The 72,089-nt window shown below is 45.2% G+C and overlaps 1 protein-coding gene across 1 annotated transcript; it reads right to left on the bottom strand.

Moving 5' to 3' along the window:
• Nucleotides 1–38,822: 38,822 nt before the first annotated feature.
• Nucleotides 38,823–62,532, bottom strand: LOC310779125 (uncharacterized protein). Its single transcript, XM_083639625.1, has 3 exons — nt 62,412–62,532; nt 42,414–42,791; nt 38,823–39,386 (listed from the first exon to the last, which is right to left on the bottom strand). The coding sequence occupies exons 1-3, from the start codon at nt 62,470–62,472 to the stop codon at nt 39,151–39,153; spliced, it is 675 nt and encodes a 224-aa protein (XP_083495751.1). The 5' UTR covers nt 62,473–62,532; the 3' UTR covers nt 38,823–39,150.
• Nucleotides 62,533–72,089: the final 9,557 nt, after the last annotated feature.

Here is a 72,089-nt window from a genome sequence, read left to right as displayed (position 1 = left end):
TTTATTGTAAAACTAAATGTGAAATAGGGCCAAGTTATTGGAGGGACATCAGAGTATAGCAGATGCCATTAGAAGCGCGTTCCGAAGCGCGTTCCGCTGTTACTTCTCTAAATCACGTTAACTCCACAAGGGGTATATATAGGCTCAAGAGGACATATATGTTTCACATAGGGTGGTGTTTTCATTTCGAAGTTTTATTTGGTCCAATATTGAAATGTTGACAATGGCAGGCTGTGTTACCATTACACATTAATTTAGAACTACCTTTTATATCTATTTTGGCTCATTTGGTGGCTATTTAGTAGCGAAATGAAGAAACACAATGCATGCTGGGAACTCAGAGAGAGAGAGAGAGAAGGGTGACAGAGAAGAAGCAGTGAAGGCAGAGAATAGGCCTGCTTTACAAAAGCGCAAAGCGCTAAATGTAGGCCAGCTCCCAAGATATAACTAGGCTGGTATTTAGCGCCGACACGCCCACTTTGGGACTGCGCCACGCCCATTCGGCCTAAAGCGCATTTGGCAGCCTAAAGCCTATTGCTATCTTGCCGAAACATGCGCAAGGCACGTTTTTTTGCGGTTAAGGCCCGTAATAGCGCCGATGGCCTGTGGGAGAATAGAGCCCATAGGGCCCTATTCTCCCACAGGCCATCGGCGCTATTACGGGCCTTAACCGCAAAAAAACGTGCCTTGCGCCTGTTTCGGGAAAATAGCAATAGGCTTTAGGCTGCCAAATGCGCTTTAGGCCGAATGGGCCTGGCGGAGTCCCTGAATGCGCCGAAGTGGGCGTGTCGGCGCTAAATACCGGCGTACTGCTATCTTCCAGCCATCTTCCGACCTGGCCTACTTTTAGCGCTTTGCGCTTTTGAAAAGCAGGCCTAAAGCAGGATTCTGTGCACCGGGGACAGGAAAGTGAATGGAGAATACAATATATAGAAAAAAATACTTTAGAATACAATAGAATATAAGATTGCAACCCTTCTCAGGCTTTGGGTGAAGCTGTAATGCAGTTTCATAAATTTAGTTTAGGCTATCATAATAATCCCCATTTATGTGTAATATAGCTCTACGTTTTATTACCCCCCCCCCCCCGAAATTAGCTAGGCTACTAATATTACTAATATTCCTAATTAATATGTATTATTATTTCATTCAGATAATTGACATTATAGGCATGTACCGTAAAATACCAATTAGAAGCCGACTTCCAAATTGCCGCGGGTCCCATATATAAGCGGGGTCTGGATACATATTTTGTACATAAAAGCAGGTCCCAATTTGACGCCCGGTTAGTTTTTTCAATGTTTTCTTTTTACCTTTGCGACATCCTGTTGAATGCATCTCCCAAACACAACGAAGAAGAAAAATCGGATGAAGAATACGAACAACGAGGAAACGGGAACAACGAGGAAAAAAAACACATGCACGAAACTTGCTGATCAAAATTCGTTTTCCCTCAACATCTGATGATTCTGAAAATTGTGTAGGCATTTCCTGAAGATTTTTATACACTAAAACCGACATCTCTGGTGTAATAATTATTTTGAGAAATGTGCCTATGGTATATTTCCCTGCCAGCGGGCATAGAAGTCCGCTTCTAATTGGTATTTCACCGCTCTTTCACATGTGCGCTACTGAAGAGGGTGCTCCGTGAGTGATGAACAGCGGAGGAGGCAGCGCATGCAACAAATAATCTGCTCACATGATGATCATGTTCTCTCACCTTCAGTGGAGAAAGTTTAGTGGTAAATACCGGTAGGTCACAGTTCAGCTCAAATTTTATTTGATTTCATGTACAGGCCAGAACTGGCATGCAATGTGCTCTGCTGCGCTGAGAGGGAGGCGCGGCTCTCCCCATAGACAAGCAATCGTGTGGGGTGCTGACTGTAGCCAACTCATTAAAATAAATGGTTTAAATAAACAATTTCATACTATTTACAATCTTTGCTGAGCAATATTTTTGTACAAAAATAATTAAAGCAGGTCCCAAACTGCCGCAGGTCCCATATTGACGCGGGGTCTGGCTACATATTTTGTCAATTAACGCCGGTATTTACATGCTTGCAGTATTTTAACTGCAGTTAGATTGCTTTGAGAAGCATAATAATATGGAATAATAGCCTATATATGGAGATAGACAGACCGGATGAAGGGAGGGGGGGGCGGCGGAGCCCTTGGCTTTGTCTGGTTTTACCGGATTTGTCCAGGAATTGGAGCTTAAAAGGCAAGCGTGTGTCTCTTCCCTGCAATTCTCCAATGAGCGGACAATGCATAATTTTACGCTTAAAAGGCGTGGTTATAATGGTTGAGGCTGAGTTTAGCGCCGATACCAAGATATCAAGTGCGCCTTTCCACGCCCACTGCTTTGCGCTGCGGCTGGCGCTCGGCCTAGAAACTGCGCCGCTGCAACGATAGAGCCCATAGGGTTAAACTTACATATGTCTACATATGTGTATATCAGCAATTAACATTTTTTACTTACATATGTCAGCAGGTATGCTCATATAAGCAATTAACATATATGAGTATTCTCATACATGTGATCATCTATGTTCATGTAAGTAATCCAGGGTGCAGCAGAGAGACTGGTTGGAGGGGGCGTGAACATTTCTCCAGAATTTGCATGGAAGTCCCATGATGCATTTGGGGCAGAGATTAGGGATCTAATATGGTTAATAACTCCACAGGATTTAATTTATGAAGCTTTTAAATTATATATTTGGAATCAGCTTCTAAATCATATATAATATATAATGTTTACACTAAAACCATAATATAGACTATGGGGCATTTTAATGACTCCACTGTCAAAAAACCCTTATTTTTCAATCTCATGCACACTGGACAAACCTTGAAAATATCCAGTAGTGCTGGAAGTCTTGCACAAAACTAACCATTTTTATGGTGGGTTTCACTTCTGAGATGTTGTTCAATCAAAAATAATTTGGAAAATTATATTTCTTTTAATTAGATATGTGTTTTGATTCCATACATGTTCATATATTGTGATATATATGCACATATATCCTGGATATATAGGTGGATATATGTCAAATAGAGATAAATACATACAGTTATACACAGGCAATAGTCATATATGTTCATATAAAATAAAACATATATGTATGTATAGTTATTATTCATATATAGTTTTATACCATATATGCCCGTATAGTGTCAATGCATACAAATGTACATATAATTAATTGCCATATGTGTCCATATACAATCTATACATGTATGCACATATATAATTATATAGGACAAACATATATGGACCATATATGAAACGTTCCAATTCCATACATGTTCATATATTGTGATATATATGCACATATATGCACATCTATCCTGGATATATAGGTGGATATATGTCGAATACAGATAAATACATACAGTTATACACAGGTAATAGTCATATATGTTCATATAAAATAAAACATATGTATGTATAGTTATTATTCATATATAGTTATATATGTATTAACCATATATGCCCGTATACTGTCAATGCATACAAATGTACATATAGTTAATTGCCATATGTGTCCATATACAATCTATACATGTATGCACATATATAATTATAAAGGACAAACATATATGGACCATATATGAAACGTTCCAATTCCATACATGCTCATATATTGTGATATATATGCACATATATGCACGCATATCCTGGATATATAGGTGGATATATGTTGAATACAGGTAAATACATACAGTTATACACAGGTAATAGTCATATATGTTCATATAAAATAAAACATATATGTATGTATAGTTATTATTCATATATAGTTTTATATGTATTAAGCATATATGTCCGTATAGTGTCAATGCATACAAATGTACATATAATTAATTATCATATGTGTCCATATACAATCTATACATGTATGCACATATATAATTATATAGGACTAACATATATGGACCATATATGAAACGTTCCAATTCCATACATGTTCATATATTGTGATACATATATGCACATATATCCTGGATATATATGTGGATATATGTCGAATACTTATATGAACATATACTACATACTACTATGTTTACTACATATATGTGTATATATGCCTCTTCCGTATGGGTTTGAAGTCCACAGCATGTAGACTCCAGGTGAAGAGCTCCACTCCAAAACGTTACACAGCCCGTTTGGAACAGAGACGACCAGCGCTCAGTCTGCCCGTGAAGTTACGGCATCGTCTGATTGGTTCATCTCGCTCATATACTTTGGTTGGTTTGGCCAGGTGAGAACGATGTCGCTCCGACCTGAAACCCAGAGTCCCAGTCCTGTGGTGCGGTTTGGTAATCCAACCACAGGGTTTCTACACATTTTCAATTAAAAAAATTCCATAATTTTCCCAGACCTTGATTTGTTTTGAAATGCGACTGTATAGATGCAGATTGTTCTTCACAGCCACAAATATCATCATATGTGAGATGATTGGCAGGGTTCCTACACGCTTTCCATTTTAAAATTCCATATTTTTCCAGGCAGAGCGTATTTTCTTGACTGGATTTGGTTTTGGTCAGTATTTAATACAATGTATGTAGGGCTGCAACAAATGATTATTTTCATTATCGATTAATCTGTTGATTATTTTCTCGACTAATCGATTAGTTGTTTGGTCTGTAAAACGTCAATCAATATTCACATTTATGAAGCTGGAAGCAGAGAATTTTCATTTATTTTTATTTTTTAGATATTAGTCCAAGATGATGATATAAGATGATTATAAAAAATAGTTGGCAATTCATTTTATGTCGATGGCACCTCCCTTGTCAGCAGGTTTAATGATCACATCTTTAGAATTCATTAGCTTTGTTAATGCATTTTTCTCTTTCATTAGCTCTTTTAAAGAAGAATTTCGGTTTTTTTTAACCTGGACCCATCTCCTGGCATTAATTATGATTTGGCCACTCAGCCAGCGATCTCCGTGGCGTTTCTGGCCGTCCTAGCGTTGTTTTGAGATCAATAGCGTCCAAGTCAGTTGTAAAATGGAGCTGACTTGGGGCCAAGTGTGAGCCTGTCTTTCCTGCATCTAAATAGCTATTTTTATTCCCGTTTTCGCCAAATATCGTCATAATCTGATCCCTCAAGAACCACCACAGTGATATTTCGCCAAAGGCTGTTTCCTGGAGTCGCACAGGGATCAAATTACCTCAAACGTGATCTCGGTCACCAAGTCTCGTGAAGGCCCGCGATACTTTCCTGCCGACTGGCCAAGTACAGGAGGACGCTTTGCGGTGGTGGTTTTAGCGTAACCTATGTGGGGTTTGGCGTAAAATATTGTTAAAATCGTATCGTATCGTATCTTTATCGTGAACCCAGTATCGTGATACGTATCGTATCGTGAACTGAGTGTATCGTGACACCCCTAGTAGAAACTGAACACGATTTGTGACAGTAGAAACTGAAAATGATCATTTGTGACAGTAGAAACTGAACACGATGATTTGTGACAGTAGAAACTGAACACGATTATTTCTAACAATAGAAACTGAACATGATGATGTGTGACAGTAGAAACTAAACATGATGATTTCTAACAATAGAAACTGAACATGATGATTTGTGACAGTAGAAACTAAACATGATGATTTGTGACAGTAGAAACTGAACATGATGATGTGTGACAGTAGAAACTGAACACGATGATTTGTGACAGTAGAAACTGAACACGATTATTTCTAACAATAGAAACTGAACATGATGATTTGTGACAGTAGAAACTGAACACGATTATTTCTAACAATAGAAACTGAACATGATGATTTGTGACAGTAGAAACTAAACATGATGATTTGTGACAGTAGAAACTGAACACGATGATGTGTGACAGTAGAAACTGAACATGATGATGTGTGACAGTAGAAACTGAACATGATGTGTGACAGTAAAAACTGAACACGATGATTTGTGACAGTAGAAACTGAACATGATGATGTGTGACAGTAGAAACTGAACATGATGATTTGTGACAGTAGAAACTGAACATGATGATGTGTGACAGTAGAAACTGAACATGATGATGTGTGACAGTAGAAACTGAACATGATGATTTGTGTAGAAACTGAACATGATGATGTGTGACAGTAGAAACTGAACATGATGTGTGTGACAGTAGAAACTGAACATGATGATGTGTGACAGTAGAAACTGAACATGATGGGCTCTATTCTCCCACAGGCCATCGGCGCTATTACGGGCCTTAACCGCAAAAAAACGTGCCTTGCGCCTGTTTCGGCAAGATAGCAATAGGCTTTAGGCTGCCAAATGCGCTTTAGGCCGAATGGGCGTGGCGCAGTCCCAAAGTGGGCGTGTCGGCGCTAAATACCAGCCTAGTGATATCTTGGGACCTGGCCTACATTTAGCGCTTTGCGCTTTTGAAAAGCAGGCCTATTCTGTGCCTTCACTGCTTCTTCTCTGTCACCCTTCTCTCTCTCTCTCTCTGAGTTCCCAGCATGCATTGTGTTTCTTCATTTCGCTACTAAATAGCCACCAAATGAGCCAAAATAGATATAAAAGGTAGTTCTAAATTAATGTGTAATGGTAACACAGCCTGCCATTGTCAATATTTCAATATTGGACCAAATAAAACATCGAAATAAAAACACCACCCTATGTGAAACATATATGTCCTCCTGGGCCTATATATACCCCTTGTCGAGTTAACGTGATTTAGAGAAGTAACAGCGGAACGCGCTTCGGAACGCGCTTCTAATGGCATCTGCTATACTGTGATGTCCCTCCAATAACTTGGCCCTATTTCACATTTAGTTTTACAATAAAAACACATTTATGCAATGACTTGACATAATGTAGGGTATATTTATGTGCATCATCCTTCCTGCAGCAGGCGAGAGAAAATGATATCTTTCTGGACAAACTTTCACCAATCTAATAGGCTATATTTTTCTAGCTGATGCATAGAACATTATTTTCACTTTGATCTTGCTATAGTGTAGCATATTTACATGCTTGCAGTATTTAAACTGCAGTTAGATTGGTTTGAGAACTTAAGCATCATAATATGGAATAATAGCCGATATATGGAGACAGACGGGATGAAGGGAGGTGGGGGGGATCAGAGGCTTGGGTTTCGTCTGGTTTTGCGGGACCAGTGGAATTGGAGCTAAAAAGGCAAGCGTGCGATTCGTTTATTGCACTTATCCAATGAGCATGACGGTGCATAATTTTACGCCTAAAAGGCGTGGTTGTAATGCTTTGGGCTGCATCTAGCGCCAGCACGACGATATCAAGTGCGCCTGTCCACGCCCACTGCTTTGATCTGCGCCTGCCGCTCGGCCTAGAAACTGCGCCGATGCAACGATAGGGGCCGATGTGTGTGACAGTAGAAACTGAACATGATGATGTGTGACAGTAGAAACTGAACATGATGATGTGTGACAGTAGAAACTGAACATGATGATTTGTGACAGTAGAAACTGAACATGATGATGTGTGACAGTAGAAACTGAACATGATGATGTGTGACAGTAGAAACTGAACACGATGATTTGTGTAGAAACTGAACATGATGATTTTTGACAGTAGAAACTGAACACGATGATTTGTGACAGTAGAAACTGAAAATGATCATTTGTGACAGTAGAAACTGAACACGATGATTTGTGACAGTAGAAACTGAACATGATGATGTGTGACAGTAGAAACTGAACACGATGATTTGTGTAGAAACTGAACACGATGATTTGTGTAGTAACTGAACACGATGATTTGTGTAGAAACTGAACATGATGATTTGTGACAGTAGAAACTGAACACGATGACATGATGATGTGTGACAGTACAACCTGAACATGCTGATTTGTGACAGTAGAAACTGAACACGATGATTTCTAACAATATAAGGTGAACATGATGATTTGTAACAATAGAAACTGAACATGATGTGTGACAGCCGAAACTGAACATGCTGATTTGTGACAGTAGAAGGTGAACACGATGATTTGTGACAGTAGAAACTGGCCGTCATGATGTGTGACATCCCTGCTTTAAGGGGTATAACTCATACTTTAGGGCTTATATACTATATGATATACTATCTTGGCTGAACATCATTCCAATCAAAGTTACAAAATTCCATTTTTCATTTTATTTTACTTTTGTTTGTGCCTACAAAGAAAATGTAACATTGTTCTCCCCTGGAAGTGATTTTGGTATAGATGGCCCATTGTATTTAAGCAAGCAGTATTCTACCATATAGTGAAGCCACAGAACAGTAAAGAGGATATTAATGGGATGTGTAGTTCTTCATAGCCTCATTCATTTTGCTGGTCTCAAAGTGCACCAGATTGATTCATTTTACTCTAAAATGTACAACATTTTTCATCCCTTGATCTGGCTGGCTACTCAGAAATTTGGGGAACCCTGATCTGTGCCCACTTCTAAATCCCCTCTGATGTGAAGGGCAAGGGGAGGGAAGGAATATGTAGCTGCCATTGTTTAAGGCATTTGACACTTAATCACATTTTAATTTCAAAACTTTCAGTGTTCTTAGGTCGCTGCATCAGCTCCCAGTGCCACAGAGCTGATTTTTGAATTCTGCTCCTTGTCTGCAAATGAATGTCTTAGCTCCAAAACAAGACAAGATAAGATTGCACTTTATTTTCCTCTGGGGGAAAATTCAGGTTTATGATCAAATAAAATACAGTGCATATTGTAGAAGAGTATTTGTATGTGCAATACACTGTTTTCATATTTATTACTCATTTCTCTATTATATCTGTATTTTTTGATTATTTCTACTTTGAATGTAATTTGAATGTAATGTTTGGCTTGCCTTTGTATTTTTCTATCATATAAAGCACTTTAATAAAGCACTCTGTTTTCAGAAGGTCTCTATAAAGTTTATGACATTTACAGAGTCCGTTCACAATGGCGCCAATTTATATGCTGCATATGATTTCACTCACAAATTAAAAATATACAAATTGTTCACTGTGATATTTTGGATCTTACACTTTACCTTGTAACACTCTGCTCTTTTCTTTTCATCCATTTTATGTAAAGCACTTTGAGTTGACTGTGTATGAAATGTGATGTAGAAATCAACTTGCCTTCCTTACATTTACATTAATTCACCCCCTAATTCATGCTAAATCGGGCATCGGGGTAGTGCAGCGGTAGATTCCCTGCTTACCAACATGAGGGTCGCAGGTTCGAGCGCCTGTGTTACCTCCGGCCAATTGGTCAGATTAACCTACAGACACAATTGGCCATGTCTGCCGGTGGGGTATGAGTCCTGGTCGCTGCACTAGTGCCTCTGCTCAGTCGGGTGGCGTGTTTGGGGGGGAGGGGAACTGGGGGGAGTAGCGTGATCCTCCCACTCACTACAGCACGTCCTGCCGGTGAAAGAAGTGGCTGGCGAGTGGCGACTGCACATGTATTGGAGGAAGCATGTGCTAGTCTACAACTCTCCCCAGATCGACAGAGGGGGTGGAGCAGGGGAAATTGGCCAATGACAATTGGAGAGAAAAAGGACTCAGAAAAAAGTGCCATTCTAAGCTATGCACTTTTTTTCTTGTTTTTTTTCGTCCAGTGAGTGAGTTTCCCCGACCCTGCCACTGTCTTTTAACAACATCAACCCCATTTTCTTTTCTTTTTTATCTTAGAGTCAATTGTCACTTTCTTAGTATAAATTGCATTAATGCTGTCCTATTACATTATTTAATTATTTAATAGTAGCCTACTGGTATAGTATTATTTCATTATAAACTACATTAGCATTGAGTTTTATAATACTGTTCTTCTGTTCTTCCCTCATTATGTCTGTATTCATGTTTTGAATAGCCTTTTAATGTACCTTAAAGTAATATTTAATGTATTTTTACAGTTCTCCTGCTGCTATTGACAAGCCTCAATGAGCTGAGCAGTGACAGAAAGCAGTCAGAAAGTCAAGTTTCTCAAAACAGCTGTTAAACAGAAGTAGGCCATTGTAACTCAGAATTATATATTTGACTTCCCTTCTAATTGCAAGGAATTGTTTTAGTTACAAGCATATTCAGTCAAAACATCAAACTTGCACTCAAAAAAAGTTGCAATATTTTTAAATGTTTTTGTTATTGCACTTTATTTATTTGTTTTACCTGATCTTGCCTGTCTGCGTGTTCCTACAGACAAATTCCACGTGTCCAAATTGTAATCTCTATGGATGTAGCCAAGTAAAAGAACTGGAGGAGTAGCTTCTCTTCTTGTAAATCACGTGACAGCCAGAGGGGGCGTGCCTGCCTGTTGATAAAAGCATTGCAATGGAGGCAGACTACAGAACTGTCAACAGATTGGTAGCTGCTGGGATGCCCGGCCCATGAAGCCCGGGGGAGCGTCGCCCCGTCCTGCCCCACACCACACCACACCACACCTCCCTGCGCTGTGTTTGTAACGTTCTTGGCTCTGTGCATCTTCTTCCTGGCGTCTTCCTCTCACGGTGAGCTGAGCTTTACATCAGTGCAGGTTTATATATCAACTTCATCTGATTCATGTTGTGGTTTTCATGGCAGCCAAGAGCCAAATACTGTATCCGTCATGTTAAAACAATGGAACATCGCCTGAAGTAGCCTACAACACCAATTTTCTTTTCACTGGGTTCATTTCCCACAGGCATATTCCTTATAGCTTTACATATCACATTCCTCTTCACTAACTCTTTTTTTTCTAAGTTACCTTTACATCTTTATGCTCTTCTTCACACCTGCTGAGCTTCCTACTGAGCAGAGCAGCTGGACAGCGAGTGCCTTGCTAAAGGGCACTTTGACACTAGTGGTGTAGTGAGCAGAGTCTGCTGCTCACTTTAACTGTCTAGATTTAAATTCAGTCTGGGGATTTAAATCAGTGACCTTCCAGTCACAATCCTCTAACCTATAATCAAAAGAAGGTGAAGAAGATAAGATAATTATGCACTTTACTGATCCATATGGAAAATTCAGAAACAACCCAAAAGCAAAGCCCACAAAGTAAACATGAGGACAGAGCTGGCAAGCCAACTATAGGCTAATAGTAAGGCTATATAGTGCCTAAGAACATATATGCATTTCATGTTTTTTGGGAGCAGAAGATCCCTCATCTTCTCAGTAGTGTCTGTCATCACATTCAAGGCCAATGATTGACCTGAACTTGCCTGTCTGACTTCTTACCAGTGTTGGGGGTAACTCATTACAAAAGTAACATATTACATGTAATATATTACTTTTAGCAGTAACTCAGTAATATAACTTATTACTTATAGGATTTCAGTAATATTATACCAGTTACTTTGTCAAGTAACTCAAGTTACAAATTGAGTTACATTTGATTAAATCAAAGCACATATTTAAAAAAGATACAATCATTTCCTAATCAAACTGTGTGTTTTTATGCAAATAACCACTATAGATGACAATAACAAAGGAAAAGAATAACATTTAGAATTTTGGATCGTTTACACTGACTTCAAGGCGGTTGAAATTATTTTTCGGGATGGTTCCGGGGCAGCGATGTCATTCTGCTGCTGTTGTTGTTTTGGTCAAAGTAATGCAAAAGTAGTGTAATAAGTAATGAGTTACTCTACACAGAAAGTAATATTGTAAAGTAACTTATTACTTTCAAATGAAAGTAACTAGTAATATGTAGTATATTACATTTTTAAAGTAACTTGCCCAACACTGCTTCTTACAGACAAATTCCACGGACTCCATGGATGTAGCCAGCCAAGTAAAAGAACTGGAGGAGCAGCTTCTCTTCTTGTAATTCACGTGACAGCCAGAGGGGGGCGTGTCTGTTGCTGTAAAAGCATTGCCAGGCAGGGAGGCAGACTACTAGAACTGTCAACAGATTGGTAGCTGCTAGCAGCAAAATGCCAGACATGTGGGGACAGTTTGATGTTTCTAATGAGAAAGTGATGCTGGTGTGGCAGTTTCTGCACTATGCTTTGTGACAATTCATTGTTCACGAGTTTAAATAAACTGGGAAATACTTTACAACTCCTGGTGTGGGGGATGGCAGCCACAGGTAATGCTCAACAGGACACAGGCGAGGGGACCTCTGTGTTACACAGCTGGGGCTTTCAGCTCGAGCTGGAAGACCAGCACCGCGAGGCATGAGAGGAGGACATTTTGGAGATAAATGCCAAGTTTGATTATCTTGATTAGCTTCCCCATGATCTTCTGTCTGAAGACGAGGAAGAGGAGGAGGACCTTTTCGACCCCGGCTCCATTGTTCACACAGACTCCGTGTCCGACTCTGCTTCCATGAAGGAGGCCACCTCAGCTGCCAGGTTCTGTCGGCATTCTCTGCAAGGCGAGCGGAACCCAGTGACTCATTTGGTCCGAGGCCCCCCATGATAAGGAAGCAGGCAGTTCCAATTGCCTGCGACTTCATTAACTACTATTGTATATTTTCAAATGAACATCCTGCCCCTCCCCCATCTCCCTGCCGAGAGAGAGACAGAAAGAGAGACAGAAGGCTCTTTCACACCGGCCTTGAAAGCCGAAAAATGCACGGAAAATAGAATAGGATTCGCGCCTCCAATGTGAAAGTCATGAACGCGCTTTGGTGGACAATTGTTTTACGCCTTTTGTCCCGCAACGGTAGGTAGTAACAGCGCCGGGTTACCTGGCAACCCGCCCCCATTTGAAAGGTTGTCGCAGCGAGCCGGAAAAGGTGCGAATGGTCAGCTCATTCATAAAAAAAATTACAGGGGAAATCACCTCATGTATCAAGAAAGTGCAGGAGTGAAAGTAAAAAAGTAGCCTAAACAATCATGACTGCAGGGGCGCCAGGAGGAATGTTCCGTGTGGTTAGGCTTTATGCTCAAACGATGTTGACATTAGTAGGTAAAATTAACGGATATAATAATAAGCTTCAGAGGGCTATAGCTGTCTGTGGCGAGTTGGTCTGAGGTTATTCCCTCTCGAAATCAGCTCTGTGCATTCCCTTACAAAAGACTACTAACGTTAAGTAGTCATGTGCACTATACTATTCCCCCGACGAACGTTATGCAGACTGCAGCTGTTTGATATGCGGGCGGTCGTGTATCGTTCCACCTATCCTCCCTGCTCAGCGGACTAGGAGAAGGAGGGAAGTCTTGGTTGTTGAATGAATTCGTTCATCATACAGTAGCCTAGGCTACACTAACCTATGAAAATATTCATTTGGGCTAGGAGGAGCTGGAAATCCCTCCGCTCGCCTTTCAATCCGGGAGCGGGGGATTTCACCTGAAAGTACACTGCAGCACGGGAAAGTGGCCGTGCTGCTTGGCTCTGTGTGAAAGCAATTTCCGTGGCGAGGGTGCGGCCTTTGCGGGACTCCTAAATGGCAATTTTTGCGCGATCTGTGTGTGAAAGAGCCTAGAGAGAGACAGAAAGAGAGAGAGACAGAGAGAGAGACAGAAAGAGAGACAGAAAGAGAGGAGAATGTAAACAAATGCAGAATAGTCCATTTTGGTTAGTTATTTCTATATGCAATTCAGTTATGTGACATGTATAGTAAACATATATTTTTTAATTCCAGTGAATGATATAGCCTACATGTAGTGTTAACTTTTTCTTTTTCTTTTTTAGTGATAAGCACTAGGACTCACAGGCTGTGCATAAAAACCAATACGCCCAAATCTGGCACTGCCTCAAAAATGTGAAAGTTTCTGTCTGCTGTCAACAAAAGTGACATCATCAGTACAGATGATCTGTATTACAGCAGTAATATGAACATCCTGCCCCTCCCCCATCTCCCTGCAGAGAGAGAGAGAGAGAGAAAGAGAAAGAGAGAGACAGAAAGACAGAGACAGAAAGAGAAAAAGAGAGATAGAGACAGAGTCAGAGCGACAGAAAGAGACAGAAAGAGAGAGACAGAAAGACAGAGACAGAAAGAGAGATAGAGAGAGAGAGAGAAAGAGAGAGAGACAGAGTCAGAGCGACAGAAAGAGAGAGCGACAGAAAGAGAGACAGAAAGAGAGAGACAGAGAGAGAGACAGAGAGACAGAAAAAGAGAGAGAGACAGAGAGAGAGAGAGAGAGACAGAGAGAGACAGACAGTGAGAGACAGAAAGAGAGAGAGACAGAAAGAGAGAGAGACAGAGAGACAGAAAGAGAGAGAGAGACAGAGAGAGAGACAGAGAGAGAGCGACAGAAAGAGAGAGAGAGACAGAGAGAGAGAGACAGAGAGAGAGCGACAGAAAGAGAGAGAGAGAGTGACAGAAAGAGAGAGAGAGAGACAGAGAGAGAGCGACAGAAAGAGAGTGACAGAAAGAGAGAGAGAGAGACAGAGAGAGAGTGACAGAAAGAAAGAGAGAGAGAGATGGGAATGTTAGTAAATGTTCAGTGTTCATCTGAACTGGAACATTTGTTCTTTTGTCTCTTAGCCTACTTTTGTCTTCATTTGTCTCTTATTTCTGTAAAGCAGTTTTGGGCCATTCCTTTTGTAGCCTACTGGGAGCTCGGGATTTCACGGTTCAAAGGTCAGGATTTTCCCCGACGATCTCGGGGTGCCTTACCAGCTTCGACCTCAAAGTCCTAGATGGCAGTTCTGCAGTAGTGAAAGTTGTAGTAAATACTGTTTATTAGCATTTTTGTCTTTTTTGAGTCTCTTTGAGTTAAATCAGTTGTAGCCTACACACATTCATTGTCTAATTAGGACGAATCAGCCAGGCCCGTAGCTACCATTGAGGACACCAAGGTCATGACCTCGGTATTTTCCACACCAAAAAGAAAAATAGCCCCGGTCCCCAGATCTATTAATCTGTCATTGATGTTTTAATGCGACAGTTGATCGGAAATGCAACAATTTGTGTGCTATAGAAGGAAGAGAGATAACTCACAACATTCAGATTTTGCATTGAGGCTAGATTGGGGCTAGACTTTGGGGACAGTTCTATTGAAGTGAATGGGTAAGTAACTCCCCTGTAAGTGATGTTTGTGTAGATGGACCATTGTATTTAATTGAGCAGTATTCTGCCATGTGACCTGTATGCAGAATATAAATTATATCATATGCGGAGACATTTATTTTTTGGATCATTTTAAAGCAACAGCACAGTAAAGAGGATATTAATCTAACATGATGTATGTAGTTCTTTATAGATCTAGCCTCTTCATTTTGCTCCCAAAGTGCACCAGATTGAAGCATTTTACTTTAAAATGGACAACATTTTCTATCAGGGGGGGCACAGCCCCCCCTGGCCCCCCCACGCCGCGATAAAATGCCCTCGGTATTCCTCTAACCCTGGCTACGGGCCTGGAATCAGCGTGACGTCACAACCACCCAGACACGGCCAACACAGTCTCACAGAAAATTGTATAATACCAACGTTTTGGACCAACGTTGCTATTTTACAATTTCAGCTCGAAAATTGTAAAATAGTAACGTTCTGAGATTTTAGGGTTAGGATTAGAGTAGGGGGAGGGGTTAGAAACAGAGAATCTCTGTAAACCACGCCCAAACCACGCCCACCGCTGTAGACACATACGTTACCATTTTACAATTTCTTAGCCGAAATTGTAAAATAGCAACGTTTGTCCACAAACGTTGCTATTTTACAATTTTTTTGGAGATCGGGTTGCCACGGCAGTTAACTAGTATGAGTTGTGCCAAACAAACGTCAATATCTCAAAAAGTTTACATCACATCGCTTATATTTTGACATTCTGAGTGAGAACAGAAGTAGCTCAAGAGTTTGATGTATATTATAATATGCATGTCGTGTTAAAGTTGTGTGAACTGTCGCAGTTTTTAAAATGTAAACAGGGTCAGCCAGGTAGAGTCAGACGCTCAAGCCTCCCAAAGCTCAGGCTCCATATAGGGTTCCATTGCCGTTTCCACCCAGTGACGCGGTTTGTTTACCAAAATGCTGCTCAGCTGACCCCTCGTATACTGTAAGTGGACATGTTGCTGCAGTGTATGCGCAAAATACTGCAAAATGTGTTGTTATCAACTGTTATTGCTAACAATGGCTAGTCTGGCCAGAGCTAACCCTGGCTGGTATATATATATATATATATATATATATATATATATATATATATATATATATATATATATATATATATATGCATATATACATAAAATACAGTCCCCAATACAGTCCCCAAAAATGTATCATGGCAGGGGCGATCTGTAACCACCCCCCCTTAGAAAAAGAGAAAAGACAAAAAGATATACATGATAAACTGACACATCATCAACTACATAAATCTGTCCACGAGTTTACTCCCTAATTTTTGGGTTGTTTTTCTCTCCGCTTTTCTTACCTGAATGAACAACGTTATATTGTGAGTTTGATCAAAAAGGGCGTCTCGCGCGCTATGCATGTTCGATTCCTAGTGCTCCGAGCTCCCACTTTTTCTCAGTTGCTCCATGTAATCACAAAACCACAATTGCTCGAGTGACATCACTGATGGAATTGTTACATCATCAGTGCCTGACATCATCTCTGCTCTTTTGGCATGCGCAGTGCACAATTACTCAACTTCGCATCACTGATGACATCACTCACTGATGACATCACAATGATGTCACAATGTCTATGACATCAGTGATGTCACAATTGTCACTATGACATCATCAGTGATGGGGCTCTTCTTCTTCTTCTGTAAAACAGTATGCACATCAGAAGAAACCATAAGGCCCACAGCAGCCAAACTTTGCACATAGGTTGGAAATGTCACCCAGAAACAAAAAATTACACTAATCTACCAAATTTTGGTGATATCAAAATAACAAGTCAGCTACTAGACAAAAAAAACAACTCAATTACAGTAATTTGAGTACTTGAAATTAGTTACTTCCACCTCTGTTGTCCAAAGGCCTCATGATGTAAAGCTTTACCAAGACCCCAACAGGTTGTTTTCCTCCCTGTCTGTCAGAATAGGACCCACTGACTCACACCACACCATGCAGCTGCTGTGTGTAGATTCTGGGACATTGCAGATGGTGGTGGTGGGAGGGGGGTTAGAATAATGTGTTTCCAACTTGTAATTCCTCTTTAATTGATTATTTAGTTTTCTCTCCCATGCAATAACAAAAAAAAAGACGTAAGATATCGGGCAGAGTAATATTATACACGCAATGGTAGGGGATTCAGTTATTGAATTAAACGTATGAATTCAGGTGATATTGTGTGATTGCCTCTGGGTACATACAGTACGTGCATGTACTTGTTGCAAGAATTACTTGTTGTGTTAGCACGGGAGGTGGTGCTGTGGTAACAGGAAACGCGCCAATGCCTCAAGAATGAGGAAGTTTGTGTGCACTGTAAACAAAACAGAACAGTACATGAGATCAGAAGTATTACAGCACTGATAATCCCATAAGGAGTTTATATATTTTAATGTACTTCTTTATTACATGCATCTGTTTCATTTACAGACGTATTGAGTCAAAAGATCAAACGACCGTTGTATATTTTCAAATGGACAGGCCACCCCTCCCCCATCTCCTTGCCATGTGTGTGAGAGAGGGAGAGAGAAGGGGAGGAGAAAGAGAGAGGGGGAGGAGAAAGAGAGAGGGGGGGAGGGAGGGCGAGACCGAGATTCGCAGCACACCGATGTGTGGTACCACGTATATGCCTTAGTTTTTTACCCTAATATGCTATTCCCCAAATAAATCTAATATAATTCAGCATTATGTTCTTCTGTTGGCCTAACATTCAATTTGGACTCAGAGTACATTAGAGAAAATGTAAGTTACGTTGGCTTTATTTCATAATCATTAACCATAAAGCAGATATACACATAGTTATTGGTTATTAGTCATAAAAGCACAACACACAAACAAATCCTGATCTATGTAGAGACAGGCGCACCATTCAGATAACGTGTAACCTACATTTGCAGTTCCTGTCTGTCTCACACCGTGCCCTGTCTTGGTGCCCTGTACACAATATTATTTTTTCGGATGATGGTGAAGGCTATGCGAAGGCATAACCCTCCCCTCTCTGCCTCTGATTGGCCTAGCGTCAAACTTCCATCCAAACACATTCGCTTGGCTATTACATCTCTTTCTACAGTTGTACTGTACCGTACTGTAGCTGCTACCATTATGTATGTCTAATGTTTAATTGTATGTTTAATTAGGTATATGCTATTAGCACCTGTACGTCATATACGTCGAATTTAAAATGTTTAAGCACGTCTAAAGTATGCACATGACATGTGCACCTATGTGCAGTGGATATGCCACTGTCTCTGACTTGTCTTATCACTCTACTGCCTTATTGCTTGTTGTGTCTCTTGTTGTTTTGCACTCATATGCCCTGTTACATTTGTACTATGTTGTAAACGGAGTCTACAGCACAATAATTTCACACGTGATACTTGTACCATGGAGTGACAATAAAAATCTTTAATCTTGAATCTTGAATCAGTCTGTGGTCAGACCGTCAGACTCAGTGGGTCAGACAGACAGCTTACGCTTGCTAGCCTGCATGAAAGACGCCAGTGTGTTTATGTTTTTAATATAGTCATATCTATGGTTTATTATGCTGCCGCTACTCTTGGCAGTGCACGTATGTAGCCTATACTAGACAGAGAATTGATCAAGGGTGATATAAAACAGGGTCATTTACAGGGAACTAATTCAGCTCATTGTAACACAAGAATGACATGTATTTGAATTTAAATATTAATCAGAGGAAACAAGGTGATGAGAGAGAGTCAGAGTCACTTTATTTGCCATTTACAGTAGGGACTGCATTGGAATTGGAAGTGCTAGGAGCTTAAAAACATACATAACAAATCACAGGACAACATATGAAAACATTAAGATACCGCATAAAAAGAATAAAAGGGTTAAAAATTTAAAAAGAAAAAAAGAGACAAGTGCATAAGTGGATAGAACCGAGTTCTCCAGCTCAAGTTTGAAAGTGCAAGATAATTAAAGTGCACATGAATTAAGATAAAGTGCCTACTGTATGCATAGAGGCAGCATTGCTGCCATGTACAGTCAGGTATAAGACATCTTATACAAAGGAAAAACAACAAAAAGTAAGGCATGGTCTACAGCTTGGCGGGTGTAAGATCTAGCGTTTGGAATTAAGGTCATTCAGACTGCGGACCGCACTTGGAAAAAAGCTCTTTGCAAAACGAGTAGTAGAGCATTTTATAGAGCGGTAACGTCTGCCGAGGGGAAGTAAAGAGATTGGCGGCTGGATGACCTGATGAAATTTAGAATGACAAGAAAAAATACACATTCATATGCCTGCGCAATAGGCTAAGTAGGCCTAAATAACTCATAGTTATACGGTTTGCAATTGTAACGTTTAATATAATAAATTAAGATCTCACACATAACCTTTTGATTCTATATGCTGCCATCTGCCATCTCATGCTTGTTGATTTAATGATTGTTTTGCACCTGCTGCTCACGTTATTAACAAATTAATGCTTAGATGACCCTTATATCCTCAGCAGAAACTAACTGACTGCATAGTCATTTTAATAAAGTATGAATGTTAGCTGTCCAGCAAACACACCACTAATAGCCTATCTAGTTATAGTAGTAATGCTTGGAAGTAGCCTACTTCCCCCCCGCAGCAGGCAAGAGCTAGTCTGGGCACCTTTTACTCCGCTTTGTGTCATGGGGGCGTAAACCAAGGAAACAGGAAACAACACCGGAAATAAATGCACCAAAAAACGTCTTTGTTGCCGTTAGCTTGACGCGGTGAGGTTACGTTAGCTAGAGCCTGAAAAGAACAACAACACAAGTTGTATAGTAGCGTTAGCACATTTCTAGTCCAAAGAGTCTAAATATATATAAATATAAATATATATAATATATATATATAAATATATATATTCTAGTCTAGAGCTAAAGGCAATGGAGTACTCGCCATGTGAAATCTTATGATCAATGTCCATGTCTTTCCCAGCACAGGCAGCAGAGATGCTTTAACTGTTGTACTTGATCCTCCATTATCGATAACAGCGGACAGACAACTAGCGTTATAAAGTTATAACTATTCCATCAACTGGCCATTTGTTTGAAAAGTAAAGCTTCTGTATTGGCTTAAAATATGTGATATTGTGAATCTGCGATGTTTGTGAACTTCTTCAAAAACTTTGTTCGGTACGTCCATCTTTTGTTTTGTTGTTTGCCGTTTTATTTTCTTATTCGTTGTGTCTAATTGTCAAGTTAACAAGCTATTTCCGCTGTTGTTTCCTGTCTAGGGCGGGCTCTAGGCCGGAAACAGGCAGGGTGACAAAATCACTTGTAAAGGGAGGCCAGGCTCTTTCTCGCCGAGAAGAGCCTGGTGACGCGAGGTTAGGCGAGAGCAGCCGAGTGCAGTCAGCCAATCAGAGGCAGAGAGGGGCGGGTGCCGCGGGTCATGCCTTCGCCTAGCCTTCGCCATCATGGGAAAATAAATATATCGCACCCTGTACAGGGCTAGAATAACAGATAGGGGGCCCTATCGTCGCAAAAGCAATAATTTTGCGTTTGTACTTGTTTTGCACTCGTTTAACGCCGTGTGCAATGCTAATTGGGGGGCGTGCACAAGCACATTTGTATTCTGCCTGCCGCGCTATTACCTCTATGCCTGTTATAATAGAGAGCCAAAGTGGAACGTCACTTCCTGCTTCAGCACTGTACCAGAGATTTTCATCCGCCACTTATTTTCCCATAGACATTTCGTAAAATGCTTATACAAATAGTTTTACGTCGTCAAACCAAACGGTGCAGATATATTTAGAAATAGGAGAGACCAAATAACATTTCACCAAAACGTTAAAAAAATCGCGGATTTAAAGAAAATATTTGTCTGTGTTGTTTTGGTCGTAGTGAAATGTTCTATGGCTTTCCCGATTAGGGTTAGGGCTAGAATTATTTAAACAGCATGTGTATAGGAATGATTTGGGACCAAGCTTTTTGATCACTATAAGTGGTTGATCACTATAACCATCACTATACATGGATTCCACTGTATTTTATAAAGTTTGCATTTTATTCTGGCTGACCTGATGCTGCTGACGGCTTATTTTTAGCGTTTAACATGCCGTTTACCTGTTTGAAAAGCCCACATAGCCTATAAGCTGTAATTCTAATGTAAAAAAGTATATGGGTTAGGGTTAGGTTAAATTGTGGGATAATTTTACACCCAACTACCGGAGATGGGGACTTGGACTTGGGACTTGGACTTGAGTCGCACTTAAAGGCCGGCTTTTCCGTGGGGGATATGAATATATATTAAATCTCACGCCCCTAAGGTTTTCGAATCCGTTGAAATTTTTGAAATTGGAGGTTTACTCACAGAGATATCAACCGAAATCCACTCTGTGTGTGTGTGTGTGTGTGTGTGGGGGGGGGGGGGGGTGGGGGGGAGGTGCGGGTGCGGGGACTCGAAATACTACATTTCCCACAATGCACTGGGCTCGCGTGGCCTTCGTTTCCATGCCCACCCCTCCAAGTAGCCCTGACTGCAGTACGCAGATCGGGGAGTGGCTCAACCTCAACGTTTGACTCATTTGCATCGACGTTTGCATCGGATAACGTCTTCACTTCACGTGAAGACTGGTAGGAGCCGGCTTTTAGACCTAGACGTGAAAATGGCACAGTGTAAAATGGGAAATGCGTGATGTTCGCCGGACTGTTGAGGCTACATTCATATAAGCATTAGACAATCGAATAGCCATCATCTGAGTAATCTGCAGGAAAGATCAACTGATGTTTAATTAATGAAATATTGTGTTGCTTGTGTTTGTTGTTGCTTGCGTTTGTTGAGTAAAACGGAAGATCAGGATATGAAATAACAATTAAATGGTAAATAACAGTAAGCTATATATAAAAAAATCTGATCATTTGTTTTGGGCCGGTCTGGGCCAACATTTGTTGTTGAGATGAAAAATTATTTAATTTGGTCTTGTGGATTTTAATTGCTGTGCCTTTTGTCTATTCTTTTCCCCTCTGATATATAGAGACACCTTTCTATTATCATAGATGGTGAGGTCACTGAAATTACTAAATGCAGGGACAGTGAACTTGTCCACTGTCCCTTCTGTAAGTACACGGGAGAAAAGCATATGGTTGACAACCATATAAAAGGCCATTCCACAGTGAAACACAAAGGTGCAGAACTTACATATTACACAAATTAATTACTTATTATATATATTATATACTATTTTTTCACAAGTATGAATCTTGTTCCCTTCATTCCTCTCTTACAGAATTCACAATGATCAAGTGTGGCCTAAGTTGTCGGACGGCAACACATTTTCATTGCTGCTATTGTGCAGCAACAATTATAAATAGAATTCAAGATTCAAGATTCAAGATTCAATAGTTTTATTGCCATATCAACCAAAATTGATTGGAATTTGTCTTGGCATGCTCAAACAGACAAAACAATCACAGTAACAGACCATGAGAGACAGACAATACAACTACACATCTGCTGCAATGTATAAAAAGTAGAGGAACATGCAATCAAAAACAACTGCAAAATGCAAAACAGTATGCAATACAGTGTACAGTGCAGGGTAGGCACAGGCGGCTAGTGCAACAACAAAAAAGTGCACAATGCATTAAAGTGTCTGGTGCATTAAAAGACCAGGGGGTAAAATTAAATTGGGGTGGTGAACTGAACTGAGGAGGAGTTAAGGGCCCTCACTGCTTCAGGGTACGAGCTGTTACGCAGACGAGTGGTTCCGCATTTGATGCTGTGTACCCTTCTTCCCGAAGGAAGGGGGGCAAAGAGAGCATTGGCTGGATGGGAGGGGTCCCTTATTATCTTCAGCCCGAGCTTCAATATGCGCTCGTTATAAATATCGCATATTCTCGGCAAATCCTTACCTATGATCTTCGATGCCGTTTTCACGACCCTGTTCAGCTCTTCTCTGTCTTCAGCTGAACAGATACCAAACCAAACTGTGATAGAGAATGTGAGCACACTCTCTATCATAGCTCGGTAGAAGTGACACATCCCTATCTTTGAGACTTTGAATTTCCTGAGTTGCCTCAGGAAGAACAAACGTTGGTGGGCTTTCTTTATGAAGAATGCAATTTGCAAGGCATTTACAAATACACCAGCTCCCATGGCGCATCGCAGCTTCCATGGCACCCATGCAGCACTCTGTGGCCCCCACACAGCCCCCATTGGCCCCCGCTCAGCATCCAGAGGCCCCCACACAGGAAGATCGCTTGAGGGCAGTGGTGGAACTGCGACAGATGTCTGATGGCCTGGATGAAGAGGAGACTGAACTAAGGGAACCGTTCATGTTCCATTTCAGTCTGCAGGAAGATTACAAAGAATTTTGTGTAGAAATTATAGACACAAGGCGAATGCGGGTGTCTGCTGCTTTTGGAATAAAGGAATAGAGTGTACAGAACACTTACTGTTTTTGAAACCGACAGGAATAAAGCGTGTTCAAGTGTCAATGGCACAGACATCACTTCAGTCTCTGATCTCCTTAATGTAGCTGATATAAGTGAGTTTACACAAATTTAACATGTGTCACTCACTTGTGGAAATGCTATGGTATATATTTTTTTTAAATATAGGCAGCATGGATAAAATAATGGACTTAGTAAAAAGAAAACATTTAACAAGTAAAAAATGTCTGTCTATCAAATGCATTGATTTCACTTCACTGTTCCAATTCAGCTGGCCCTAGTTACACAGGTTTCAAGTTCAGTGGGAGCTGAACTTCAGTAAGAAGTTGTGTGTGAAATTTTGAGGGCTCATGAAAATGTAAACGTGTTCCCATTATTTTATTCACAAGATGAGACAAGAATATTGAATATTAGGTAAAAAATATCCCAACACACAGAACATTACAATAATAATGTGTTGTAGTCACCGATGGATAAACCTATACAAAGTCTGCTAGGATCCCCACTAGCTGCTAAACACAGTGATATTCAGAGTCGATGGGTTAGGTTTTCTATAGATACCTGGTTTCGTCTGGTGAAACAACTTAAAATTCAGAAAGAAATAATATTGAGGTGGCTGAGCTTTGACCCAGACTTTAAGCCAGCTGCAAGTGATAATAGATTTATTCAATGGGCAGAGAAAGGAATCACAGCACTGTTTGTTGGTTCAGTTTGATAAGCAGGAATTTCCAGACAATGTCATAAAAATACGATCTTGTTCAACAGGATTTTTACAGATATATTAGAGTAGTTTTGTGGGTACATGATAAACACTGTAAAAAGAGTCACTATGAACTTTATCCTGCGGAGGGCAGTAATACGCCTAGAAGCGTGCACACTGCCGAAGATCTGATAGAAGAAGAAAGAGCTGAGTTTTACTTTGAGTGGGCGGAGTCAAACGCGTTTGACTCCGCCCACGTTGAGCCACTCCCCGATCTGCGTACTGCAGTCAGGGGCTTCTCCACCCCTCAGCCATTTGGCTGATATCAAACTCCAGTAGGTGGCGGTAATGCACATATATGTTTGCCAACCGCCATAAAACTCAAAGAAGAAGAAGAAGAAGGCTTCGACAATAATACATGGAGAGAAGAAGAAATAAATCGAAAATAAAATTGCCTCCAAATTGCACCAAATTTAAACTGAAGTATATATGTCGGGAGATGGCTTCATAATTTTTTTTTCATGCATTTTAAGGCATTTTCGTAGGAGTTACGCGCATCTGATGTAACTATTTTCTGTGAATATGTGTAAAAACGGGTACATTGCTCAGCGTTGATTTCGTTACTTCAACGCACCTACTACTAGATGTAAAATTTGACGAGCTTTCCAATGCCGCCAGTCCCGTGTCGGTACGTGCTTCCGTTCCCGAGATCGGGTTAGTTTGCAAGGAACTATGGAAAGCTAATATTAGCTACAGGAGGCTATGCGGTTGAAAAAGATGGCTGCCTTTTTGTTTTTCTTCAGACCTCTGAAGGAGCGTGGAGGACCTCTAGAGGCGGGACCATGGCTCACAACAGTTGTAGTTCATAGGTGCACGACTTCCGCAAGGCGGGGATTGTCGCTCTGGCACTTTTTACGTCAGAGCGACATGGAAATAATGTGAGAGATAAGGGATATCAGCCAGGAGGGTTGAGTGAGGGGAGGTGAAGGCTGCAATATCTAATCCAACTACTGAGATTGTAATGACACAAATATGGTTGAAAATCAGGAAAGCCGGCCTTTAAGTCTTGAAACTTGACTTGAGACTCGTCCTCAAAGACTTGAGACTTGACTTGGACTTGAGGTTTGGGACTTGTGAACAACCTTAATTGTTTTATTTAATTGTTTTGGTGCATTAACATTAAGGAAATGTCTACTAATGTCATCCAATCAATGCTGCTACTGTATGCTAATAGATAAGGAGCAGGCCCGGCTCCAGACCCAAATTACAGAGGGGGCATTTAATTAGCCCCAATATTTTATTTTTCAATTTTTCATTCATAAGAACAAAAACAAGCTCAGAGACATCTAGACTACTAGGACATCCAAGCAAGTTCTGACAGGGAGCAATGCCATTGGAGCATTGGACAAACACATTTGCATATTTCTCCTAGCATGCTTTGTTCCTTACAAACTTTTGACAGGAAAGTAACCAAATGAAATAAGTGGTGGGTGGAAATAATTAGCTTATTCTTAGTTAAACATGCAGTATTGGAACATTCAATAAAGACAAATAAAAAATAGACTATGACACGACACCCTAAGTGAGAGTGGTATATATTAGGCTTGCCGCAGTAGTCGGTGTTACCGGTGTTACACGGTGGTGGGGCATACACCGATTACATAATATGCCCACCGGTAGATTCAAGATTCAAGATTTTTATTGTCACTCCATGGTACAAGTACCACGTGTGAAATTATTGTGCAGTGGACTCCGTTTACGACATAGTACAAATAGGCAACAAGCAATAAGTAATAGGCATTAAGAAATAGGCATCAATAAGCAATAAGACAGCAATAAGGCAATAAGAAATAGGCATCAATAAGCAATAAGACAAGTCGGTGGCTTATACGACAGTGGCATATTCATTGCACATAGGTGCACATGTCATGTGCATACGTTAGACGTGTTCAGACATTCCAAATTCGACGTTTTATACATACATGTGCAAATAGCATGTACCTTATTAAACATACACTTAAATTTACAATTAAACGTTAGGCACCTTATTAAACATACACTTAAATTTACAATTAAACGTTAGGCATCCGTAATAGTAGCAGCTGCAGTACAGTACGGTATGACTACTGCACTATTTGTGCATATTAAGGAGTCTCGTGGCCTGCGGGAAGAAACTGTTCCTCAAGCGATTTGTGCGTGTTTTTGGAACCCTGTATCTCCTCCCTGAGGGTAGCAGGGAGAACAGGCTGTTGTGGGGATGGTTTGTGTCTTTGATGATCTTCAGGGACCTCCTGAGGCACCGCTGGTTGTACAGTTCGTGCAGTTCTGGCAGTTCACCTCCTGTTACGTGCTGGGCCGCGCGCCTCACCCTCCGTAGCGCTCTGCGGTCCATGGTGGTACAGTTCCCGTACCAGGCGGTGAAGCCGCCTGTCAGCAGGCTTTCAATGGTGCCTCTGTAGAAGTCCCCGAGGATTTCTTTCCTCAGCCCGAATTTCTTCAGGCGCCTGAGTCCGTGTAGTCGCTGTTGGGCCTTTTTGACAACAGTGGCGGTGTGGCCGGCCCAGGTCAGGTCCTGGTGGATGTTGACTCCCAGGTACTTGAAGCTGTCCACCCTTTCCACCACTGTGCCGTTGATGGTGATTGGGGGGTGTGCGCCCCCCCCTCTCCTGTAGTCTACAATGATCTCCTTGGTCTTGGAGACGTTCAGAGAGAGGTGGTTGTCCTGGCACCATTGTTCCAGTACCCCCACCTCCTCTCTGTAGGCCGTCTCGTCGCCCCCCGAGATCAGCCCCACGACCGCTGTGTCGTCTGCAAACTTCACAATTGTGTTTGAAGTTTGAGTCGCCACGCAGTCGTGGGTGTAGAGGTCGTACCAGAAGGGGCTGGAGACGCACCCCTGGGGTGCTCCTATGCTGATGGTCAGCGGGGAGGAGGTGAGGTTGCCCACCCTCACCACCTGGCGGCGGTCTGTCAGGAAGTCCAGGATCCAGTCGCACATCGCTGTGTTTAGTCCCAGGTCCCTGAGTTTGCTTACCAGCCTGGAGGGTACTATGGTGTTGAATGCTGAGCTGTAGTCCACGAACAGCATTCTCACATAGGTGTCCTTCCCCTCCAGGTGGGACAGGGCGGTGTGGAGCACGTGTGCCACTGCATCCGCTGTGCTCCTGTTGGGGCGGTATGCAAACTGTAGCGGGTCGTGGTCCGGGGGGAGTGTGGGACGGATCTTTGATATGACCAGCTTTTCAAGGCACTTGCTGGCTATTGGTGTGAGGGCTATAGGGCGCCAGTCATTGAGGCTGGTCACTTTTTGCTGTTTGGGAATGGGGATGATTGTTGCTGCCTTGAAGCAGGAGGGAACTCGTCGGAGGGAGAGGGACTGGTTGAAGATGTCTGTGTACACGGCTGCCAGCTGGTGGGCGCAGGCCTTGAGGACCCGCCCGGGGATGCCGTCCGGGCCGGCCGCCTTGCGTGGGTTGATACGCAGGAACGACCGGCACACTTCATCCTCAGTGATGGTGAGGGGGCGGTCTGTGGGGGGTGGAGGGTGGGGGGGGTTGGTGGTTAGGTGGGAATGGGGGGGGGTGCGGGTGCTGAGGGGTGGGGGGGAGGAAGGAGGGAGGGGAGGTGATCGGGGGGTGGGGGGGAGGAAGGGGGGTGGGGGGGAGGAAGGGGGGTGGGGGGGAGGAAGGGGGGAGGGGAGGTGATCGGGGGGGGGAGAGGAGGAGGGGTGGTGGGGGGGCGGAGAGGGGGAGGGGTGATGGGGGGGGAGAGGTGGCAGGGGGGGGGGGAGAGGAGGAGAGGGGTGATGGGGGGGGAGAGGTGGGGGGGGGAGGGGAGGAGGGGTGGGGAGGAGGAGGGGTGGTGGGGGGGAGGAGGGAGGGGGGGTGATGGGGGGGAGGAGAGGGGGAGAGGGGTGGGAGAGGGGGGGGGGAGGAGGGGAGGCGCTCTGGCAGAGGGGTCGAACCTAGCGTAGAACGCGTTGAGTTCATCCGGTAGGGTGGGTGACGTGCTGGGGTTCTGTCGTTTCACCTCTTTGAAGTCTGTGGCAGCATGGAGCCCTCTCCACAGGTGTCTTTATTTATTTATTAGTTTATTTCTCAGGGACAATGCACACCAATCAACAGTAAGACTGTAAGTGAGCCAGAGTTAGCCTGGACGGCTAGTTTCCATCTGCTGTCCCTGGCCAGATGTTGAAGAGGCAGCCTAAAATTCAAGTCAATTAAAATGCATGTGTTACAAAAATAAGAAGACAATAAAAACATAAAGGGCTGATTAATACAATGCCATGCAGACAAAATAAAAACACATAAGCATAGCAGGACACATCTAAAACAGACACACCAATAAAAAACACATAAGACACTAGAGACTGAATGCTGGGAGAAGTAGTTATTGTTAATGTGCACATGACTGGTTATTTGTGAGCCATAGTTTCAGGTGTCCTGTAAAGGAACGGTAAGTAGCAAGCTCTCTTATATGCACTGGTACTTTGTTCCATTCCTGCGTTGCCTTAACTGAAAATACAGAGTGGCTGAAGGCACTTTTTCTGCTCGGAACAACACAGTCGCCTCGAGTTGCACCTCTGGTTGCCCGGTTAGTATCTGACCTCTGTGTGATGAATGATCGGAGCGGAGGGGGAGCAGTGTTATGTAGAATTTTGTACACAAGGCAAAGATTGGCATATCTGACTAAACTATCCCAACTCAAGAGGTTGTACTTTTTTAAGATGGGGCAGTAGTGATAAGTGTTTAACTTCCGGTCCAAAATTTTGAGAGTCTGCTTGTATAATGTTTCAAGTGGTTTCAGAGTGGTTTTATTGGCTTGTGCGAAACTTGTTATGCAGTAAGTGAGGTGGGACATTATCATGGCGTTCATATATAACTTGGCTGAGTCGGTGGTCATTGAATTTCTAATGAATCTGAAGTTAGATAAGCCAAACTTAACCCTGTGACATGTTTTCTTAACATGAGATTTGAAGGATAACTGCGAGTCAATAATGATACCCAGATATTTAAACTCAGAGACAACTTGTAGTTTCTTTCCTGATATCATTATGTCTGGTTTTGGAGTGTTACTTGGCCGTTTAGAGAAAAACATACTGACCGTTTTAGATGTGTTGAGTTGAAGGCATGATTGATTTAGCCAAGCTGTGATGTGGCCCAGTGCCTTAGTGAGTTTAGCTGCAGCCTGTTGGTTTGTGCTGCCATGGGCATATATCACTGTGTCGTCGGCATATAACTGAATGTCGACGTCGGGGCACACAGAGGGCAGATCATTAACGTACAAAGCAAACAGAAGTGGACCCAGCACAGAACCTTGTGGAACACCGGTATGGGAGTTAAGAGCAGTTGATTGATGGTTGTGGACCTTCACACATTGAATTCGGTTATTCAAATATGACTCAATCCACTTGAGAGCATTGTGGGAGAAGTTGAATGTGGACAATTTAGCAAGGAGTACCTTATGGTTAACTGGGGTTGTTAGTGTCCAGTTTTGACTCCAGCTGCCTTCCGTAATCTCTACGTGCTATTTTTATAGCGGTCCGGAGGGCATATTGTGCCTGCTTGTATTGGTCAGTTGTGCCAGAGCTGAAGGCGGTGGTCCTGGCGTGAAGGGCAGCCCTGACGTCGCTGTTGACCCAAGGCTTTTGGTTCGGCATTATTTTGACTTTTTTTGTGGGGACTATGTCGTCGGTACACTTCTTTATGAAGCATGACACCGTATCTGCATACTCGCCCAGGTCTCCTGCAGCTTTGAACTCCTCCCACACCACTTGGTCAAAGCAGTCCCTCAGGATGTCGTCTGATTGGTCTGACCCGCAGTGGGCGGTTCGGAATGCTGGGGGTTGTCTTTTTAGTTTTTGTTGGTACCTGGGTACAAGTAGAATGGAGGCGTGGTCCGATTTGCCGAAAGGGGGGCGAGGGATGGCTTTGTAGCCATGTCGGATGTTTGAGTAACATTTGTCCAGTGTGTTACTGCCTCGCGTGGGGAAGTGAATGTGCTGGTACAATGTGTGCATTCTGCCTCTCAGGTTTGCCCTGTTAAAATCCCCAGTCACCACCAGGGCCATTTCGGGTTGTTTTGTCTCCTGTGCACTGATGGCGCGTTGCAGCTCTTTCAGTGCGACAGTCACGTTCGCTTGTGGAGGAACGTATACACCCATGATGGTGACTGTCGTGAATTCCCTCGGACTCCAGAACGGCACGCATTGTACCATTACATATTCAAGATCTGCTGAGCAGTGTTTCCCAATGTCTGTGGTGTTTACACACCAGTTTTCGTTAATCATAAGACATACGCCCCCTCCCTTCTTCTTACCGGATTGTTCGTTTCTGTCTCCTCTGAATACACTGAATCCTGGTAGCGCGATAGAGTGGTCCGTTGTGTCAGGAGTAAGCCAGGTTTCCGTTAGGCACAGAACATTGCATCGCGCTATGTCTTTTTGGTATTGTGCACGCGCTCTTAGTTCACAAAGTTTATTTTCCAACGATTGAACATTTGCCAGCAGTATGCTTGGGAGAGGTGGTTTATCCGCGCGCTTCCTCAAGCGGGCGAGAAGCCCCCCTCTCTTCCCCCTCCTCCAGCGTTGTTTTTTGAGTTCAGGAAAATCCGTAAGATCTGGAGCTTGCCAGTTGCTGTTGGGATATATCCGTTCTTTCCTGATTTTGATCAGCGCGTCCCTGTTGTATTTTATTCCGACGCTGATTTCCGTGTTATATCCGCTGGTGTCCGTGCCTCCGTTCTCTGCCTCCATGGCGGGGGCGCGGGGCTGTTGTTTGTTGTTGTTTTTTGCGTGCGAGCGGACAAAGCGGGCAGAGCGGGTCCCCGCCGTCGCGGTTTCTTGCAAAGAAAAGTGCGAAGACGCCACTATCTACACTATTCAGTTACACTGTTATATACAATAGATATTTACAAAGCGAGTCGAAGCAACGAAATCAAAATAAAACGCGTTTACACTGGAATACAAGCCTATTTGTCTATGAAGTCACTAGAGCTCCCTAGCGAGTCGCCTTCTCCCGGCGCCATCTTCTTCCTTCTTCCTTCCTTCTAACACCGTTAATTTTTATGGAGGAAGAAAGAAAGAAAAAACTCTGTCCTCTCGTGCTAGTTTCAGTACAAGCGCTCCCTCTGGGCTGCAGTGTGGCTGCACTGTGACAAACTATAGCTGGCTAAACAGAGCTGTGCTGCAGTGTTGATATTTTGTTTGTTTTGTAAAGGCAGAGGAAGAGCTGGAGTTGCTGTAGCTAGTCTCATCATGGAGCAAGCGAATCACAGCTGAAGCATATGGCTAATTAATATGGACGTTAACATCCATTTAATTAGCCATGTGCTTCAGCTGCGCTCACCCTGTACCTTGCTAACTTAGCATCGATGCTAGCGGGACTTACCCAGCTATCGTCATTGCCTGCTTACTGCTGCTTGCTGGTAATGTTAATCCCATGTCAGAAAAAGTCCCCAGATTTGTCGCTAACATTAGTCTCTTCTGAGAAAGATTGTCTCCAGGAGGGTCTGAAAAGTTGTCTGGAGTTGGATGCAGCCAAGTATTGTGAGGCAGCCAGTGTTGTGACTGTGAGCGTCCAAGCTAACACAGCAGCAGAGAGGAGCTGACTGACTGGACCGTGAGGACAGCTGAGGATTATTATTAATTGTTTAATATTCTTTTAATATTTTACATTATATTATATATATTTATACGATGTTAACGGTAACACCGGTGTTGTCATGTGTTTATTACCCGGTGTGAAAATGACCACACCGTGGCATCACCCATCACATCAATATCCGTTTCAGTGTAGAATGGTTAGTTCCTTAATAATAATAACTTTATTTGTATAGCACTTTTCAATACAGGTAACAAAGTGCTTAACTCATTCATGGCCAGTTTAGGACTGCCAATATTTAGCACAGGCCAAAGATTTTCATAATTGTTGGTCATCTTTCAAGACCCACAGTAAATTATCTATTAGCACCAAAGTGATTTGCAATACCTCAAAATGAAGATGTACGTCTCTGGGTTCACCAGGAAAAAAAAGTGAGCTTTTAGCATGTTCTGTACTCTACTTATAGCCATTTACACCCTGTTTTCACCAAAAAGGTCTCTCTGAGAAGAGAAATTGCAGAAAATGGCATTTTTGTAAAGCATACAATCTCAGGCAGAACTCGCTCTCAATTCTTTTATTTTGAACTGTATTGACATCAGACATGTAAATATTATTCGTTATGACACAAATGACAAAAAAAAAATATATATATATATACATGAAGTGCTTTTTTTACATTCAACAATACAGTTTACTCAGTGTGAGTGAGTGTGCAGACAGACACACAGACAGACAGACAGACAGACAGACAGACAGACAGACAGACACACACACACACACACACACACACACACACACACACAGAGAGAGAGTTCTGTCCACAGCTGCTGCTGGATCACACCTCTTCCCAGGGAACACTACTGATCGCCCCGCAAATTAGCATAGGAGGGGAACTCCAAACTGGTCCGAGATCAGCGTCTAGCCTCCTCTGCCTCTGCATCGTTTTCCTCCTCTCGTTCGGGCTGGGACGAATGCTGCGACACAGGAACGGGGTCGGCTTGGCTTTGGGACCAGGCGCTGGAACCGGATCGATCATGTTGGTTTGACTACCGCGAACAACTCAATCCAGGTTCGCCCTGCAGCAAGGCGGCCAGCGCAGCGCGCCGAGGGGTGTTTTAATGGCGTTTCTCCTCTATGCAACAGGCAGCGTTTCTCCGTTTTCTCCTCCTCTTCCATTTCAAAACAACAGCTGCGGTATGTGTTTGATAACGTGTTGTCGGCTTGGCTTTGAGGCTAGGGACCTGATAACATGTCACAGGCTGGGGAAGTCTTTGAACTACGCGCTGCACTAATAAAAACAAAAACACGTCAAACACGTCATTGGCAGGGAGGGCTATTTCTGATAACACGTCAAAGACGTCTTTGGCGGTGAATGAGTTAACAACAGTCAACTAGAATGTCTACATTTCCTAACGAAAATGTAATTGTGCTTGCTGTCCTCGCCATGCACCGCCTGGCTTCCAAAGTCCCTGCCCATGGACCTAGGGGGACTAAGTAGTTATGGGGGTGCCTATGTGAGTAAAAGGACTTTGGAGTAGAAGTACTTGGTAGGTGGGGAAGTCAGACTGGTTGTAGCCTACTAGAGAGACACAAAAGGCTGGCCCAATCTCTGCAATCTAAAACTACATTACCTGCAAACTACAGCATCAATAATTACCATGTATTGTAAATGTCTCCAACTGTCTCAAGGAAAATAGGACATGATAACCTCCAGAGAAGTAGTATTCCTTGTAGTGTCATTCATGTTTATGGTTGCGACAACAACTGTTTACAAAACTAGCAGGCTTACCAGAGCTGCAAACACACAAGTGAAAAGCTATCAATGGCTGCATCTAATCAGCCAGTAACTAATGTAGGCTATGTTCCATTATGTTAGTGTAAGAAGTCAAATGTACTGATAATAGTCCCTGGTCACCAAAGTAATGTTACCCTTTTAGTTTTGTTACAGAGTTGCTGATCGGTTGTCATGTGTCCAGTCAGCCAGAGAAGCTGCTTGGGTAGCATGCTAACTAACGCCTAACACAGTGGTTCTCAACTGGTGTAGCCTCAGGACCCACTATTTTCCTTGTCATGAAGTCGCGACCCAAATTTCAGATTTTTTTTTAAACCACTCAAATTTATTGCACAAAAAATAGCGCATTTATTTAATACACAATGCCTTCATGCACTGTCAAATGAACAAAAAAGTGCAACAGAAGTGCAACTACGGCTAAAAACCAATTGAAATAAGGCAGACTTGAATTACAGGCCTATATGTTTTTAAATTTAAACAAGTCAAACTGGTCATGGTCAGAAAGTCTTATTTGAACTGTATGAAATATGAAATAAAAGGCAGACTTTTCTTGAATCACAGGCAGGCTATATGCTTTTTAGTTAAACTGGTCATAACTTTTAATTAAACTGGGGCCATGCTAATCCAGTTTCAATCATCTGAATTGAACTAAAATTAAATATGAAATGAAAAGGCAGACTTCTCTTGAATTACAGGCAGAGCATATGCTTCAGCTTGTTAAACAAGTGAAACTGGTCAGGCTAATCCAGTTTCAATAATCTGAATTAAAAAAAAAAAAAAAAGGAAAGTACTGTACTGTAAATGTCCGCGACCCAATCAAAACGGGCCCGCGACGCTACCCACCAGTTGAGAAACGCTGGCCTAACGCTAGCATTAGCTCAATTAGCTTGTTGCAACTAGTCCCAAACATTGATGAACAGTGTGTCCTAACGCCAGGGGGACAAGGTGTTTGTTTTGGCTGGCTGAGGTTAGCCTATAAGGCACAGTTGTTGTGGCTAACAGCCTCCATTCACACTAGGCTATTCACACTAGGCTATCTCTTCCATTATGTTTTCAAACCCAGCTGGCTGTATAAAATGAACAACCACAAAGTGGTGACACTTACCCATGGGTTCAGTTCATTTTGTTCATTCATTGTTTTCTGGACATGTTACCATGCTACATTAACACAGCAGCTAACAGAACAGACAGGCCTCCCATGGTTGGCGACAAGTGTATATCATTCTCTCTACCCAAGATGCAACACTGCTCTACCCAACATGCAACGCTGCTGCTCAGAGTTGCTCTTTAGCTCTATTTATCTGGTCAAATCTCACCGGATTCCTGTTTCCAGTACACTTTTAGCATTTGGTTTTTAACAGAGAAGAGTTGGAGCTGCTGAAAACATACAGTATGCAAATGAGAGGGAGACCATGAGTGATATACCCACTGTGATACAAGTATAGGTGTGTCTGATATCTACATAATAGCGTGCGTGCGTCAAGTGACAAGAGCCAAGTGTCAAGTGTCATACAAGAAGGAAGGCTGGCCATAATGAGAATGAATCCGCACTTCCTGTCGCCCTTCAAAATAAAACCATTTAGAAGGGACAGGCACTGAATGCTGCTATAGCGCCCCCTAAAGGATAAATGACAAAATACTTCTGATATAGGCTCAGAGTACATCCCTCCACACCTGTACCAAGTTTGGTTAGCATTGGATGATCTTTGTGAAATAGGCCCCACCCACAGAAAGTTGGAAGTGGATTATATCGCAACGGTGCGTTTTTTTTTTAAACTTCCAAATCAGTGTTGTGCAGGACAGTCCCCACATGATGTGTGCGTTGGTTTGGTGAAGATTGGACAAACTTTCAAGGAGAAATCGCAAAAAAACTGTTTTGGACAAAATGCAAAATGGCGGAAAATCTAGTCAGACGGAAATGGGCGTGGCCTAGTTGAGTAGATGCGGGAGGTAAAGGTAAAGTAAGGTAAAGTCCCACTGATTGTCACACAATGTGTGAAATTTGTTCTCCGCATTTGACCCATCCCCTGGGGGAGCGGTGAGCGGCAGCGTGCGCCGCGCTCGGGAATCACATGGTGATTTAACCCCCCAATTCCAACCCTTTGATGCTGAGTGCCAAGCAGGGAGGCAAATGGGTCCCATTTTTATAGTCTTTGGTATGACTCGGCCGGGGATCGAACTCACGACCTCCCAGTCTCAGGGCGGACACTCAGACCACAAGGCCACTGAGCTGGTGAGGAGGACCCAAGGAATCCAGTGAAAAAATAATTTTGATGATAAACCCTACGGTTCAAAAGTTATGGACCAAAAGGTAAGGAGGGCTGTTATAGCGCCACCATCTGGTCAATTGGTGCAATTTTTTTCGGGGATAGTAAAAGACCCCTCAGTGCACCTCCCTACCAAGTTTCGTAGCTCTAGCTGTTATGGTTTCTGAATTACACCTAATTTACTGCAAGATTTTGCAAGATTTTTCCAAACCCCATGCAAGTCAATGGGGAAAAAAATGGCGCTTAATGGCGAATTGCGGCCAAACCGCTTTCACAAACCCTTAGCAAAGTCATAGCATACATGTCCTCAATGAGGCGGTCATTTTGAGGTCTGGCATGTCTATGTGGCGCAAAAATTGAGGGAGTTATTACGCGGCTAACTTTTTGGCAGATATAATAAGAATAGGAATAATAAGTATGTGGGATTTCAAGATTGTGCCTTGCTTGTCAGCAAGCACAATAATAAGTATGTGGGATTTCAAGATTGTGCCTTGCTTGTCAGCAAGCACAATAATTATTGCTTTTATCTCGGAAACGGAAGGTGCAATCGTGATTCCGCCCACCACTAGTGTACTTTTTCACCCCGATTCCAACGCCGCCATCAGTGAGTCTCTACGAGTTACGGTTGCGGAGATACGTTGCTGTAGCGCCCCCCATAGGCAAACAATAGCGCCCTCTACACGCCAAATGACACTATCTCTTCTGAAATCAACTCAGAAGTGTCAAGTGTCATACAAGAAGGAAGGCTGGCCATAATGAGAATGAATCCGCACTTCCTGCTGCCCTTCAAAATAAAACAATTTAGAAGGGACAGGCACTGAATGCTGCTATAGCGCCCCCTAAAGGCTAAATGACAAAATACTTCTTATATAGGCTCAGAGTACATCCGTCCACACCTGTACCAAGTCTGGTTAGCATCGGACGATTTTTGTGAAATAGGCCCCACCCACCGAACTTTGGAAGTGGATTATATCGCAACAGTGCGTTTTTTTTTCAAAACTTCCAAATCAGTGTTGTGCAGGACAGTCCCCACATGATGTGTGCGTTGGTTTGGTGAAGATTGGACAAAATTTCAAGGAGAAATGGCAAAAAAACGGTTTTGGACAAAATGCAAAATGGCGGAAAATCTAGTCAGACGGAAATGGGCGTGGCCTAGTTGAGTAGATGCGGGAGGACCCAAGGAATCCAGGGAAAAAAGAATTTTGATGATAGACCCTACGGTTCAAAAGTTATGGACCAAAAGGTAAGGAGGGCTGTTATAGCGCCACCATATGGTCAATTGGTGCAATTTTTTCGGGGATAGTAAAAGACCCCTCAGTGCACCTCCCTACCAAGTTTGGTAGCTGTAGTGGTTATGGTTTCTGAATTACAGCTAATTTACTGCAAGATTTTGCAAGATTTTTCCAAACCCCATGCAAGTCAATGGGGAAAAAAATGGCGCTTAATGGCGAATTGCGGCCAAACCGCTTTCACAAACCCTTAGCAAAGTCATAGCATACATGTCCTCAATGAGCCGGTCATTTTGAGGTCTGGCATGTCTATGTGGCGCAAAAATTGAGGGAGTTATTACGCGCCAAACTTTTTGGCAGATATAATAATAATATGATTAAGTATGTGGGATTTCAAGATTGTGCCTTGCTTGTCAGCAAGCACAATAATAATGGGGGACTTTGTAATTTGTGCCTTGCTTTCAGCCAAAGTGTCAAGTGTCATACAAGAAGGAAGGCTGGCCATAATGAGAATGAATCTGCACTTCCTGCCGCCCTTCAAAATAAAACCATTTAGAAGGGACAGGCACTGAATGCTGCTATAGCGCCCCCTAAAGGCTAAATGACAAAATACTTCTGATATAGGCTCAGAGTACATCCCTCCACACCTGTACCAAGTTTGGTTAGCATCGGACGATTTTTGTGAAATAGGCCCCACCCACAGAAGATTGGAAGTGGATTATATCGCAATGGTGTGTTTTTTTTTTAAACTTCCAAATCAGTGTTGTGCAGGACACTCCCAACATGATGTGTGCGTTGGTTTGGTGAAGATTGGACAAAATTTCAAGGAGAAATGGCAAAAAAACGGTTTTGGACAAAATGCAAAATGGCGGAAAATCTAGTCAGACGGAAATGGGCGTGGCCTAGTTGAGTAGATGCGGGAGGACCCAAGGAATCCAGGGAAAAAATAATTTTGATGATAGACCCTACGGTTCAAAAGTTATGGACCAAAAGGTAAGGAGGGCTGTTATAGCGCCACCATATGGTCAATTGGTGCAATTTTTTCGGGGATAGTAAAAGACCCCTCAGTGCACCTCCCTACCAAGTTTGGTAGCTGTAGTGGTTATGGTTTCTGAATTACAGCTAATTTACTGCAAGATTTTGCAAGATTTTTCCAAACCCCATGCAAGTCAATGGGGAAAAAAATGGCGCTTAATGGCGAATTGCGGCCAAACCGCTTTCACAAACCCTTAGCAAAGTCATAGCATACATGTCCTCAATGAGCCGGTCATTTTGAGGTCTGGCATGTCTATGTGGCGCAAAAATTGAGGGAGTTATTACGCGCCAAACTTTTTGGCAGATATAATAATAATATGATTAAGTATGTGGGATTTCAAGATTGTGCCTTGCTTGTCAGCAAGCACAATAATAAGTATGTGGGATTTCAAGATTGTGCCTTGCTTGTCAGCAAGCACAATAATAAAACAATCGTGTAACAGTCATTAAAAAGAAAAAGAACAACAGTCAGTAAGACAATAATGTAAAAACAGTCAATGAAGAAAAAGGACACAGAGAGGCAATCAAATTAAAACTGTAGAAGGAGTCAGGGAAAACATCAGACATTAAAAGCTGCTCGATAAAAATGTGTCTTAAGACACATTAGCTCTGCTCTCCCCTAGAGCGAGAATTACCGAGTTACTGAGTAACTTGTGTTAGTTCAGAGTTGCAGTAAATCTTGTTTTCTTATTTGGCCGGGCAAAGACGGGGAATGGGCGGGCCTGGCCCACCCCCAACGCCTGATAAGGAGTGAGGATAACACAGTACATGCTTTGAATTCCTTAGTTTTAGCTATGCAGTGTTCTAAGCCAGGGGTGCCCACACTTTTTCAGCTTGGGAGCTACTTTTAAAATGACCAAGTCAAAGTGATCTACCAAACATATTTATTTATATATATACACTGAGTATACAGTGGAAAACAGTGGAACAGTGGAAAAACAGTGGAAAAACAGTGGAAACAGTGGAAAAACAGTGATTTTTTTTCTTCTTCCTCAATGCCATGCGATCTACCACACTACCGATCGACGTATTGAGCACCCCTGTTCTAAGCAGACCAGATGGTATGTAGCAGATGATAGAATGCTCATCCATAAGAGACTTGAGACTTGACTTGGACTACTACTACTACTCAACTTCTCTGTGTCATGTCAACAAGGTTAGAGCACTTTGGTGTCACTTGTCTTGTCCAATCAAATCAAACGTTGCTCAGACAAGCTCTTTCATCAGCAGGAGTCAGGTCTGAGTTAATTTGTTTTTGTGTTCCCATATGTTTATTTCTGAGCTTCAGAAGAACAGCAGCCAGTACAACCACTGCCACTCCCACTGCCACTGCCACTGCTACTCCCACAACAATGTATCTATGTCTGCCAGGTGCATCCATAGCATTTGCATGGCGGTCATGTGCAGCCATGGCATGTGCAGCGCTGGGACCTGAAAAGCAGAAAACAGATGTGTCAGGAAACGAGCCAGGACGCTATAGCTAAGACAACTTGGTTAAGGTTAGGCAACTAAAAACAAGACTATGTCGAAACCTAGCATATGGCCAGTGCGGTAAATCGTTGATGAGCCGGTGCCGCGTCTATGTGCCGACACCCCGCAGTGCCGACAGCTCACAAGCAGAACCAGCTGAGTGAGGCGGCGTGCAGCGTGTCGGTGGACCGGCTGGAACTAACCTCTCCCACCCCTCATGCCTAAACCTAACCTCCCCCAGACCCTAACCTCTCCCACCCCCCACGTCTAAACCTAACCTCACCCAGACCCTACACTTAACCTCTCCCACCCCTCACGCCTAGACCTAACCTCCCCAGACCCTAAGCCTAACCTCTCCTACCCTCCACGCCTAAACCTAACCTCAACCAGACCCTAAACCAAACCTCTCCCACCCCCCACGTCTAAACCTAACCTCCCCCAGACCCTACACTTAACCTCTCCCACCCCTCACGCCTAGACCTAACCTCCCCAGACCCTAAGCCTAACCTCTCCCACCCCCCACGCCTAAACCTAACCTCCCCAGACCCTAACCCTAACCTCTCCCACCCCCCACGCCTAAACCTAACCTCCCCAGACCCTAACCCTAAACCAAACCTCTCCCACCCCCCACGCCTAAACCTAACCTCCCCCAGACCCTAAACTTAACCTCCCCCCCCCCCCAACGCCTAAACCTAACCTCCCCAGACCCTAACCTCTCCCACCCCCCACGCCTAAACCTAACCTCCCCAGACCCTAAACCTAACCTCTCCCACCCCTCACGCCTAAACCTAACGTCGGACGCTTGACGAGTTGGGAGTGAGAAATGTGTTGGGCTGTCGGCACTGCAGGTGGTCGGCATAGCGGGTGGACCCCGATGAGCCTGCCAATCTCCGTGGACTGAGCAACAATCTCCTACAATTTGACTTCCGGTTTAGTGATTTGCTGATCCGCACGCAGTTTTATGATGAGGGTTCCCACACATTTTCATATGAATGTGTATTTTTTCTTGTCATTGTAAATGTCATCACCTTGTTTCCTCTGATTAATATTTCAATTCAAATACACTCCAATGAGCTGAATTAAAGTTGACTGTAAATGCGCATTGACCCTGTTTTTATATCACATTCTTTTACTTTTTTTAAAGATTTGTCTGGCAGCCATAGTATAATAATATAGCCATATAAACCATAGTTAGGTCTTAAAAACATAAAACACACAATGGTGTGTTTCACACCATTGCGAAACCGCTGTCTGTCTGACGCACCGAGTGTGACCACAGACTGTAGAAAGATGCAGGATAGCCAGCCAAGTGCTACGCTTCAAACACAAAGCCACCTAGGCGGCGGCACACAAGCACACATCTTTCTCTGTCCTCATTGGAAACAACTGCAACACTGAAAGAAGAAGCTGCATGGAGCTTTAGGAAAAGAAGCTTAGTGGACACACGGCCATTAATATATATATTAATATATATTGGCATATACCGTGGCAACAACTTGAAGTCAAAGTAGAAGTGGTTGACACAGTGACACAGCGTGGCAACAACTTTTGATTGGTCTGGACAAGTGCAGATGACGGGCTGGCTGCGCATGCGCACCGCCCAAAAACTGGGTTAAGGTTAGGGTTGTGGTTGGGTTCGGGGTTAAAAACTGTTAAAACAGGGTTAAAACTCGAACTTGAACTGGCACTCTCACAATGAAGGGTAACCCTTTATTTTACAGGTACCCTAGTTACATATGAACTATTTGTAATTACACATGAACACCAAATGTAATTACACAGTAATTACCAATAGTTATAAATGACATTCATATGTAGTTACATTGTAACAGACCTGTAAAGTGGAGTGAGTCTGTTCAACTGTAGTTCATATGTAGTTGCATTGTAACGGACCTGTAAAATGGCGTAACTCTGTTCAACTGTAGTTCATATGTAGTTACATTGTAACGGACCTGTAAAATGGAGTGAGTCTGTTCAACTGTAGTTCATATGTAGTTACATTGTAACAGACCTGTAAAATGGAGTAACTCTGTTCAACTGTAGTTCATATGTAGTTACATTGTAACAGACCTGTAAAGTGGAGTGAGTCTGTTCAACTGTAGTTCATATGTAGTTACATGATACCGGACCTGTAAAGTGGAGTGAGTCTGTTCAACTGTAGTTCATATGTAGTTACTAGGTACCGGACCTGTAAAGTGGAGTGAGTATTCAACTGTAGTTCATATGTAGTTACATGGTACCAGACCTGTAAAGTGGAGTAACTACATATGAACGTCATTTATAACTATTGGTAATTACTGTGTAATTACATTTGGTGTTCATGTGTAATTACAAATAGTTCATATGTAACTAGGGTACCTGTAAAATAAAGGGTTACCCAATTATGTACTGTAGTTGGGAGCCGGGAACATTACCGCAGATCCACCGAACCTGCCATCAACCCTATCATGTTTTGCGGCTACTTGAATGTCGCAGTCCCGTGGCATTGCTTGCTTTCACCCTCCGTGCCCTCTGTTGGTGGAGTACCATCATACACGTGTACTTTCACGTTTACTGGGCTGCCTGATCTTGCCTGGTTAAAACCATCCAGATCCGTGAACTCACATTCTGTTTCCTTCTGCTGTTCTGGGGCAGGCATTTTCACCTGCCTCGTAGTTGACATCCGGAGAAATGCCTGCCTCCATGGCTCTCCAGCTCGAGCAGTAATGTCAATGTTCGTTGAGTTCACACAGCCATAAGGGCAGTTATTGGTGGAGGTCCTCGGCAGAAAATACATCTTTGCTGTTCTTCCAAGTGGATTTGGATTTGACTGGATCCACTGCTGATTGGCTGAAGGACTGGATTTGGTGGCACTGATTGGCTGAAGGAGTTGTCAGCCAAGGCAAGTACTTCCACCCACTGAAATGACTGACCCGCAGAACTGAATAGAACGTGAGCTCATGGATCCGGATGGTTTTAAACAGGCTATGCCTGATCAGCTGAACTCACCTGGATCTTCAACTGTGAGGTTGATGATGGTAATGGGCTTAACTCCTCCAATGTAACGTGAGTAACTGGGTCCGTCTACTTTATCACTTTTTTCCTCTTTTGGTACAACAAGACACTCGTATATTCCAGAGTCATCCCTGCTCACGTTGTGAAGAATTAAAGACAGGTCTCCGTTCTTCATCTTACTGTCCAGAAGATCCACCCTGCCCACAAAAGACGGACTCTGGTAGTCAGTCTCTGAGCTTTCGCCTCGGATGAAGAAGACATACTCTGGCTTCAGGTCCAGTCTGGTCCATTCTAATGCATTGGGGACTTTGTTGGGACCCTGACACTTCAGAATGACATCCTGTCCTGGATGCGCTGTCAGCTCCAGCAGGACTAAAGTACAATGGGACAAAAAAATGGAGAGGACAAAAGTAAACAACATTATCAATCAAGAAATATTCAAGCAAGAAATATTCAAAGCTCAAATACATTTTTCACATGTGGCCTTGGCTATTTCAGAGTAATTTCTATCTTCCTGCTAAATGGAGGCAGCAGTCCATTCTACAGAGAAAGGTTTTGAATACATTTTCAGAACAAACTAAATCAAAACATTTAGGTCAAAGGTTCCCAAACATTTCAGCCCGCAATGTCAGACGCTCGAGATCCCCACTACCCCCGGAGATTGCTGAAGCATACAAATGTTGGTGCGCATTTCGTAAACAAAACAAACAATTATGTTTTTATTTATTGGAAGGAAAATCTGAATGTATTGTTTTTGGAATAAAGCATTAATTAAGGGACCAACCCAGTTTTTCGGTGGAATGTAATGGTACTAAGTTACAGGAAAAGTGTTTTGTAACATATCTGGGATGTCAATTGGATCAGTGTATGACGAGTGAGGCTATATGGCCCTCTCTGTCATTGGAAAAATCCACTCAAGGACAAAGTATTTCATAAGAATATCTAAATTCCTTGACAAGAAGACCATGATGTTTTTAGCTACATCTTTAATTCAATGTCTCTATGACTACACCTGTATATCGTCGCTGTGCAATGAAAGCCACTTATCTCCAAATCGCCAACTTTTCAGGAAACGGAAAAAACCCCGTGCTCATAAAATACTGAACACCACGTTGTCATATTTGACACATGTCTTCATTGTAGACAGTTTATCGCTGAATGTGTCATTACATTATAAATATCTCACCTGAATAAGCTCAAATGCTGTTACCGGATTATCACACGGAGTCTTGAGCACTTTCTGGCGGCCAGACAGCAGCGTGTGGGAGCCTGCCTTTTAGAGAGCGCGAGCACGAGCCGTTGTGCTCCAGGCAGCGGGGACGCGCGGGCGGAGAGCTTCACTCTGCCAAGCCGAGGAGAGTGGCTCTGTCATGGGTTGAGCAGTCCCGGAGTAACGTGACATTATTCTTGTCAGAAACAACTGCGATTTGCATACTTTAAATGAGTTTGCAGCCCAAGGACAACCCGAAAACACCTTATTGATCTATTTACGTCAGACGATGCCAGAATCACACAAAACCAAGCCGAAACACAGCCGGCATTCGGGTCAGCAGCTGCCTGGTGACTTTTCTGGGGAAGTCCTCATGAGGTGGGGCGGAGCATGGAGGTCTGACTGTCACATACGTGAGGTGATGGGCGGGTCTAGCATCCAATGGCGGTACGTGTTACATACTTTACCCAGTAAAACGTGTTTTTATTGGTCATTTAGACGCCAAAACCTGCCAGTAGATGCAGGAGAATGGATATATTCCATTTATACTCAAAAGTAAAAATCATAAAAAATGGACTTAGGTGGTTTTCATTGCACAGCGACGATATCGTGGTACAGTGGTTTAACTAAAAGAGCAAAACAGCCTTCAAAAAGCACAAAACAAACTAATGAGGGTTATTCTTACCCTCAGTCCAAGAACACATATTAGCCCAATTCATTTTAAAGAGTTAAATTGGCTCCCGGTTGAAAGTAGAGTTCAGCAGCTAAGACTCATCAGCATGGTCTATAAAATATTGCATGACCTTTGTCCAAATTACTTTTCAGTTTGTTCAGGAAACTCATGGCCTGAATACGAGAGCTAGTGTAGCGGACTTGAAAGTACCTAATCTTAAAAGTAAGGTGACACTATTTGTATCGCTAGGATTGTATTCCTTGGCCCTGAAAATGTACTGTATGTATAGACACTGAAATTGTGATCTAAGTGGTTGTAAAATTCCAAGATGGCCGCCATAAAGTTTTTTTTAGGTGGATCCTATCAAAAATGGAACAGTGACGGAATTCTGAGTGGCCTATGTACAAAAAAATAGTTTATTTTGTCAGAAACGTCCATATCCAGCTCAAATCTAGCGCTAAGCCGCCTGACTATTTACTTCATTTCTAACTTCGGATTCTCACACTATGCCAAGCTGCTCCCTGCAGTGACCCAACTGGAAAATGTCCATTTCTCTAGAAATTGACCACTATAAAACCAACCATTACGTCCAACAGCGTGATGGCGTTGGCTATGACGCGGCCACCCGCTCCGCCCCTGTGGCTGTAGCCACGTCCGTGCCATAGTCAACTCTCTCTCGGCTTTTCCAGTGAGCCTTTTAACACTTTCCTTCTCTCAGACCATTGCTAGCATAGTTAGCTCTTAGCTAGTTGCTATTCCCATCTCATCGGTTCCACAAACCAGCACGAGAACTGCGGACTACAGCGGTGGGACCTTCTTCCCAGACTAAGGGCCCTATCGTTGTACGGCGCTATCGTTTGCGCTGCCTTTGCGCGCCTCTTATTGCTATCGTCTGCCTCCACCATCCAGTTTTGCGCTCTGATGAAACAGGTGTAGGCGTGGCCCAGGCGTGTCGGTGGGCCTCTAGCCTATCATGTGTCTCGCGCAAGTGTCATTTAGCGCTGTGGGGAAGATACCTTCGGTATGTGGCGAGCGCAAAGAGACGTTTGGGAGTTGCCCTTTCCAAAATAGGCGTTCCAGCGCAATCGCCTTGGGTGCTCTCAATTTTAATGCCAGGAAATAGCTGGTCTTAGCCCAAATGCAGACGTACGCCTGAGCGCAGACAGTCTCCACATCTCCATGGAGTGCAGGAAATCCTTGATTGGATCCATTTACGCACGGCATGGATGTCACTCCACTCGCGCCTGCACACACTCTTCTCTCCTCGGAATGCCACGTTGATTTTCAACTATTGCCTACATTGCAAAAAAAACACACCTTGATTTAAAAATGAGAATTCGTTTGTCATGGTTTTATTAGGCTACATAATTCCCGACCATACAGGTCTGTTGTGCAACATTAGATTACTTTAGGTAGGAGAGGGTAGGAGAAAATAAAAAGCAAATGTTGATCTTTTCCAACCATTATACTTTAATAGCACCGCAATAGCCCTCTCCACTTCCCTCGTCGGGGGAGAGAGAGAGACACCCTTTCCCCATCAAGCAGACGGAAGCATGTGTCTTTATGTGCGCCAAGGGGAAAATGACGGGCTAAATTGGCGGGAATCGATGTATATATATTAATAGAAACGAATAGAAAATATCTGATTAATAAAATGTGTGCTGGTGGAACGAAATTCAACTTAAAATAGAGCAGCATCACTCATCGCCGGCTCTCAGTACCTGCGCAATTACGCATGCAGTGTATATGCCCGCAGCGGAGATGCAGGAGAAGAGAGCCCCAAAAGGAGACGTTTGGGGAGCAGCCCTTTTTCAGCGTGTGAAATGGCAATAATACACAGGTGATTCACAGGTGGGCATGAGGACGTTATTTGATTTCTATGACAGCCTCACATCTCTCTCTCTCTCTCTCTCCCTCTCCCCATCTAAGCTATCTTTTCTCTGTCCCTCTTTCTCTCTCTCACTCTCCCTCTGAGTGAGGAAGAAACTGCTGACGTGACGCTGTGGTTTTATGGGCATGACCACACCTCCACAATGCTTTTGGGCATAAACACGCCTATACAGAGATGTGCGCCGAGATGACGCTAAGCGCAGCGGGCCGAAACGCCCACAATTAGGGCTTTGCGCTGCGCTATTCCAGCGCAAAACGAGCGCTAACGCAAGTCGGGAAGATAGAGCCCTAAGACTCTTAAAGCTAACGCCTACATTCCACTAGGTCCGTGTTCGGTCCATCTGCGCTGCGGTACGGCATCGGAGCCGATACGTTTCCACCCTAATCATTGTGTCAACTCCCACCTACTCCGCTGCGTTGCGTGTCTACTCCGTCCCAGCTCCGACGATCCGGAGCTCTCCGAAAAAGATACGCAAGGCTTCTATTTTTCACGGATGACAGAGCAAAGCCGCAGCAAGTTGGGCGGAGCCAGGCATGAAATCAACAGGGCAGAGGTGTTTACAGCATTCAATATCAAGCCAGAGGACAAATATGTATGAGGAAAAGTTAATAATTGAAGTGGAAAACCACAAAATAATATATGACACAACACATCCTTTTTACAAGGACAACACCAAGCAAGCCCACCCCTCCTCTGCTTCTCCAGTTGGGAACAATGCTCTTCTGCCTGTTTGTCGTTGTATTTATCCCACATACAAATTGTCTCGCTCGATTTTACCGTGATAACCTGTGGGTCTCGTCACTCTAGCTGTCTGGCGGAGCAGAGCCGTGACGTGCTCTGCACGCAGCCGGTTAGTGTTGGCGCAGCACAGAGCACGGAGCAAAACCGGAGAACAGCTGCAACGCAACGCAATGCAACCAGTGCAATCCCGGCGTAAGAGTATTTTTCTCGTGGTTAGCTTTTGCAGTCTGTGAGCTAGTCAGCTGCGCGGCCCAACTAGTTGGCTTGTCGCTTAGCTTTAGCTAGCGTGTGTTCGGCCTTACCGGCTGGGAAGTGTCACTGCTAACTGTTAGCTGCTAGTTCGGCGAGGCTTCGCCTGTTAGTCTAGCCTCCCCTGGACAGTGTGAGTTTGATCGTTAGCTTACTTCGGTCCGCTAGCGGGTTGTGCTAGGTTGCTAGCTTGGCGAGGTTCACCTTTTAGCCTTCCCCCCTCAGACGATGTGTGTGTGAGTTACGCTAGCTCGCTATGGTTCGCTAGCTAACTGCTGTTAGGCTGCTAGTTCTAGCTTGTCGAAGTTCGCCTATTAGCCTTCCCCCCTTGGACAAACATGGATGTAACGTGTGTGCTACGTTTCACTGGCTAACTGTTGCTGGGCTGATAGTTCTAGTTTGACGAGGTTTGCTTTTTCCCTAGCTTTCCCTCTGATTAGAGTGTGTGTGTCACACTAGCTTAACCAACTGTACGCTAGGTAATATTCGCTAGGTTTCCAACTGTTGCTTAGGCTGGCTCGCTTCGCTGCATGCCTTGCTCGCTTCCCGGCCGGGTTAAGCGAGCTTCCCTCTGTCAAATAGCTGCGTCTAAGACCCGCCGTTTAGACATGGAGGATGACGGGCAGTACAGAAAGTGTGCCCGGTGTGGGGCCGAGCTGGCCATGGACGACTTCCATGAGCTCTGCATGTTCTGCCTAGGGCCGGACCATGACGAGCGTGCATTGCCCAACTCGCACTCTTGCAGGAGATGTGCGGCCCTCCTCCCGGCAATGCTGCGCCACCGGGCAACGCTCGTTCGCGGGCAGCTGATGCCCAGTGGCCAGCCGGCCTCGGCCCAGGACATCCCTCTCGTCCGAGAGCATGCGGCCTCCCTCCCCCCGGGGTGTGGAGGTTACGAAGCCTCTCAAGGCTCACTGGAGTCACCGCATTGGGGCGAGTCCTCGATGCCACATAACATGGACGATGACAGCCTGGAGTACGACCCGGTCTATGAAGAACAGGAGAACCTCATCGTGAAGGTCCAGGTGAGTGACGACGAGGGGCAGGAAGACATGTGGGGCGTAGAGGCCACTCCCGCCCAGGAGATCAAGGAGAAGTGTCCACTGGCGAGCCTTACCAGCAGCAGTTTGGAGATGTGTTGGCCAGGGCCGTAGCCAAGCTGGGCATCGCCTGGGCCGAGCCCCAGTCCCCCCCTGCCTCCCTGCTGCAGGGACATTTTTTTCAGGCCCCCACAGCCCAGGCCCAACGTCACATGCCACAGTGCTGTGACGTACGGGACAACGTACAGGCGTCCTGGGGGAGCCCCCAGGCCAGAGGCCCCTCTCGGGGATTCGCGGCGTGGTCCATGGTGGATGGTCCGAGCTGGGCTTCTCTGCCATGCCACCACTGGAGGACACAGTGGCAGCCCACCTGTCCCCCTCCTCCGCTAGGCCTCAGCTCCCCTCCAGAGCCTGCCAGACCACGGCAAGGCTGGCCAAGAGGTCCTATACTTGGCCTCCGGCCAGGTGGCTGCCGTGGCCAACAACTTGGCCATTTTCCAGGGTTACCAGGTGGCCCTCCTGGCTGAGCTGCAGGGCGCGGCTACCCCGGAGAGGTACACCGAGCTCCGTATGGTTACAGACTATGGCTTGCGCATGGTGGAGTGCATGGCGATGAACGCCGGGAAAGGCATGGCCTTTTCGGTGCTCACCCAGGGCGGAGAGGTGCACAGGGTTCTACCACAGGTATTTTGCCGTGCCCAAGAGGGACGGCTCCATGCGACCACTATTGGACCTCCGGCTTCTGAACAAGACGCTGAGGAAGTTACCTTTCCACATGCTTACCCACCCCTGCCTCTTCAATGCCTTGTGGTTGGGGGACCATTTCACCTCAGTGGACCTGAAGGATGCCTTCTTCATGTCTCCGTAGTGGAGAGGCACAGGAAATACCTCAGGTTTGCCTTTCAGGGGGTGGCCTACGAGTTCTGCGTCCTGCCGTTTGGCCTGATCTTGAGTACGCGAACATTCACCGCCTGTGTGGACACATCGCTAGCCCCCCTCCGTGCGAAGGGGATACGCGTCTACGTCTATCTCGACGATGCGTTCATAGCTGCGGGCTCGGAAGACCTTGCCATCGCGCATACCAGGACTGTGACAGACCACCTGCAGACCCTGGGGTTTGTAATAAACTGGCAGAAGAGTTGTCTCGCCCCGTCACAGGTAACCACCTTCCTGGGGCTGGAGTGAACTCGCTCGCCATGGTGGTGCGACTCTCTGCAGAGAGGAGGAAGCGCATCGCTCGAACGGCCAGGGCCCTACGCTCGGGGTGCATAATAGTTTTTTTGTTTTTGTTTTTTTGGAAATCGCTTTTGTGCGTCGATGCAACAGTGCACGGTGTTGTTGGGGCATATGGCCGCGGCGGTTGCCGTGCTCCCCCTGGGGCGGCTACATATGCGTCCATTCCAGATCTGGTTCCTCAGTCACTGCCTGGACCCAGCCAGAGACCGCCATTGCAGATTGGCTTTGTCGAGTCTACCCTGTCGGGCGCTGGATGTTTGGTCGGACCCCCGTTGGCTCTCCACGGGTGTGAGAGTGGAGCCAGTCCCGCTCAGGTGGGTCATCCGCACCGATGTCTCACGATGGGGGTGAGGCGCGGTATGCAATGGCCTCCCGGTAAACGGCCAGTGGGAAGCCGGGAAGCTTCGCCACATAAGCTAGAGTTGGAGGCGGTACGCCTGGCTCTGCGCCGCTTCCTGTACCAGATACGCGGTCACCACATCCTTATTCGTTCGGACAACAGGGCCACGGTCGCCTACTTGAACAAGCAGGGCGGTCGAGGGCCCGGCCCCTGAACCAGTTGGCGGTAGTAGTACACCGATGGGCGCATGCCCGCCTGCTCTTCCTGTTAGTGGCTTACTTGTCGGGCCGGATGAATTTCGGAGCGGATTCATTGTCGCGGGGCAACCCCCAGCAGACAGATTGGCGGCTGCACCCCCAGGTAGTGGGGCAGATTTGGGCCAGATTCGGCCGTGCCCGCGTCGATCGAACGCATTGCCCCCTGTGGTTCTCTGTCCAAAATGACGGACCCCCACCTGGGCCACAACGCGTTAGCACACGCCTGGCCCAGAGAGGACCTTTACACGATTCCCCTGTTCCCCTGATCCAGAGTGTGCTGGACAGGGTGAGGGAGCCGGGCCTGCGACTTACCCTGGTGGCCGTAGTGTGGCTGAAGCAGATTTGGTTTGCAAACCTGGTCTCACTGTCGCAGTGGCCGCCCTGAATGCTGCCACATCGGGCGGATCTCCTGTCACAGGCGAGGGGTGAGATACTCCACCTTGCAGGTGGAAGTTGGCGGCTTGGTCCCTGAAAGGGAGCGCCTGTTAGCCTAGGACCTACCCATGAGTGTAGCGCTTACCATACAGAGCGCTAGGGCAGTCTCCACGCGCTCTCAGTATGCCTACAAGTGGCGAGCCTTCTCGCGCTGGTGCGAGAGGCAGGGCCTGGACCCGGTGTTTTGTGGCGTTCAGGCTTGGAGGTTGTGGAGGCGCCATCTAGAGGTGGAAATAGGGATAGACTCTTCTTACAGAAGGAGTGCCAATATATCCACTCCCTTGGTACCCTCATTCCAAATGGGATGAATGAGGAGATAGTATTGACCTGTTTTCTGTGATGCTTTTTCTGTTTTTTTTTTAAATCTTTTTGATCTATTGATTGTTTGTATCTATTCTCTTGTCAGATCTGGTTTTGAGTGAAGATTGCACTGTAGGCAATTGATGATCAATTATGTTAATGAGGTGACAATCACCACACCTGAGCCAGTGCTGCCATGATATAGTCACCTGTGTGATACCTGATTTGTTTGCTACTGCACTGATGAAGGGTTAACAGCCCGAAACGTTTGCAGGCAATAAAAGTTTAACTTGGAGTGCTATCCTCTTCTCTTTTATTCTTGACATTCATTGTAGGATTTAGCACCCAGTTATTAGTTGAGTTGAGCGTGTTTTTTGATTATTATTTTTTTGGCGTTCAGCCCATTCTCTGTTTCCTGCAGAGTATGAGGCGGGTCAGTCCCCTCAGTCCCTCAAGGTGTATGTGACCGCGATTTCTGCCTGCCACATGGTGATCGAGGGCAAGCCGGTGGGCAGTCTCCTGCTGATCTCCTGTTTCATGAGGGGCGCTCGTAGGTTATGGCCGTGGGGTGCGGAATGTTTTTCCTAAGTGGGACTTAGTCACGGTGTAGGAGGGTCTCTCCGGTCCCCCGTTAGAGCCCTTAGAAACTGTGGACTTGAAGTTCCTGTCATTGAAGACTGCACTCCTGTTAGCCTTGTCTTCAGGTAAAAGGGTTGGGGTTACGGCCCTCTGCCTTATTTATTTCTATAATAGTACACTTCTGGCTTATGCCTATTGTAACATTCAATTTAACATTTTACCTACAGTATGTGATGGGGTTTTACAGCCTCTGTACCAAAGCCTGGCCTTGGTTTGGTGTGTGGCTCTGTTTCTTTTCCTGCCTCACTATCTCTGTCCCAGACATGCCCCTCTGCTGCAGTGATTGAGGTGAGGAGCCCTCACCTGGAGCTGGTTGGCAATCAACACCGATTGGCTGAGTCGTCGCTGCTGATTGGCTGCTTCAGACCTGCATGTCCTACATAATCTCCAGTGTTCCAAGATGTGGGTCAGTGTTAGCAGAGCGCTCTGCGTGCTTAACACTGGCCCTCCACCCTCCTTGCTCTCTCCTCAAGCCCTTTTTGCATTAGCTCTTTTGTATTGGCTTTTTTCTACTTTCAGCTAACTTTAATTGTTTTTGGGTAGCTCTTTTTGTGGCCCTTGGTCACTTGACAGCCAACACTTGTTTGTGTGTGCTTTGAAGCTGTAGCTATTTCTATTAGCTGTCAGCCAATTTGCCCTCTGTAACTTTGTCTTAAGTTACTCATTGGCCTTGCCTTAGTCTATGCTTCTTGGCCTTTTGTTAGATGTAGCCTAACTATTTCTCATGCACACACTCATTGGTCTACTTAGCTACTTTGTATCTCACTTGCCTTTTTGTTTGATTCCTGTTTATTGTTAATATTAAGGAAGCCCTGTAGGGGTGTGTCGCCCTTTTCTTTACACCCACTTTTCTCCTGTTTTTTGTAGGTTAAGAAGGAGTAGTTTTGTCTTTTTGTTTATAGTCTAGTTTATTTTATTTCTAGGTAAACTGATTGGGCTTTGGCCACCCTGACATCACTGTGCTTCCTTATTTGAACCAACCTTTGTTAAAATAAATCATTGTTTTGGTCCACTTTAATTCAGCCTTTTTCCCTTTTTCCTGGACTTCTTATGTTACACCTTTTCACCCTACACTGCTTTCACACGTCTGGAATTCAGGAGTTATCTAGAGGCTATCCGGATGGCTGTCATGTATGAATGTGTGCATGTGGCTCATGCGCGCTCCCGCGGATCCTCGTCCTATCCGGAGAGAAGTGTACCCCCAGCCGTAGTCGCAGAAGCGTATTGTCACCCCCCCCCCCCTCCAGAGCTCCGTGAAGTAGTCAGCTCGTGAGTGCATGAGGACAGAGACGATCGTGACAGATTATTATTATATAAATAGTCGATGTGAATGAGCGAGCAAAAAACACATGCCATTTGGTTTCCAAATGAAGCTCAAAACTGCTCCGTGTGCGACAGCCAACATGTTGCGGATTGCTGGATTGAAAGGCTCATGGCTCTGATCTGATTTCATGTCTGCTTCGCACAGCACACACATTTAATAAGCATTTTTGGATGCGAGGGTCGTCCCGCTTCCCAGTATTGGACATCGCTAGGTAGGGTATCTGGATCTGGTTGCGTTCATGTCTTTGATTTAACGTGTACACAGCGTTTGTGAAGATTCAATGGCAGAACCGCAAATTCCAAGTAGCGTCAAGTCAGGCAGTATATAACGAAAACTTCCGGGTATAACCTTCGCAATAATGGCAATTAAATAAAGTAAATGCACGTGTAATGTTTTTTGTGTGTGTTTCGAAAGATACAGAACGGAGATAAACTGGAAGAATATCTGCTCCCTTCGAAAAGTCAATTTTAACCCGTAGTGAGTCGACATTCTGATTTTTTGTTACTAAGTAATACAACATTTATTTTATTTTGAAGGTAAAAACGTCTAGCTTCCTGTATTCTGTATAATTCTAGTAGGTTGGATGCATTTTAGGACTGAACATAGCAAAGACCTGTTTTGTTTGTAGTGCTTGCGACTCGATGAAATCGATGCATCTGGGCGTGAGTTGTAGGGTTGTTTAATTAATTACTTACTAACGTTATGCGCAAACGATTATATGCCGTGAACGTTAGGCAGTTAATGCCCATTATGTATTTTTCGTTTTCACAACTCGTGTGGTCATGCCCAAATTCCCCCACCCCCGCCGCCCGCCCCCTCTCTACTTTACAAACTCTGCGGAGGTGCTACTCATGTGTGAAAGCAACATGCCTCGTGTGTGAAAGGGTACACTTCACATATCATCCGGGGCAGGCTCAGTGGGGGGCAACCCTCACCTGATCCGGAGTTCATGTGTGAAAATAGCTCTAGACACACATTTAAGGGACGTAACATAAATGGGGGCTCGTCCGGGATAATTTTGTAATCCCTGTTATAGTCCAGGAACTTTCTAGTAGCCTAGTGCTATATTTAAATTTGTGGGCCATTTGTGCACTTTGTGTTTCGGCTTGTTTTTTTCTCTCTTTAGGAATAAGCTGTTTCTGAGAAACATGGCTTCGTTTACTTTGGAGGGTGTAGTCCTACCTTAGAGCAGCTCTGTAAAGGGTGGGTAGGATTATTTGTATTTAATTGCCATGTACTATGCTATTCCTGTACTGAGATCTCTTGCGTTCTCTCGAGTGAGTCATGCCATTTATTTACCTGTGCAGAAACTTTTGGATGGTTTTGATGTTGCTATTTTTGACATTTGACATTACGAAGAGGTTAACTCCGGTTAACAGTAGGAGTGATGTTCACAATGATGGGTTAACGGTGGTTAACATTGAAAGAAGGTTAACAGTAGTTAACATTAGGAGTGATTAGTTCACATGGATGGGTTAAAATGTCTGGTTAACTTTTGGTAACACGTTGCTTGACTTTGATCAACATTCAGTTAACTTTGGGTTGACTTTTCACATGGACATTTTGCACACCTATTTAATTCTTAATTGTTTGGTGTCTCTGTCCCTTTGCACGCCTGTATAGGCGGAGACTTAATATTTTGCTGTCGGAGCAGTTGGTGGAGAAAGGCATAGAGAAAGCCAAGTGTCTGTCAGGTAAGGCACCCGAGGGTTTATACGGGAAGTGGGAGCGAAGGCCGCCATTTCCTCACAAGCTCTCAATGACCAGGTGGAGGTAGGGGCGGAGGCTCCTGCTGCCACTTGGGCCTTAATCAGACAGCGCTGATCTGGGGGACATGAGAGGATCTGAAGCTCGCCCTTCACCTGTCAGGTGAATGCTCGAAACAAACCTGTGAGGTTGAGCATGTGCATCTGAGCTGGAAGACCTTAGACTAAGTCCACCCCTCTGTGTATGCTGTCTCCACCACCACTTCTGACTTGTTTAAGGTAAGCAGGCATGTTTGCCTTAGTGCCACAAATTTTGAAGTGTGTGTGAAAGCTTTGTCCATTTTCATATTTTTATGTTTCACAGTCTTGTGTTTTTTAGCATAAACTTTAGCATATTTATGGAGGAGATGTTTCTTTTTAAGGGGGGAGGTGTTACGGCCCTCTGCCTTATTTATTTCTATAATAGTACACTTCTGGCTTATGCCTATTGTAACATTCAATTTAGCATTTTACCTACAGTATGTGATGGGGTTTTACAGCCTCTGTATCAAAGCCTGGCCTTGGTTTGGTGTGTGGCTCTGTTTCTTTTCCTGCCTCACTATCTCTGTCCCAGACATGCCCCTCTGCTGCAGTGATTGAGGTGAGGAGCCCTCACCTGGAGCTGGTTGGCAATCAACACCGATTGGCTGAGTCGTCGCTGCTGATTGGCTGCTTCAGACCTGCATGTCCTACATAATCTCCAGTGTTCCAAGATAGCACTGTGGGTCAGTAATGGCGGAGCACTCTGCGTGCGTAACACTGGCCCTCCACCCTCCTTGCTCTCTCCTCAAGCCCTTTTTGCATTAGCTCTTTTGTATTGGCTTTTTTCTACTTTCAGCTAACTTTAATTGTTTTTGGGTAGCTCTTTTTGTGGCCCTTGGTCACTTGACAGCCAACACTTGTTTGTGTGTGCTTTGAAGCTGTAGCTATTTATATTAGCTGTCAGCCTATTTGCCCTCTGTAACTTTGTCTTAAGTTACTCATTGGCCTTGCCTTAGTCTATGCTTCTTGGCCTTTTGTTAGATGTAGCCTAACTATTTATCATGCACACACTCATTGGTCTACTTAGCTACTTTGTATCTCACTTGCCTTTTTGTTTGATTCCTGTTTATTGTTAATATTAAGGAAGCCCTGTAGGGGTGTGTCACCCTTTTCTTTACACCCACTTTTCTCCTGTTTTTTGTAGGTTAAGAAGGAGTAGTTTTGTCTTTTTGTTTATAGTCTAGTTTATTTTATTTCTAGGTAAACTGATTGGGCTTTGGCCACCCTGACATCACTGTGCTTCCTTATTTGAACCAACCTTTGTTAAAATAAATCATTGTTTTGGTCCACTTTAATTCAGCCTATTTCCCTTTTTCCTGGACTTCTTATGTTACACCTTTTCACCCTAGACACACATTAAAGGGACGTAACATTTGGCGACTTGGTTGCCCTGTCGGTCCAACAGCCTTGCATGGTGTTCGCTGATGACGGACGGAGAGTTACGCTTTGGCCTAACCCCACGTACCAGCCCAAGAACATCGACGCCAGCTTCAGGTCCATGGTGATAGACCTGGTAGCTTTTTGCCTTCCCCCGCTCAGCTCGGAATAGGAGCAGCGTTTTTAATGCGCTATGCCTGGTGCAGGCGGTCTGGGCCTACCTAGGCAGGACGTGCACTTTGCGCACTTGTAAGCAATTGTTGGTGTGCTTTGGGCAGCGGGCCCTGGGTGGGCGACTGTCCAAGGAGCGCTTGTCGCGCTGGATAGTGGAGGCCATTGCCTTGGCCTACTCTGCCAAAGGGAAGGTTCCTCCGGAGGGTATTAAGGCCCACTCTACGCGAGGTGTCACGACTTCATGGGCATTATTGCGCGGTGTGTCAGTGGAGGACATGTGCGCAGCTGCGTCATGGTCTACCCACCACACCTTTGTCAGGTTCTATAGCCTTGATGTGGCCAGCGCGCCCTTTGTGCACGCTGTGTTGTCAGCCACTAGGCGGTAGTGCCTTACTCACTCGTCATGCCGTCGGGTTGCCATGTGCAAGAGCCATGTGCCCAATTGCTAACATCTTTCTCTCTCTCTCTCTCTCTCTCTCTCTCTCTCTCTCTCTCTCTCTAAAAAAAATGTTCCACCAGAAGTTGTAGCTGTCATAGACTGTGTTGCATAGTTGATTTCTCTATTGCTGACAAAAATGTGGTATTGTAAGTCGCTTTGGCTAAATGCGTCTGCCAAATGATGTAATGTAATGTAAATGTAATGCTAGCCAAAGGTCTCAGGGTCGCACATCGTTCTTCCTTGCAGCAAGGTTGGTTGTATATCGGCATAGTGTGAGAATCCAAAGTTCGAAACAAAGTAAAACTTGAGGGTTGTCCTACAACTCAGGTTTCACGAGTGAGGAGGGTGGAGCAGCAACCAGGATAAATAAATTAAATTAGCACTAATGGGGGATAAAAAAAAATAAAAAAAAAATGCTTCAGGTCCACCAATCCCATCTCTCCCCCCCTACCCCCCCTTACTTGATTCTTGCGCTGTGCTGTGGCTTTCAGCCATTGTGGAAGTTCTGCTGGACGACCCGGGTCGTCGAAAACTAAAAAGTATAGTGATGCCCTAGGGACTTGGCTAATCGTTAGGATGTGTCCCTTTACTGTTTAAGCAGGTTTGTGAGTGTTAATAGCCTAAGGCAGGTGTTGCTGGCCTCATACCTTCTTGTTTTATCCATTAAAACCATCAGTCCATCTTTTTTGGCAGTTTGCCTAATGTGCCTTATAAGTTATGTGTGTGGAGAGAAAAAAAAATCCACAACTTTGTACTTCTGCTTCATCTGTACAGTCAACTTTTTCATGAATAGTATGGATATAAATTGCTTGTAGACGGTCAGCTAGTTTTCACTTTACTTGGGTAGTCCAGATGAAAATCTACAGATGTTTAGTGGTTGTGCAAGTGATGGTCAACTTCACGTTTACATTATGTAGTTGAAATTCTGTGGTAAAAGCAACAGCTTTATAAATGCACTGGACAAGGCAGTACTCCACACGTGGTTTGTTGTTTTCCTCCGCCCCCCCCCCCTTCCAATATCTTATTTTCAATCTTTATAGAACAATAATAATACACACACAAGACAAATAAACAGGCTCAGACACACGAAAGTTTAAAAAAGAAAACATACATCATCAACATTACATGTTGCTACCAGCAACATAAGGTGCTTTTATCTGTAATAGATATTGTGCATGGGGTCGCACGCAAGGGGTCCAATCAGATGGGAGAGACTCAAAACACTTCATTCTGACCTCATCAAAGTACGCCAAAACGGGTCCCAAATAGTCGAGAACCTTTTAAACAAGTTGGCTCTCATGCAGGGTACCTGAGTCTCTCCATCTGTACAGAGATCATGTCCATCAGCCACACCCCGTGGCTTGTGAGTGGTTCAAGTTCAACTAATTTACTCAGAGAATATGTTCATGGACTCTTGTTTCTCTATAGATAATCTGTTAAACATACAGACAACAGACTTTTACCGCTAGCTTGGACCCAAAGGAAGACACAGACATGAGGTGAGTGGAGATGAAAAGGTTTATTTGCAAAACGATGGTGGTCAAGGGGATGTGAATGATAAGATGGATGGAAGCTGGAAGCCACGGGGAGTTTGTGATCCAGGCTGAGCAGGTAGACGGGCTGACAGACAAGTGGTGCAGCAGAGAGGAGAAGAATCTTCAACACAGAAGAAACAGGATTAATGTAGCCTACAGGCACAAGACAGACTGGGAAAACTCAGGTAAACTGTATGGAGCAGCCAAGAGATTGACTAATGTTATGCCCGGCCTAGGGGACACCAAACATAACATAAAATAAGTGACTTCCCCCTTTCCCCTCTCCCAAAGATGACCATGCCACAGAGGTTTGCAGTCCACAACAATGTTGTTTTAATGAAGTACGGCAGTAGAGAGCATCAGGGTGAGCATACCCAAAATAATAAACAATCTATTTTAAAGCAGGACTAAACCCCCCAAAACTTTTTTTCAGCTTTTAACCAATATATATGACTTTGGGGGTGGTGTGTGAAGAATTCTGGTCAAAATTTCCACATTTGAGACCAAACTGTTACCATTGTAACACGTTCCCTCTATGGTTCAAACATGCTTTTTTGTGTGCCCTGAAATGAATGGGAGATTTGGTACATCGTGATGTCACGGTGGGGTTAGCGCGTGCCCTACTCATGTGAAAAATTGTTTTTTTCCCCCATGTGATTACTGTAGTTCACGCGGCGCAAGCCCTTTAAGAGCAATGCATCCATGGGTAATGCCTACTGTGGCTAATATTAGCCGCTAGCTAGTTATGTTACATGGCAGTAAAACGCCACTGAATGACCAAATTGATATAACTTTTAACCATTTCGAGTAACACTGTTTCCATACAGATCACCAGCGTTAGTTTGTTGTTTATAACGTGGCTATATTCATTCATTCATATTAATTTCTATGATATCTATCTCGGATACAATGAAAATACTGGGAGGCGGGCCTGTCGATGATTTGATTTGACAGTTCTGGGCACTGGCGTTGGAGTTGGCGAATCCTGGCGTGTTCCACCCCCAATCGATTGTGTTCTGGCACAAAGCGAGTGGGTTTCAGGACGAAACAGTCTCGAGCCATTTACGTTATGACTAAACTTGCATTCCAGGAATATTGCTCTAAAGTTTAGAGCAATATTCCTGGAATACAAGTTTAAAGGATGGCTTTACCGTGGTGAATATGAAGATCTATTAAATGTAACGCACCTATGGAGTTGGAATCCGTTGAAATTTTTTGAATCGATGGTTGCTAGCCAGAGAAATCAAAGAATATGCACTCTGTGGGGTGGGGTGGGGGTGCGAGGCAGTGTGCGAACTATACCGTGACTTTCGGGGGAGCCCACTTATTCACGTTGTCGGGGGGGGGGGGGGTACTAATGACCAAACCACATCAAACCTCCACACCGCATGCAGCTCTAAAAAGCAAAATCACAGTATGATCTCTATAGTTTATCTGCACGCTCAAAGACACTCTTGTCGTGCGCACGGGAGGAGGGGAGAGAGACAATGTGAGCAGCATTAAATAAAAAACAGAGCATGCCAACTTCCTCACCTCATTTTTGTTCTTCTTAGTGAACGCAAAGCTTGTAAGGCTCCCTTGTTTTCTTTTTGACATGCTTAAGTTGCGAATTCAAGTTAATGCCGCGCAATTAATTGTTTTGATTTCCTCATCTCATTTGCCTGACTCCACCTGCCTGCGTGAGTGACGTTTGATTTGCACCTACAATGCTGGCAGCGCCGCCACGCTCGATGTGGTGAGGGCGAGAATAACATGCATTTTGGTATATCCTTACTGTGAATTTGACAGTGATTAAGCACACTCGGAATCATATCAAAATCGCGTAATTTTATGCAGAATCCATGATAAGGTACAGGAAAAACATCGAAAATACAAAGGGAAAATATATATATAGTCAATATTTTAGAGACCCCCCAAAGTCATGTTTTCAGGGGGTCTCTTTTTTTTTTAGGGGAGCCAACGCCCCCCCAGCTCCCCCGTAGTTCGCACACTGGTGGGAGGGGAGGGGCGGGTGCGAAGGGGTAGAAATACTCCACTTCCCACAATGCACTGGGCTCGTGGCCTTCTAATAAGTCCACGCCCAGCCCGCAGGCAGGCCCTTCCACTATGAAGAAGACATCAAACTCCAGTAGGTGGCGGTAATGCACAAAAAGTTGTTTGCCAACCGCCATAAAACAATAGAAGAAGAAGAAGCAGGCAGGCCGGGGCGCTGGCTAAAACATTATTCACGCAATCTTGCTATTACTCTAAATCATCAGGGGGAAAGGGGGGTGCCCCCTTATGACATCACTGATGACATAATCAGTCTTATGACATCATCAGTGATGTCACAATGCCTCCTTGTGTGTGTGCCCACTTATGACATCACTGATGACATCACTTCCACGTGAGTGATGACATATCCGGGACACAAAATGTAAACATTGTCAAATTTATATTTCACCTTATGTAGCCCCACCCACTTGACCCAGTTGACACCTTAATTCGCCACAGCAGTGTGGCCACATAACACAATATAAGTACTGTACTGCACTGTCACAGGAAGTGTAAACACAGGAAGTAATTGGCTGACCCCTGCATTGGAACGTAATGGTGAATATATTCTGGAAATCATCTCGCGACCCACCCAGTGGTGTCCCGCGACCCCCCTGGGTGTCCCGACCCCCACTTTGGGAACCACTGGTTTAGGTTAAGGGGGGAACACTCACTGTGACAGAGCCATAAACTAGCCTATAGACGGGTTTCTGTACAACGTCATCACATAGACGCATGCATCACCAGGGTAGAAAGCCGCTCCACACCATAAGGCTTGTTTGAGATGAGCAAGTTCTGCGCAGATTCGACCAGCGCCTTGCTTGCCCCATTGCATGATGGTTAGAAAAGTTGTCCGACTTGCTCCGCCTGCCCGACTGTTTGAGCTACGGGACTCTCGTGAGAGCGAGGCGGGCGCAGACTGCGGATGACAGAGGATGACGAGTAACGCATCAAGCTGAGCACCCATTGGCTCAACACAGGTGCATCACAAACCCACAGTAGAAAGTTCAATTTTATATCTATTCCAAGCTGTCACTCCATATTTTACATAAATACCACCTGTAATGCCTACATTAAAATAAAAAATAAGTAATCTGAAGGGCTGGGTCATTTGAGCAGTGAGTGTGGGTGGCGCTAATGCATATTTTAATTTGTTTACAAACCGCTGTTAAACAAAACTGTAGAAGAAGAATAGCAGCAGTGCTGTCGGGGGTGTTCGACTTGTTGCCTGACTACGCTCGGCTGCTCTCGTCTCCTTTCCAGGCGAGGCAGCAGTCAACTCAAACAAGCCTATACTGCCTCGTCTGGAAAGCAGACGAGAGCAGGCGAGCACAGTCAGGCGAGGCATCAACAAGTCAAACACCCCCGCAGCACACTCACTGCTGCTTCTTCTTCTTCTACAGTTTTGTTTAACAGCGATTTGTAAACAAATTAAAACATGCATTAGCGCCACCCATACTCACTGCTTAAATGACCCAGCCCTTTAGATAACTTATTTTTTATTTTAATGTAGGCATTACAGGTGGTATTTATGTAAACTATAGAGTGACAGCTTGGAATAGATAGATAGTTTCTACACGTCACTGTGGGTTTGTGATGCACCTGTGTTGAACCAATGGGCGCTCAGCTTGATGCGTCTCTCGTCATCCTCTGTCATCCGCAGTCGGGCGCAGTTGGTGGGGAGCAACTGCGGCGCCTCGCTCCAAATCTGCGCCCGCCTCGCTCTCACGAGAGTCCCGTGGCTTACGCAGTCGGACAGGCGGAGCAAGTCGGACAACTTTCCTAACCATCATGCAACGGGGCAAGCAAGGCGCTGGTCGAATCTGCGCAGAACTTGTTCATCTCAAACGAGCCTCGAACACCCCGACTGCACACTCTGCTGCTTTCCTTCTTCTACAGTTTTGTTTAACAGCGGTTTGTAAACAAATTAAAACATGCATTAGCGCCACCCACACAAACTGCTCAAATGACCCAGCCCTTCAGATTAATTATTTTATTGTTAATGTAGGCATTACAGGTGGTATTTATGTAAAATGTAGAGTGACAGCTTGAAATAGATATAAAATTGAAGTTTCTACACTTCACTGTGGGTTTGTGATGCACCTCTGTTGAACCAATGGGCGATCAGCTCGATGCGTTTCTCATCATCCTCTGTCCCTGTGATGCGCGCGCACCCACTAATGTTTGTATACAAGAAACCCGTCTATAATGTTTGGCCCTGTGCCCAGTTGGGCCGTAATAATCCATCCATGGATGCAGTTGATGCATAAACCTACACTCATGTATGTAATGCATGTAAAGTAAAGCTTACCCTGAGAGGAAGACACCTGCAGGAAGATGCACAAAGCCAAGAATGATCCAAACACAGCCATGGAGCGGTGTGGTGATCTCTGGTGTGAAGAGGTGTTGCTGGAGCTCTGTGCTGCACTGTATTCTAGTCTGTCTACAACAACATTACTCAAGCTCTCTCCATGAGTCACGTGATTTACTTTATTTAAGATACGCTGCACCACTGCCTCTCAGTGGAGATTACAAGAAGGACATGTGTAAATTCAGGTAAATCAAATGAAAGAAAAATTAAATAGAAAAAAAAACGCAATAGCAGGGACGCTTTTTAAGTAGGGGGTGCTGCAAGGAGGGGACTCGACGCCGCACGCAAGACAGACAACAGAAAGCAACACAGTCATAAACACTGAACATATTATTATTATTATTATTGTTATTATTATTATTATTATTGTTATTATTATTATTATTATTATTATTATTATTATTATGGAACACCAGATTATGATGAAAATCAAACACTTTTGAAGAGAGCATATGAAATAAGATTAGAGCTGGGAAGCACAAACTTTTTGTATTGCATTTTGCACAAAAAAACAACACAACACCAACAACAACATCCACTTACATACATAATACACTCAAATCCTTCCCTGGCCATGGGAACCCTGAATTAAATGTTTATCTCCTGTGTGGAATGTGGATTATCATGTGCGTCTTCAAGGATTATTTTTGACCAAAACCTTTACCACAGACTGAGCAATTAAATTGCTTATCTCCTGTGTGGATTATATCATGTTTCTTCAAGTCGCCTTTACGACCAGAACCTTTAGCACAGACTGAGCAATTAAATTGTTTCAATCATGAGAGACCAGAGGGTAGAGTTTTAACAAGCAAGCTTTATTCAAGTATGGCAGAGCGATAAGATCTATGGCATGGGACGGTATGGCAACTAATTCTGATGGCATGGCAGCATGGCGACTAGTTCCTTGGCGTAATGACTCCGCGCTAAGATGCCTCTCTTCTTGCGGTGAGAGAAGGCATCTGCTCGGACTAGAATAGAGAATCCCCCCCCCCCGTAGGGGATTCTTCAGGAGTCAAGACATTGGTGATGGCCTGGGGAGGTGGGTGGGTCGAAACGCAGCTTTCAGAGAATGGGATGCGATCAGCTCGGGTACCGCGACCAGAAGATCAGGGAAAGAGGACGATGACCCACAGAGCATGGCTATGAATACTGCTACGTCATAGCCTCGGCACTGACGACATTATCGGCGTCATATAGGCAAGTGCGTCACGCGGACGTCACGCTGGGATTACACTTGTGCTCGTCACACTAGGATTACGTGAGGTGAGGTCACTAGGATTGCGCGTGGCGCGAGGCAGCGTGTCTGGTCTTCAGGGACGTGCAGAGAACATTAGAGGGGCAGGGGCTCAAATTCATAAAAGGGCACTTTGAGGCAATTTGAAGGCCAATTTAGGGGTATAACTCATTTTAAATATTCCGGTTTTAACCAGATTTAGAGGAATATCTCATTTTAGGATGAGACTTTGACAAACATACATACCTGATTCACGTTGACTGACTGATATATCTGTCAGACTGTGTGCGCCTGTGCTGCTTCTGTCCGTCTGCATGGTTGCTCTGGCTGAGTGGAGTGCGCACTGCTGGAGTGGGTGGGGACGGGCCACGTGCGTTTTTGGGTTGGTGCCTTCAGGGGCAGTTTAGAAAAACACTGCTCCATGCAGAGGCCTATTACAAATGGTGCATTCAAGGCCAAGAGAGCTCGGAAAAGGCATTTCTCTTTGAATGCTGCCTTCAGTGATGGCATGGAAAGGGCAATTTCCATACAAAGCACCATTAGAAATGCATTCATGGTCAGGAAAGGGCACTTTTTATTTAATTTTTTCATGTGTCTGAGCTGTTTGTTTTGTTCATGTGTTGTTGGAATGAAAATGAAAAATGTATTATAATAATAAAATAAAAAATAAATAAAAATAAAAATAAAAAGGGCACTTTTTACAGACTGAAAAAAAGGCAGGGGCTCAAGCCCCCTTTCATGTCTATGTGTGCACGTGCCTGCTGGTCTTCATCTTGAAACTAGGTCGAGACCACCATTTCTCTCCTGTGTGGATTATCATAATAATAATTGATTGGATTTATATAGTGCCTTTCAAGACACTCAAAGCGCTTCACATATCAGGGGAGGGAAGGGGAGGGAACTCAACTCATCCTACCATCATGTGTGTCTTCAAGTTTTCTTTATGACCAAAACCTTTACCACAGACAGAGCAATTTTTTCTCTCCTGTGTGGACTATCATGTGTCTCTTCAAGTGTGCTTCATCATTACCAAATCTTTTAGCACAAACTAAACAGCTCCTTAAGGCGCGCTTGTACTCCAGAGAAGCGACCAGACATGTTATTGCCACAAGCAGTAACCTTGTTTTTCCAAAGTTCCTCAGTTGCAAGAAGATGTACTTGATGCAGCGGAAGAGGGTTTCTGATGTTGTGTCAGGTGCATTATAAAACCCCCAAGATACACTCTGCTGGAAAAGATGTGAATCCACATAATACGGGTGACAAGAAAACTGTTCAGATGACGCAACGTCTATTGTTCCGTCAGTAATCATGCCATAGTAATGAGAGTCAGCAGCCTCAACAATCATGCGCTGAACAGCATGTGCAAAGCTTTACAATATTTCAATCTGCACCGTGTCATCCAATTGTCCCTCCTGAGCAGCCATGCACGAGCTTCGGGTAGTGAATATGTTCGCTCAATGATAAGTTGCCAAAATGCTCTGTCACGATGATGCTGGCCTCTCAGAGGTAGCCCTTCACGGGCTAAATATTTGATTGACCTGAAAGCCAGCTCCAGAACCGTTCTGGCAGTGTTTTGTTCTTTTGCCACACTATTTGACATCAGAGCATCGATTGGGGTGCACCTCAATGCAGCTATCTTGTTCACACCCTCAAGATGAAAACTTTTTTGATTTATTTGATGTTTGGTAACAAAAACACATGGAACAGAGGACATGTATCTCGGAAACACTATCAAGGATAAAAACAGAATAAAGTCAGAGACTTGTTTCCATTGTGGTCCTTGGTCTTGGACCACAATACAAAACAAGGAACAGGCATAGGTACAGAGAATGATAAAACTATAGAAACTACAATATACAATGCTGAAATACTAAAACAATGCTAAAATACTAAAAGTAATAAAATACATAAAATACTATAAGATTATAAAAATACATAATAATACATAAAAACAATCTTAATATCTGCCAGGACTCCAAGCTACAGGCTACACTACCTAAGTTACTCAGCAACCATTTTTTCTGTTGGTTTTTGATCACATTCAAGGACTGGGCAGATTTTATTACCTTGGGAATTTTGTTTTCTCAAGTGTTTTTTGTTTTGTTCCATTCCTACAGAAAATTATTCAAAAATTACTTAGGACACAAACCCTGTAAAATCTAGACCATGGTCAGTTCTAACTGTAGAATCCTACCCTCCCACCTGCCAATTCAGCTCTTTGAAGTGGACTGGGCTGATGTGTGTTCTTGGACTCAATTTAAGGATGACCCTCATCACTTTATTCTGCGCTGTGTTAGGGTTTTGTTTGTTGGACTCAAGGGCAGAGACAGACAGAGACAGAATATCAAGTTGTAACACAGTTTGTTTATTTAAATGTTATTGGTTGAGTCCGGCTGGACGAGATACCCAGGTTGCAGGATGGCAGGCTAGAGTCCAGGTAGGTGAACGAGCAGGCATACAGAAGTCCGGGCTGGCAGAGAGCAAGCAGGCTGAAGTCCAGGCTGGCAGAGAGCAGGTAGGCTGAAGTAAAGGCAGATGGCGAGCAGGCAGACAGACAGGTGAGGATTGGCGCAGGTTGTCAGATTTAGGACAGCAGACGTTCCTCTCCGTGTAGGTGAAAAGATAATCTGACAGTGTCTTGGAGTCTGGGCTGGGTATATGAAGCCTGCTGATCAGTGATGATTGGCAGCTGCGATAGCTGGAACCAGCTCCACACACCTGGCTCCAATCCTGCAATCACAACAGAAAGGAGGGGGCGAGAGAGACTAGGAGGCAGAGGTTGAGGGCATGACAGTACCCCCCCCTCTACGGGCGCCACCTGGCGCACGCCTGGCTCCGTCAGGGTGCTGGCGACGGAAGTCCCGGATGAGTGTGGGGTCCAGTATGTTCCGCCGAGGGACCCAGCAGCGCTCCTCCGGACCATAACCCTCCCAGTCGACCAAATACTGGAATCCGCGGCCCCGGCGACGGACATCCAGGATACGCCTCACGGTGTAGACTGGACCACCCTCCACCATCCGAGGAGGAGGAGGGGCGGCTGTGGGAGGGACAAGAGCACTGGACCGCACAGGCTTTAACAGAGACACATGAAATGTGGGATGGATCCTTTTAAGGGAGGAAGGGAGCTTAAGCCGAACAGCACAGGGGTTAATGATGGTTTCAATTTCATACGGCCCAACGTAGCGAGGTGCGAGCTTTCGAGAATCCACCTTGACAGGCAGATCTCTCAAAAGAAGCCATACCTTCTGCCCTGGAGCGTAGGCTGGAGCTGGAACACGGCGACGGTCGGCCTGGACCCGTGACCTGGAGGCAGCTCGGAGTAAGGCGGCGCGGGCTCTCTTCCAGGTAGCGCGGCAGCGGCGCATCTGGGCCTGAACTGAAGGGACTGCAATCTCCTCCTCCTGGCCTGACAACAGAGGAGGTTGATAGCCCAAAGAACATAAAAACGGAGACATACCAGAGGAGGCGTTGGGGAGGGTATTGTGGGCGTACTCCACCCAGGACAGCTGTGAGCTCCAAGAGGAGGGGTTCGCCGCGGTGATACAGCGAAGAGCTGCTTCCATCTCCTGGTTTGCTCTCTCCGTCTGTCCGTTGGTCTGAGGATGGTACCCCGAAGATAAGCTGACGGTGGCTCCCATGGCCGTGCAGAATGCCTTCCAGACCTGCCAGGTGAATTGAGGCCCCCTGTCGGAGACAATGTCTGCAGGCAGCCCATGTACCCGAAACACATGTTGCACTAATAGATCGGCTGTCTCCCTAGCGGAAGGCAGCTTGGGCAGGGCAATGAAGTGTACTGCCTTAGAAAAACGGTCTATGACAGTGAGAACTGTGGTGTTACCTCCAGATGGGGGAAGGCCAGTGACGAAGTCCACTGCTATGTGTGACCATGGCCGGCTGGGTACAGGCAGTGGACGGAGCAGGCCAGAGCTGGGCTTTGTGGAGGTCTTGCTGCGAGCGCAGACAGAGCAAGCTGCAACATATGACCGTATATCCTGGTCCATGGTGGGCCACCAGAAACTCTGCCGAAGGAAGGCCATTGTCCGACGAACCCCCGGGTGACAGGTAAGGCGGGATGAGTGAGCCCATTGCAGAACCTGGGAGCGGACAGAATCAGGTACAAACAGGAGGTTAGGAGGACCATTACCTGGGTCGGGCTGGGCCCTCTGGGCTTGGCGGACCTTGGCTTCGATCTCCCAGGTAACCGCAGCGATGACACATGAAGATGGAAGAATGGGCTCTGGGTCCATGTTTGCCTCCTCCACCGCAAACTGGCGTGACAGCGCATCAGGCTTCACGTTCCTCGAACCGGGGCGGTAGGTGAGTGTGAAATTAAACCTGCCAAAAAACAAAGCCCACCCTGCTTGGCGTGAGTTGAGCCGCTTCGCCTCCTTGATGTAGATGAGGTTTTTGTGGTCTGTCCACACGACGAAGGGATGCTCGGCCCCCTCTAGCCAGCGCCACTCCTCCAGCGCCACCTTCACAGCCAGGAGCTCTCTATTGCCGACGTCGTAGTTTCTTTCTGCGGGGGAAAGTTTGTAGGACAGAAAGGCACAGGGATGCAACTTGTCATCAGCCAGTGTACGCTGAGAGAGGATTGCACCTACCCGTACATTGGAAGCGTCCATCTCCACAATGAACTGCCGGGTCCGGTCTGCCTGGACGAGCACTGGAGCGGAGACAAACCTGCGCTTGAGCTCCCCAAAGGCGGTCTCCGCCTCCGGTGTCCATCGAAACGAGATGGAGGTGGAAGTGAGTGCAGTCAGGGGGGCTGCTATGGTGCTGTAATTACGGACAAACCTACGATAGAAGTTGGCAAATCCTAGAAACATTTGTAACTGTTTACGGCTAGTAGGCACAGGCCAATCCAGAACTGCTGCCACTTTGGCCGGCTCCATCTCAATTTTCCCTGGGGAGATGACGAAACCCAGGAAGTGCATGTGGAAGCAAGAAATTCACACTTCTCTGCCTTAGCAAACAGTCTGTTTTCTAGGAGACGCTGCAGCACTGCCCGCACATGTTTCTGGTGTTCCTGGAGAGACTGGGAGTAAATCAGAATGTCATCCAGGTAAACAAACGCAAAATGACCAATCATGTCCCTGAGTACATCGTTGACGAGTGCCTGGAAGACTGCGGGCGCATTAGTGAGGCCGAAAGGCATCACCAGGTACTCAAAATGGCCCAGGTGAGTGTTGAAAGCAGTCTTCCATTCATCTCCATCTTTGATGCGCACCAGGTGGTACGCGTTCCGGAGGTCCAGTTTTGAAAACACTGTGGCATCATGAAGGGGCACAAAAGCAGAGTCAATCAGAGGCAGACAGTACTTGTTTTACTTCGTTTCGAACTCAAGCTCTCACTAGTGCCTTAAACGCTGCAACGCAGCCCTATGGAAGACTGTTATTTTGCTCCAAAATTACTTTTCATTAAAACCTGACCACCCACCCGTAGGTGGCGTGGTACCCCCTGGGCCTGACACGGATCCACGTGACTACGTCACGTCCTGCCAGCCCAGGGAATAATCACTCCGTTTTCTTCCAGCCGCTGGGAAAGACGTGTTTGCTATAAGCTCCACGGTTAACTTTGAGTTAGCTCTTTTACATAGCTTTAGAAATACTAGGCTCGTTTCGTCTGATTTGGCCACCTCAAGGAGGTTCGCGTGGACGGGATAAAGCAGGCTTCGGGACCCGACCCTGTACCCTTCACCCTGCGGCGTCGGAACAAGTCATCAAAGCTAAGAGTATCTTCCTTAGTTAACTGTTTATTGCTACCGCCGTGTAGCTCTACTGCTATCGCCGTATAGTGGTTATTGCTGCCGCTGTGTAGCTTTGCTTCGCTCCCCTGGCTGGGGCAGCGTTTTCGTTTGAGGGCCGATTTAGGTCCGCGCTCAAACTGTTAAGCTTTGCATACGTGCAAATAGCTTGTACCACGTAGCACAGGAACAAAGAGGCTAAGTAGCCCAGTTGTTACAGATAGCTACCTTGGCACCCGTGCGGGTAGTTTTCGTGTGCTAGGTACTTTAGGCGCCGGCTTTAGAGCGCGCGCGTTAGATAGTTAGCTAGTTTGCTCAGTGCAGCTAGCTTGGACTACCTTGTAGCACTCTAGCTATCTGGCTGCGTCCCCAGACAGGGTAACGCACCCGGTTTGTGGCAGATAGCTAACGTGCACACGTGCAGTTAGTGTCTGTGTGCTAAGTACTTCGCGCCAGCTACCTCTGTGTAGGGCGCGCCTTAAGCAGAGTAGTAGCTAGAAGCCATGCTCTTCAGTTAGCTAGATAGCTAGCTTGCCCCCGTGCAGCCAGTATCTAGTGATGTGTAGCACTCCAGCTCTTACCGTTGCAGGCTTAGCTTGCACGTTAACCCCATTATTCCTGTTAGCAGAGAGAGGGGGGAACAGCTAGGTGCTGTATTAGCTGTGAGGCTACGCTGGCCGGTTACGACCGGCACAATTAATTTGATGTGTGCATGCCTAAGGGCAGGAGCACGCCGCACAGGCGTTGCTGTGACCTACATAAATGTAGTGTAGCTTTTACTGGCGTCTGGGATTTTAGCTGGGCGATTCGCTAGCTAGGTGAGCTCGCCCCGCACCTTGTGTGGGCCGCTTCTCTCAGTACTTACGCCATCTTAGCCAGCTTGCTTGTCTGCTAAGTGTTGCTTGCCTCGTGCAATTAGCATCTACTAGATTGCAACTCCCTTTGAGGAGTTTCTTCTAAGATTGACTAGCTTCGCGGGCCGCTGGCCTTTGCTTGCGGTCACGTTGCTTCCCCGTGTTACTCAGGGTAGAGACGCACTGCACTGGCCTGTACGCAGGCTTGTGTTAGCGCACGCTTGTCTCTCAGTGCTTATGCTAGCTTAGCTAGTGGCTTCCACGTCTGTTCTCTCGGGTTAACAGGCTGTGGGTATTGGTGCCCCCCCTTCGGGATGGGCTATTGCCGCTTACGTTACCATTGCACGCGCAAGTTCGCTAGCCTCCGGGTTGCTTACTGTATAGCCTGTACTTCTTGCTAGCCTGCTAGCTGGCTTAAGCAGTACTCCCGCTAATAGGGTGCGCCCTGCGGGAGCTTGCTATTAGTGGTTAGCTTCCTGCTTCCTCTTGCTACTGAGCAGGGAAGGTCAGGGAGGGGATGGGCCGTGTGTAAAACTACTTTGGCCGAGTATGAATCGGCACGTTAAGTGCGTGTTCTGCCTTGGGCACGAGCACGCTGCACAGGCGCCTTGAACCCTCGGTCTTGTCCGCAGCTAAGCTCTTGAGAGCTGACCAAGGTCCGCTCTCAAAGAAGTGTGAAAGCTAGCTTGCCTTGCATAGGTGCAGATAGCAATATTTAGTACTGTTTAGCACAGAACGATAGTATTTTGCAGATAGCTGGCGTGCACCCGTGCAGTTAGTATCTGTGTGCTAAGTACATTGGGCGCGAGCTACCTCCGCTACAATAGACATACTGCTCCTTGCTGGCGCTACGCGTCCAGCAGGGCTTACAGCTCGCCAAGGTCTGGGCTCAGTGCCAGCCTTTGGCTTGTAGCTCTAAGGACAAGCCCACCGCCCTTGGTGCCCAAGGCCCGGGGTGGTTGGGAGCTCTCCATGGGTCGCACTCCCGTGTTGGGGCGCCCCCTGCAAGTGCAGGGAGCCTGGCTGGGGGCACAGCGCACCTTGGTCCATGGCCACGGCCTGGCCTCGGTTGGCAGCGCCCAGGTCAAGCCCACCGGTTGGCTCACCAAGGCTGGGCTTAGTTCCAGCCTGCGGCTTGTAGCTTTAGACCCACCGTCCTCGGTGCCCAAGGCCCGAGTTCGGTCGGGAGCTCGCCCAGGGTCTCATACCCAGCATCAAGGCTCGCCTTGGTCCATGACTACGGCCTGGCCTCGGCTAGAGGCTCCTAGGACAGCCCACCATCAATGGCACCAACGGCTCATTGCTGGTCGGTAGCTCGCCTGGGGGCCGCACTGTCGGACAAGTCCACGTGCGTCTCGAGAAAGAACGTTACCTCCGCAGTCCCCCCAGCCTGCGAAACGCGCACGGCAGGGGGGGGGGGTTACTTCGATACAACAGCGCGTTAGTGGGCGGAGCTTGCGTAAGAAGTTCTCCCCCAGCATGCACAGCTTCTACGGAACTGTCCATGCGGCGGGGGGGCGTAGCCTCTCACGTCCCGCCCCCCCATCAGGGCACCGGATCGAAAGGTCCCGGTGCCCAGCAATATGCTCTATATTTTCAGGGATCATTTCTATAGTTTCTAACTTGAGAAATGTGTTTCTAAAATGTTCAGTCTCGCTATCCACGATGTTGAGATGGTGATACTCTTTTCTGAGCGCGAAGCGGGCAGAGAGACTTGATTCAGTTCATATGCTCTCTGCTTTTGATGACCGTTCACTGTCTCCTATGGGGACATTGAGGAAGAG

This window comes from Poromitra crassiceps (genome assembly GCF_964638095.1).
Source record: "Poromitra crassiceps genome assembly, chromosome: 7".
NCBI classification, from domain to species: Eukaryota; Metazoa; Chordata; class Actinopteri; order Beryciformes; family Melamphaidae; genus Poromitra; species Poromitra crassiceps.
This window is presented reverse-complemented; position numbering and strand designations above follow the sequence as displayed.

Coding starts and splice junctions, on each gene's coding strand:
- LOC310779125 (XM_083639625.1), bottom strand. CDS start 62,472: ATGGCTGTGTTTGGATCATTCTTGGCTTTGTGCATCTTCCTGCAGGTG. Junction 42,792..62,411: donor GCAGGTGTCTTCCTCTCAGG/GTAAGCTTTACT, acceptor ATTGTACTTTAG/TCCTGCTGGAGCTGACAGCG. Junction 39,387..42,413: donor CCTCACAGTTGAAGATCCAG/GTGAGTTCAGCT, acceptor TCTGCTTTTCAG/GTCCCAGCGCTGCACATGCC.